The following is a 55,832-nucleotide window of genomic DNA, read 5'->3' on the forward strand; positions in this document are numbered from 1 at the left end:
TAATTTTAAATAACTTTTACGTCAAAACAAAATAATTTATAATAATACTAAATTTTACTATCAACATACTTTTATAATAAAAATATTTTAAACATAAATGAAAATCATTTTAAAACAATCAAAATTAATTTCGTTAAAAAACAATTTTGTCATTGTTGGTCTAAACACTCACTTCATCTACATAGGTACGTTTTTCGATTAACACTCACAAAGTATGTTCTCAAACCCTAACTAAAAAGCGTCGTATCTAAATCATCCTTCACTCTTTTAATCAACGTTGCAGAGACATTCTTTGTCTTTTACACTAAAACCAAAACTACGGAGGATGGACACTATACAGACACATCTCGCCTTCGGATTTCAAGTGTCGTGTCTTATGCATGAGCATGACTATTCAATACTTGTCTGACAAAGATAGTTCAAAAAATATAAACCCCTTTTTTTAAAGTGTTAGTGATTTCATCCTAGATTAAACATTGACCTTTAGCCATGAAATTATTTACATCCCACTTCTATTTCTTATTTCAGTGGAGGATATATCCATGCGGAACTGTTCAGCTGGAATGGAGACGAACATGTCTTTTAGTTCTTTTGGAACATCAATATCGTCAAGAACCTGCCATCGAACCACAAAATGGCCTCACTAACACTGAACTTGGAAACGAATATCACAATTAGAAACGCTCTTTGCTTATGCAGTAATACCTTGAAAGCACCATCAACATTCCGACCACCCACAAGGAAAGTGCATCCTGTTTCTTTACAACCAACAAGTATCTTCAGCATCTTGTTGTAGTCACCATCGTAGTATTTAGGCTGCAAGAGTAACGAAGATACTAATTAATAAAATCTATTGAAGCAACAAAAAGAAAAAGTACACTTATTCTTAACTACAAAGAAAATACAACGTGGGAATTTTAGGTACTGAACTGGTCTGACTTTTGGCTTGACTTCCACAATAGAGCAGCAGAAACGGGAAAAAGAGAATGAGACATTTCTTGTTTCTTCTTATTGGCCAGATTTGAGAGAATATCTTGTTTTCACTTTTAATAAAAAAAAATAGTTTATTATTTTATTTTTGTTTTTCATTTTTAAAACTTTGCATTGGAAAACAATAACAACAAGCTGCTTTAACTATTTTCTGTACATATATTTGGAAACAGAAAATAAAATGAAAGCAATTTAATATTATCATAATTATGTTTACTGCTTAAGTTATACTGTTTCAAAAAGGATATTCACAACATTTCTAAGTTTCTGTTCTTTAGTAGAGAGTACTTTCCCCCCAAGTTACAACCTAATAAGCTAGTTAAAGCGGCCAATCTGGTACATAGGTCCGAAATATTCCCTATCATGATAGGCTCAATCTAACTCAACATATCTTTAAGGAGAAATAACAATTTCAGTGTGCAAAAGCTACACATAGTGGGAAACAATCTTAAAATAAATACATAATTTTGTTTCACAAAAACCAGTCCACTTAATGAATGTCATGACATAAACCACAGGGCTGCAGATTGATAAGCAATGGAATAGGGAAACATATAAATATAACAGTCAGATTGCTCTACTCCATTCAGCTATAAAAAAAATGGCATAAGTAATATGTTTTGTGAAAAGACTGAAATAACATTCTAATGAATAAAACGTGCTTTTCCACAACAGCAAAAGCACTGTCCACAGATAACATACAAAAATATCATGAGGGACAGTGACATGATCCAGAAGTAACCAGTGATTGAGCTTTATTTATAATGAAACTGAAGTTGCATCCTCAGTGTAACAGTGTTTTACTGTAATAATGTTGTGTTTCTTGGACAACCCACTAATCCTTTATTTATAATGAGCAAATAGGATCTACATTAATTACATAGAACCAATCTAATCTAAGTAATATTGAACAAATCCCTAGTTGCTCTCTAATGATAATTAAGAGACTAATATATAATTCTAACACTCAGAAACATGCCATACACAACTAATGAAGCAACAAGTATTAAAAAAAGTGCAGGACATGACATGGTGAAAACCATGTAAAATTAATCCAAGAAGTAATTCCATACGTTAATAAGCCTCACTGCCGTGTCGGCCCCAATTACAAAAGCACTGCCTGGGAAAAGTTCAGCCTTCTTATAAAAATAAGGCTGATTGGATATAATTACCGTCTTTCCTGCCATTGAAGAAATCATTTACTACTTTAGGTGGTACATTAAACAACGACATACTAAGTACTCAGAAAAAGTATTAGTACATTTTAGGATTAAAATTGGAAGAGCTCAAAAGTACTTTTACTCTAGAAGCAACATTTTTTTTCTTTCTTCATTTAATACATTGGAACTCCTTATTGTGCATTAATCCAAACATAGCCTTTAACTCCAAGTATGATATTGTCATATGAGCTTATCCTAAAATTTTTAACTTAAAACAAAACATGTTAATCCCGTTCAGTATTCACTGTGCAAATAGGAAGGTAAGAATCTATTCTTGGATATAAAAATTGAAGCAGATCCCGCTTCATAAATTGGTAGATGAAATGATACTTACGAAACTCAAGCATTTAGAACTTAAGACCAATGCATGTTTATATAGAATCTGGGATGGTGAAAAAGAACCTCACCAACTTTTTCAAATTGCTTGATGCGATCTTTGATCTGAGACACTGATAATGGAGGTTTGTCTGCATTGACTGCCGATATTTCAAAGCAAGGATACCCATCACCACAAATGCTGCATAAATGTATTCTTAATTAGAGAAATATTGAAATAAAATTATGAACAAAAGAAACAAAGTTTAAATAAATCATCATGCGTATAGATATCTGATCCTAATTAGATTCTCAAAATAGATCTGGTACAAAAGAAAATTATAAATTTCTATGATATAATGTAAATTTTACACTCACTACCCAATCAGATATGATATTTGATTATTATGGTGTTGACACGATGTCAACTTCTAAAGAGAATACTTCATTGTCAATTTCAAAGTTAAAATATTTCTTTACTCCAGTCCAGTAGTAGCTACTTTGATAAATAACATTAATGCTATCAACAAATATAAATATCATTGAATATTTAAGACTAAATTCTAAAAGCAAATTAATAGAGTAGCCCCTTGGAAGGCATATTATCTATAACAAGCATATTAAAATAAAACCTAGAAGAAGAAAAAATACATTTTATGACTAGTCCATTAGATTATCATTGACCTATAAAAAATATTTGAGCATTTTTACAAAATAACACAAGTTTATGTACCGAGTAGCAACATCCATAAGCTTCAGATGCCCATCATGTAATGGATTGAAAGAACCAGGCATTATTATTTTCCTTTCGGCTGATATCTCTGCAACCAAAAGATAAACATTTGTCAATATGAAAGTAGAATGTAAACGTCACTGAATTACTAATTGATATTGCTTCTGCTCAAAAGTTTAACCATACCATTTTCAAATGGGTAAATTTTAAAGCATATTTGTCCATTTATAAGTTGCTCTAACTGTTGATCTTCATTGAATTGTGTTTCACATTCATCAGATACATCTGACTCACTCAACAACAAAACAGATGCTCCGGGAACTTTGCATGCATTTCCAATTGCCTAGAACCAGAACAGAAAATGGAGCAAAAAGAAAGCCAAAGCAAAGTAAGATTTTAAAACAAATGTCATAAGGAATACGTTAGTTTCTTTTATGTGGTAAGGAATACACAAAATTTTTGCTTCCAAATATTCCTGTTCTCACTTTACAAGATCTCCAATGTTCGTATAAATAATCTTACAAAAGGAAAAAAAAAAAACAGATGAAAAAACTCGAGTGCAAATAAATAGCAGAACAAAAGTATTCACAATTTTTTCAAACCTGCCACACACCTTGATCAAAAGATGACTAGAAACTCTATCCTCTTCTTCTCGAGTACGAAGCCCCTAAAATTTAACAGTTTGCAAAATAAATAAATATAATTTTTTACATAAACAAAATGACAAATATATATATATATATATATATATATATATATATATATACTATTATCACATGATTAGCATCAAGTTCATAGTAACACATGGAAAAAAATACTAGGATAACAGTACCTTAGTCAAGGTCACACTTGATATCCAAAGTTGGTCGGCTGTCCTTGTTGACATATAAAATCTACAAATAAACATAAAAGTAAAAGAAGTTCACATGGGATTAGTCTTCCCCAAAAATCACACTTAGGAGAAGAGGCAGAGTACAATTGTGCAATATGGAAAGATCCTCTTTAAAGAAAATGTGACAAATTAATGAGATCCAGAGAGTGATGCACTCAGATTGACAAATAAATGCAGAGGTAACTTGAAAAGCAGAAGTAATGCACATATATGTAGTTGAGCTTAGTTTGTTTCTTGTATCCTTATATAAACCAACGCCTGATACAAATTGCTGCTGAATGCACAAGGCTCCCACCTGGTGCTTATTATTGGAGCTCATATAAGTGTACAAAGTCTTACAACCACAAGCAGAAAGGCTGCTTTCTGAGTACATGATATCCAAGTCGCTAGGCAGCAACCCTGCCTGTTGTGCCAATGCTTGCCCTCAGGCCTCTACTACTAATACAACTTTAGGAAAAATATATCTTCATGGGAAGTCATGGACAAGTAATAGCAAGAGAACATAAAAAAGAACATTATATGAGCTCCAATAATAAGCTAGTTATCAATTTTAATTGCTGTCCAAAAAGGTTTCAGCAGCTTGTTTTCTAATTGCTTAAATTCCCATCCAACTTCTCTGTTTTTCAACAAAATTGAATTACAAACTTGAGCACCCATGTTCTCATCGAAGTAGTATTCAGCTATAGCAATCTTCGGGGTAGTTTCATAAGGTGGTGCCAGGTTAATCACACAAGACTGCCTTGCAAATGTGAATTTCTTGGCACAAATAGGAAATAAGTAAATAACTCTGGACCAGAGGTATAACAGGTTCAAACAAAATTGGAAATCCCAAAACCCATTGGCAGTAAGCCTGAGAGATTGAAACCAGTATATACCAATGCAATTACGCAATGTACATGCCAACGGTAACCTTTTCAGAAGTTAAGCATATAAGAAACCCATTGAAAAGCTTAATTGGCAGGCTGCAACTGAATATAGTGAGGTTTCACGAACCATTTTCATAGATAAGGCAAATTTAGACAATACCTGTGTTCCCCGAGTTTTGGACGACTGCTGGCCAAAGAACCAGTGAAACCCACTCCAACAGCCGGGGATCCTAATCAACAGGCAAATGCAAACCCCATTAGTTAATGTTGTTTGCCTTTGGCACAACACACACACTCGCACACACAAAAGTTGCAATCCATCCAAATTGTAAAAACATTTGTACCATGTTTCACACAACACATAAACTTTCACATATTATTATTATTATTATTACTAGGCAATAACAAAAACAAAATTGAGTGGCAAAGGTGCATTCGATTAGTGAACCTGGCTTGGAGAGCTTAAGAGCGCGATTATACGCCAATAAAGCCATATCTTCAGCAGTCTGTTGGCCACAAAATTGGGATGGAATCTGCATGAACAAAACCAGTGAGAAGAAGAAACAGAAAAGCTGATTGGTATATAAGATGAAAAGGAAGGGACCTTTCCAAGTAACTGAATGAGAGACATCTTAGAGTAAGGAACCACAACTTCGAGCACAGTATTCGAAGCACCGGGAACTGATAGCAACGAACCCACCACCTGATAACGTCCAATTACTATTGTTTCGTTCAATTCAACACTCTGCGTACAACCAAATAGGAGAGAGAAATGAACCTGAGAAGCTCCACCGGCGAGATGGAGAACGGCTTGGAAAGGAGAGGAGTGAATGGCTTCTACGACGGATCGGATGCAACTTTCCGTCATTCTCCTTCTCTTCTTCCTTCACCTCTTGTTCCCCCACTCTTTCCGGTTTTAACGCCCCTCTCACGTCGTTTCTCTCACCACGTTTTGAGTCTTTTGGGTGGTGCAGGAAGCAAAGGCCTCTCTACCAACAGGGCCCAATTAAAATCTGAAAATTTCATCTTTCACTATCTTATAATTAATCACATCTTGTTGAGCTCCATCATCCGATGGACATAGTGACATACTATAACACACTTTTATTGTGTTGTATCTTGTGAGTGTCTACCATCATTGCTATTTGCATACAAGAGCATCTATGGTTATTGGAAGAAGCAAGCCAGCACAATAAATGACATCAATGTTCTTCTCAAACTCGTGTGAAAGTAATAATGGGATTACTACATACTCCTAACACTAGATACATGTTTGGTTTTCGGATGAAAAAAATACTTTTGAGGTAAAATTACTTTTATCAAAGAATCAAGACTTTTGTTTTTGTTTTCATTTTCTTATTATTTGTTGAATTTACATTGAAATACACTCACAATATTTTTAACTTCTATTCAAACATGTACTAATTCTATTACACTCACCTTATTATTAGGTAAAACCTATTAGAAAATAAAACATAAAAGATGTTCATTAAATAAAATATATGATATATTACATTATGATTTTTAATCAATTTTAATAAATAGAAAATATTTTAAAAAAATGTGTTAGAAAATATGTTATTAACATTTCTTATATTAATAGATGTTACATGTGAAAACTAATGTATTTCAGTTAATAATAAAAAATAAAATAAATTGAGTTTTTGAAGATTTTCATTTAATTTAATATAATAATTGTTATTATTGTTGTTAGTTATCTGGATTAGGAGGAAAAGTACAAATAAAGGTTTTATAGCCATCATTGGCCAGAAACGAGCTAGGTGGGCGGGCTGGGCTCAATGGAGTAAAACGGTCACGCTCCCCGTTACTACTTTTCTCTATCCTATATCCACGTGCACCACATTCATCTTGCCTCAAGTTTAGAAACTATTATATTATTATTATAAGAACACAAAATAAACAGTAGACATCTATATAAGCACGATAAAATTAATTCACATCATTAAGAAAGGGATATTGCTAATCAATGTTGATAACACAATTCTATTAACTATTATTCTGGGGATATTGATTTAAAAAATAGAGTATCTATTATAAAGTTCATAGAAAAGTGTGAAAAAAAAATTATGATAATATAATTTTACACACTCTAATAAAAATCTTTATTCTTTTGGTTTTTTAGGTAATTTCCAAACGTCACTGTTTAACATTTGTATTAACAAAATTAGTTATTTCTTCTGTTCCAAAACAAGTATTATTTTTTTAAAATAAATGTTGAATTTGATTTTTCAATATAACATTAATTGTTTTTTTATTTCAAAATCCTAATAAATGTCACTTTAGTTTTTTAATCTAGTATTAATATTCATCCTTTTCATTTATGTAATAAGATTAGTTTTGTAAAATTAATACTTTATTTTTATCTATTTATTACTTTTATGTATTTGTGTAAAATAACTTAAAACGAGACTTATTTTAAGATGCAGAAAGTAATATTATTTATGGTCCTATATATAAGAAATAAAAGATAACATTTTGTTGGTTATAATTATAAAAAACATAAGATTATTTTATTATTAAATTTCCTTTTAACGTCTAATTAATTGTGATGTCCATCATTACTTTCATTCCTATTTATAAAATCCAATTATTTAAACTTATTTGTTCATTTATATAAGATCCAATTTATATTGCATTAATTATTTTTAGACTTAAAATGTCCTTAATTAAATAAGAGAGAGATTACATTAACATAAATTTAGAAGAGAGAAAAACATTAATGATAATGATATTTTTGAAAAGTATATAAATTTAAAACAAATTTCAGTATTTTTCTCAATATTTATGAATTAGTTAATTGAGTCTTGTAAATAATAACAAAATTAATAATGATCACACTCACTTCATGCTAAAAGTAGGTATATTTATTGAGTCATCAACAAAACTTGATATACAAGTTAGTTGAATTTGAAAAACAATCACTCTTCTTAAAGCATTTAATTTTGATAGTCTCACTACAAGGTTGTTAGTGTTTTCTAATATATTAATTGTATAAGACAAAAAAAACTATTGAAAATATTGTAAAACTTTTATTAAAATAATGATATTTTGAAAATACTGTCATTAAATATTAAATAGGAGACAATTACTTAAAATTTACTTATATTTCAGTCCAACACATATTGAATTTTTTTTCACTTATTTTTCAAACCGAAAATAATATTATAAAAGTTTTTATATTATCAATTAATTTAAAAATATGCCTCTTAGCATAATTATTATCCAACGAGTCCTAAATCTTACTTTTTTCAAAATGAGATTAAAATTTTATTAGTATAAATAAACAAAAATTTATTTTTTTTTAAATATAAAAAATTTAATTAATTTTATCTTATTTAATGAGACTATTTTTAACTATCTTTTAACAACTTTTTTATGTTTGATGTCTAATTTAATCGAATGATAATTTAGGAAAATAATATTTTTTAATGGATATTAACACAATCTAACGAAGTTAATAAGTGTGATTTTATTTTCTCTCGTTATAACTGAGTATTAACTTGCATGAGTGTAGCGTAGCGCGAGGCCTACTGCAATCTACCAATTCTGTTGGATAATTTAATAAAATTATTTTGGAATCATTAAATAAATATAAACATTAGTCAATGTATAACAGTGTAGTCTCAGAAAAAGAAAATGCAGAATAGTGTAAACTCCAACGTTAACACGGGGCCACTCACCCCGCAGCGTATTGCGACAGGAACGTTACTTGCGCGCTTCACGATCACATGCCAATTTATCGTTATTTTATCGCCCCTTCTCCTATTCGTATCGTGCTATTTTCACAAATTTATAATGGCTCCGTCTTGAGCGGTGCGCTGACACGTGCTCTGCAATCACAACGCGTCGTAGCAGCGGACCCCCCCTAACAGGAACATCACAATGGCTCTTTTACCACTCATCTTATTTCTGAGTCTTTTTAAGATACACCATGTTTTAATTAATTTTAGGTAAAATTACTTGTTTTTTCTTAATTTGTCTTTAATTTCGATTTTAGTCATTTTTTAAAATTATTGACAAATTTTATCTTCTTATTTTATTTAATCACACAATCTTGATCTCTCAATCCAAAATTGGACATCCACTATAAATGTTGATGGTCATGTGTCACATTTTTATTGGATGATGACTGCAACGTGTTATCATATTCTAATTGACCTGTGTTGGGTTACAAGTGTGAGGTGAAGTCTCACATCGGGTAGAAGTAAAAAGGTTGAACACCATATAAGTGAGGAGAAGACCCTGAACTTTAAGATTTTGGGTTAGAGTGTGGTGTTAAGTCTCCTTAGTTGCATGACTGATAAGTGATAACACAAGAATAATTATTTATAAAAAAGGTTTAATTATTATTTTGATCCTTAAATTTGAAAATGTGGCTTTTTAGAGCCTTTTTTTTTAAGTCTCTAATTTTTGAAAATTTATTTTTTTAGTTCCTCACATAATAAATTAACATTTTATAATAAAATTTAATACTTTATGATGATTTTAAAATACAAATTTTAGCGATTAAAATATAAAAAATAAAATAATGGTGACTAATATATAACATATTATCAAATTAAAATTATTCAAAATACAACTCATTTATCTTTTCATTAACAATTCTCTTTTTGATATAGACAGGGATTCATATCGTCATGGCACTAGGTTGGTTCATTTTTTAGATAAAGTGATACTCCTAATTATTACTCTATACTTAAGTTGGGGATCAAACACTAGATCTTGGTTCATGTACCTAAGTGTCAAACCGCGTGTATCAACAATTTTTTTATTTTTTATCTTCCTTTTCAAAATTTACTTATTACTCAAACTAGAAAAATTGACTAGATTGACCTATCGGTTCGTTGGGTCGAACTGGGAAATTGTTGACCAAAATAGAACCATGCCTATTTAGGCTAACCCAATGGATCCACCAATACATACTAGACTCAATAAACATAAGCTTGAATTCTGATATGATTAGGCCTAACTAAACTTCAAAAAATAAGGTTCATATAAAATATAGAATGGTCTTACCTAGTCCATTTTTCATGCTTGGTCCATCGAGCAGACTCATTTGTTTATTTTTTCAACTCAACTTATTGCATCAATCAATTTTTTTTACTCGTAGAATTAAATTTGGGTGTACAAAAATAGTTTTATTTGTGAAACATGTGAGATCTAATATGTAAAATTTGAACCAATTAAAATTAAGCTTAAATATGTTGAAGGTCGATCCCTAAAATATACTTGAATTTCATAACCGATCCCTGAAATTTGTTTGCTTCTCATTGGGTCCCTAGAACTTCAAAAGTTTTATGAGAGATTCTTGTTTTTAGTATTCATACAAAACATGATAATGTGTTCGTTAGTTGGACACATCAACGATATACGTGCAAAGTCACGTTAGAGGTATCAATGACATGGCATGTCACCTGATTTTTTTATTTAATTTAATAGACTATTTTATTTAAAAAAAAAAGAAAATAAAGTTAAATATGTGCAACTAACAGAGGCCCACTTCATTTTTCCCATAACCTCGTGGCCGATCGCTGCCATCTTCCTCCTCCTCTGACGAACCCTACGCCAAGAAGCTCTTCTGCAACCATGAGGATCCTACTCAATACGACTTCTCTGTCGTTCCCATTCCCCTCAACATCAACTCCCTTGTCAACAAGCGCGGCTTTTTCCCTGTCCTTCGTCGCTGCATCTCCAACCCCTACACCTCTTTGGTGCCGACACTGTAGTCAGAGCAATCGTTGTCATCGAAGAACGGCTCTAGGTTGCCTCCCTTGTTGTCGAGATTTCGATGGAACGTGTAAGATCTCTTTGATCCTTCGTCGAATAAGGCTTTGACCTGTTTGAGCTCTGAAGAAATTATTGTGCCTGGTTCCGTGGTATGGAGGGTTCAGAAATTGAAACATGAAATTAAAGCTTTGATCTTTTTGGGTTTGGAATAATGGGTTTTGTTTGTTTTTTTATGGGTGTGTAATTACAGAGGCTATGAAGGATGAAAGAGCGTTTGAAAGAGATAAGAAAGTGGTGGGATGAAGTTATAAAAGATGAGGAAGAATGTGACATCCTCTATCCCGACATACATATTTATATAATATCATACATGAAAATATGAAATTAATTAAAAATTATTTCATTCAATAAACATAAAGGAGCTCACATAGGTAAAAGATTCACATTCGCACTAATCACAAAATTAAAAACTTATCAAATAAGGATATGAAAACATCTTTGGCCCAAAACAAGGTCATTCAATTTTTACAAAAGGAAACAAGTTAAAAAATAGAATAACATAAAGTAACATGTTCAGAACATTATGCAAATGATATAGAAACTCATGTCCCAATGTCACATCCTATCAGAGTATTGTGTTCCAGTATCCTCTAGCGTGATATTCTTCATAGTCATCCACCTAACCATCTTCTCCCACAAACACAAAGTTCGAGATCATCACAAGATCCAAACACAAATAACACACAGAGAGTGAATTATCACATTCCTCATGTCATTTCACCACTTATCATGTAACTTACTTTAACATATCATATAAATGAAATGCAACTTACTTTAACATAACTCATGTCATTTCACCACTTATCATGTAACATCACATCTCAACACTACACATCTCACACATTTTCACATCATTTACGTACTCAAGGATCAAAACACAATATCAATATCGATCAATACACAAGCATTGTGCAACAAATATACCAAAACTCAATCCTATATGCAATGTGGTATCATGTTAGTGAAAAATCTCATCGAGCGCCTAAGATTACATGACAAGATAGATTACACACTGGTAAGTTAGGTCACTCTCACTAGGTAAAATCACAGGGGACCAGTCAGGGTCACTCTATTTTGTGAGAATGCTCCAACCATATAGGATCAACATAGGCTTCAATGAACATTCAAACTGAATGTATTTACCCCCAAGACCTACATTTCGAAGAGTCCGCTAGGGTCTCTCTCTCTTGATTCAGGATCTAACCCAAAAAATATTTTAGCACGTAGACTCTATCTAAGAACTGTACAAAACACACGACTCCTCATCTGTTCTCAAAATAATTTTAACTCATCGCGCCTCAAAATGATTAAATTCGTCGGGTTTCCATAGTGGATCTCATCACAATATTTGTCACACATTAGTTCGTCGCCCCTAAAGGATCTTATAGTTATGTGATTGTATGGTTCATAGCTCACAACTCAATGCACACAACATCTTAATACACATGTGTGATCTCACAATTTAACACATACTCAAATTATTATTTACACATAGTTCATCACACTTCCATAATCACAAGACAACACGTTATCAACCCTTATGCATTATATACATGTCACACAATAATAATATTAATATGTTATGTTCATGTGATTAAACCTCTCAAACAATTTCACATAATCATATCAAAATCAAAAGAATCAAAATCATAGGTCAAAAACATGAAAACATCAAAAGCACTCAATTTTATCAACCAATTCGCGTTAGGGCATCAATTGGCTTGTCAAACACAACAATCTCGTCATTATAATCATAAAGGAAGAATCACAATACGATAAACATTTCAAAATAAATCTCAATTTGATCCTCTAAGGATCCCTGCAAATGTTCATTCTAACCTCAATTACGATAAACTCATTCATTATCTCTAAGCGGGCATACATGTGTAATTCGATAATGATAGCAGTGTCTGTAGCATTTCCCTAAGATTCCTCTAGCATTTCTTCTAGTTTCTCTGCTAGGGTTTCCAAGTGTCAGAGAGAAGGAGAAGTGAGTGGAGCCTCCATTTCACTGTCTTCGTGCGAGGGACATTTTAACGAGTTCAAGATCATAGTTTTACTGAGATAGATTCAGGTGTATGTGAGAAAAAGAGAGCTACATGCGAAGGACATTTCTCTAACCGCAGATGTTATTTCACAAATCTCAATGGTAGGAATGTGTGAACACAAGTTCCAAACTTGGTGTTCAAATTTCATAATAATCAAATGGTTGAGGAGTCAGATATCATAATTTTACTAGGATAGGTTTGAGTGTATGCTAGAAAAAGAGAAGATTTTGAAAGAGAAGGAAGGAAAAACGAATTTGAGAGTAAGAGAGAGAGAGAGTAGATACTTATCATAAATGTAAAGCTGATATAATATGTCTCTACTTATTGTTAGAGTACTCTCAATCTATTATTTACTCTATTTTTTATTTTATAAAAAAAATTTATTTTATTCCTTATCAAGTAAATAAATAAAATCTCCTTTTTATTTCCTAAGAACATATATTTATTTTCTTTACCTTAAAATCATTATTTTAATTAATAAAACTATTTATTTTTATTTATTTAATTACAAAAACCTCGTTATTTTTCTAAAATTCTATTTATTTTTAAATAAAATTATTTTTAATTTATTTTATGAAAATGAGATGTTACAAAAGAAGATGGAGGCAGAAGAAAAGAAGGGTGTGCAATTGTTGTTAAAGATGACAAGATCCTAGCTCAGGTGTGTGTGTCGACTAATCTTGGACTAGTGGAGGAGCGGTGAGAGGAAAACTAGCCAAGGAGGAAGGAGGTGGGGAGGTCAGTGTTGGTAGAGTCATGGAAGGATGGAGAGGTGAGGAAGCCAGTGGTGGTGACAAGGAGGATAACAGAAAAGGAAGAGGTGTTGTCGTCATTAATGGTGTAATTTATGTATTTGAACATTTGACGTAACTTCATTTGTGTATCATTGACATATCTAATCAACATACAGTCACGTTTTGAATGGATAGTAACGATAACAATTCCTCACAAAATTTTTGAAATTTTAGGAATAAAAAAAAATAAAAATCAATTGTGAATTTCAACATAAACTTTAAAATTATCTCAAATCTCAAATGGAATTAAACTAAAGAGGCACTAACGGACGAAGAATATGCCCAACAGAGAACAATCATGGCTGACCATTGTTGTGTCCAAAGCATTCATTCCTCTGTTAAATTTCCCGTGTGTGTGTGTGTTTTTTTTTTTTATTACTGTGTGTATTAACAATCAATAATTCAATATCATGATCGTTGGCAACTAAATATCGGGATCCATCCTTGTCTGACCAACACCAGGTAAGCAGGCACAAGTACAAAATGTTCAGTTTAATATATTTTGTTCATTTTATTAACATAAATCTTGTAATACTTTTAAAAGGTATATAGATAAAATTGATAATTTCAATTCAGAATTTGATATTAATAATAATTATATATTAAAATTGAATAAATATAAATAATGATAAAGACTCTCATTTTTATATACTTTAAAAATACATATCAACACAATATTTTACAAATATGATTTATATGATAAGAACTTTAAAATAAAATATTGAATAATATAAGAATATATATAAGTAATAAAAATATAAGCTAAATTTATTTATATATAAATAATAAGAACAACTTTCAACAATATAATTAAAAATTAAAACTAATTAGAATGTATCATTAAAAAACATGTCATTGTTAAAAAAAACAAAAGGAGAATAAAAACATTGTCCTCTTTAGTGTATGTTTGACAAGACCAGCATGTTTCAACTCATTTTTATTTTTTTATTAATTAAAAAGTTTGTTTGATAATATTAATAATGTTCAGTGTATGTTTAGTAAATATTAACTATAATTTTTTTAGATGTTAGTTTAAGCAATATTTTAGTTTCTAAATTCCAATTTCTTATGTTTTATTTTTTTATTCTTAAAATATTTATTATTCTTTTTTGCCTTTTTTTACATAACAGAGATTTTTTTTTTCACAATCTTTTTAGCATACTTAAGTTAAGTATCTGTTATTTTTATCTTATTTAGTTGAAAATATTTTAAGATATAACAAATTTAATAATAGGATATATTTAAAATGATTTATTTTATATATAAAAGTGTAAGAGTTTAAAATTAACTAAAAATTTAAAATTATAATTACCAAAAATAATTTATCCATAAAATTAAATTTAATATTTGGAAAATATTATATAGCATATATATATATATATATATATTTATCATTTAATATTTATTCATTTCTTCAATGAAATATTTATCACTTCATAAATATTTTTATTAAACATTTTTAATTCAATAAATTAACTTGTTGACTTTTAGTTAATAATTTTGAATTAAATGATTGAGTATAAATAATTAATGTAATTAATATGCTGAAGATAAGATTAAATTATTTAAATATTATCTGAGTTTAATTTTTTATAAAAATAATTTTTAATTAAATTTTACTTACCTTCGATTCGATTGAACTTCAATTTAACGGGGATTTTTTTTTTCTGAAAAAAAAAACTAACAATTTCGAACTACCGATAGTTTTTGGGTCAGTTTTTAATTAACTTTTTTACCTTTTTTTTTTTCAAACATGCTCTAACTTTGATAAAAGAAATATTGCGAGAATTTGAGAATAGTACTCGTGTAGTGAGTTGTTGTTTCTCTCTCTTCATTGTCTCTCACCAACAACCTAGTAACTCTCCCCGAGGCTTTGGTCTTGCTTTCCCATTCTTCAACACTTCCTTTTCTCACTATTCTGTTTAAGCTTTTCTCGCACACAGCCTAGCCTGCATTCTCTTTCTCTCTGTCTTTCCACCTCTTTTTTCTTCTATTTTCTTTTCCGTAACTCAAACCTGCTTAAGCTTAAGCTAACCTCACTACCGACCCTTCTTCTTCTTCTTCTTCCCCTTGCATTTTTGGATTTGCTCCAACGGTCACTTTGTTGGAGGAAGGAGAAATGCTCCCTTTTGCTTTGTTGTTTTTTCTTCTTTCCTGCAACTCTCTTGCACCTGTGGTGCATTCTCTGAATGCCGAAGGTTCTGTGCTTTTGACACTAAAGCAGTCCCTTACAGACCCACAAGGATCCATGAGTAACTGGAATTCCTCCGATGAAAACCCTTGTTCATGGAATGGGATCACTTGCAAGGACCAAACTGTTGTGTCCATTAGCATCCCTAAGAGGAAACTCTATGGCTCTCTTACTTCTTCTCTGGGATCTCTCTCCCAGCTCCGCCATGTCAATTTCAGGAACAACAAGCTCTTTGGAAACTTGCCTCCACAGCTCTTTCAGGCTCAGGGACTTCAAAGCTTGGTGCTTTATGGCAATTCACTTTCTGGGTCTGTTCCAAGTGAGATTCAGAACCTCAGGTACCTTCAAGCTCTAGATTTGTCACAAAATTTCTTCAATGGATCGTTGCCTGCTGGAATTGTCCAATGCAAGAGACTCAAAACCCTTGTTCTCAGTAAGAACAATTTCACTGGCCCTTTGCCAGATGGGTTCGGTACTGGTTTGTCTTCTCTGGAAAGACTAGACCTTTCTTTCAATAAGTTCAATGGGTCAATTCCCTGTGACTTGGGAAATCTTTCAAGCCTGCAAGGAACTGTTGATTTGTCTCATAATCATTTTAGTGGTTCAATTCCAGCTAGCCTTGGTAATCTGCCTGAGAAGGTTTACATTGATCTTACTTACAACAGTTTAAATGGTCCAATACCCCAAAATGGTGCTTTGATGAATAGAGGACCAACTGCTTTTATTGGCAATCCTGATCTATGTGGTCCTCCTTTGAAGAATTCATGTGGCTCTGATATTCCATCTGCTAGTTCACCTTCTTCATTTCCATTTATTCCTGATAACTACTCACCTTGGGATGGTAATGGTTCAAGGGGAAGTGAGAAAAACAAAGGGCTAAGTAAGGGAGCTGTGGTTGGCATTGTTGTGGGTGATATAATTGGAATTTGCCTTTTAGGTTTGCTGTTCTCTTTTTGCTACTCAAGGGTTTGTGGTTTTAACCAGGATCTGGATGAGAGTGATGTTAGCAAGGGAAGGAAAGGGAGGAAAGAGTGCTTCTGCTTCAGAAAGGATGACTCTGAGGTTCTATCTGATAATAATGTTGAGCAGTATGATCTTGTCCCATTAGATTCCCATGTGAACTTTGATTTGGATGAGCTTCTCAAGGCTTCAGCTTTTGTTCTGGGTAAGAGTGGAATAGGGATTATGTACAAAGTGGTGCTTGAAGATGGACTTGCTTTGGCTGTGAGAAGATTGGGAGAGGGAGGTTCTCAAAGGTTTAAAGAGTTCCAAACAGAGGTTGAAGCAATAGGGAAGTTAAGGCATCCAAATATTGCAACTCTGAGAGCCTATTACTGGTCTGTTGATGAGAAGCTTCTCATATATGATTATATACCCAATGGAAGCCTTGCTACAGCAATTCATGGTAAGTTTTGTAAGCACAAGCCTTTTTTTTCTTATTGGCAATTACTGACCTTTCGGCCTAACCTAACACTTTGTTTTTGTTCATTTGATTGTTTGGTTCCATTTTATAACTTCAGGGAAGGCTGGACTTGACACATTCGCACCACTATCTTGGACCTATAGATTGAAAATCATGAAAGGAACTGCAAAGGGATTGCTCTATCTTCATGAATTTAGTCCCAAAAAATATGTCCATGGAGACCTCAAGCCAAGTAACATACTTCTTGGACACAACATGGAACCCCACATTTCTGACTTTGGAGTTGGGCGCCTTGCAAACATTGCCGGAGGGTCTCCGACCTTGCAATCGAACCGAGTGGCCGCGGAGCAACTACAGGGAAGGCAAAAGAGCATATCCACTGAAGTCACAACCAATGTGTTGGGAAATGGTTATATGGCACCAGAAGCACTGAAAGTGGTGAAGCCATCACAGAAGTGGGATGTGTACTCATATGGTGTGATATTGTTGGAAATGATCACAGGAAGATCATCCATTGTCTTAGTGGGGAACTCAGAAATAGACCTTGTTCAGTGGATTCAGTTGTGCATTGAGGAAAAGAAGCCAGTGTTGGAGGTGTTAGACCCTTACTTGGGTGAAGATGCAGATAAGGAGGAGGAGATTATTGGAGTTTTGAAGATTGCAATGGCTTGTGTTCATAGCAGCCCCGAAAAGAGACCTACTATGAGGCACGTGCTTGATGCTTTGGATAGACTGAGTATTTCCTCTGATTGAGAAATTTCAGGGAGCTGTGCACTGTGAATCCAGCTCATTTGTGTAGCTTTTGCCTTTTACTCTGTCTTGGTCACGTTTAACAATGTCTTCTTCAAGCTCATGAATCCTTGTTATTGGTTGGAGCACTAGAAGAGAAATTCATCTTGTTTGAGCAAAAATCATCAATTTTTCTGCTACAACCTACGAGACATGGCATGCTTTGGGGACTCATTATTTTTTTATCCTTTCTTTTAACCCGAATATATATAATTTAATTTACCATCCATACGATCCAAATTAGTTTTATTTAATCTAAGTCATCAGTTTACTGTTAAAATGTGTCATGTTCATTGTACATGAAATCAAGAATAATGCCTTTTTTTTTTTATTTTCACACGACAATGGAGTTAAATTATAACTTAAGGTTCCACGTACCTAGGTGAACTTAATGGGTTATACATGAATAATGCCTTGGTGTCAAAAGAACAGTGTTGCTGTTTTAGTATTGTCATGTCTGAGTCTTGATGAGGACAGTGGAAAGACTTGGTTGGGTTCCTAATGGTGATCTTATCGCATCACCATTCAATTGACTGGACGTTTTGTTCTTAACCCCTCTAATCAGTATCGGTAATGGGGTTGACGCATCATTCGCCTTTTTGCACCATTAAAGGGCGTGTTTGGAATCTTATTAGGTCAAATATTTTTTGTACGGTTTGGGAGTAGTGCGTGTTCATTATTTCAGTAATTTTCATAACATATGTAGTTTAGTTTTTTTTTTGTTTTTTGTTTTCACGAGTTAATAAAATTTAATTATTTGAAGATTGACCATAATAATAGGCAAGTGTATACAATAATTTCTTTGGTCACGTACTTGTAACCTATTTTAAGGTATGACTTGAATTTTAACACACTATAAGAGCATGCTTGTTTTGCCATTGGAAATATTGCAATGCTGGAGTTCCTTTACTCAGGCTTCAACTCTCCAAAGTCCAAAGTTTTATTCAAACATATACTAAATTTATTTTTGGACACACGTCCAATATGCAACATGCACGTAAGGAATAAATCGCATCAAAATTGATTTTACATATAAGCAAAAGTGTATAGCGTCTAGTGAATGTGCGTCAAGTGAACTACTTCAGTGCCAAAACAAACACGTAAATCATAAACTATATCTCTAAATTTTTCTGCATTATTATTATTAGATAAAGTAATAAATTTTTTATATTTTTTAAGACACTAAATATATCTATTTTATTTAATATTTTCCTTACGAAATACTAATTAGAAGAGATAATGTATAAGAAATTTTTGTAAGAGACATAGTATTAGTAATATAATGGTAGCTTACTTAGACAATAATAAATTAACTTACGAAAGCAATTTAATTAAATATGTTAAGAAAAAGCACTAACAAAGTAAATGATGTATAAAAAAATAGGGAGAAAGAGAGAGAAATGAATAAAAGATACATAATTATTAATACTATTCTTTTCAAAATCATATATTTATCAAATAAAATAATTATATTATATTGTTATTATTTTTATTTAATAAATGATAAATATTTACGAAATAATAATATTTTGATCAAATAAGATTTGTATTATATAACTTATAAAATATTAAAAAGCAATACGAAGTTAAAATAATAGTCAAGTTTTCAAGTATCACACAGATAATGAGGAGAACATGCATTTACATGTGATACATATACAAAAGTTATGAGGTAAGATAGCTCTTGTCTTATTTCTTAACCATTTTTTAATTATGCAGACAGTTACAACTTAACATTGGATAACCAATAAGTTTGGTACGAGTGATATCAAACTTGGTCTTTTTTAAGCAAAGTTTCAAATAGGAGTTTTGTAAATGATGAATACTTTATACCAATAACATGATAGAAAAAACTTAACATTGAATATTTATAGATTTAAACTTTACTAAATACTTTATATCAATAACATCATAAAACAAAAACTTAACATTGGATATTTATTACTTCAGTAAATGTTGATAGGTGAGTTAAAAGTTTAAAATAAAAATTCAACCTAAACCAATAAATCATTAGAAATTATTAGTTTTTTTTTGTCCTAGGTCATAGATCACAGGTGTCTCCCAATCTATTGGATCAGAGACTATCTCACTTGTGATGCCTAACAATCGCTGACTCAAGGAAATTTTGCACACGATGAAATCGAATACGGGTTCTTCGACTAAATAGATCATTCTCACTCATGTGAATGCATTGAGATCTTATACCACTGTGTCAACCTTTTTTTTTTTTTAATAAATCATTAGTTGAATTCAGAATTGGACAAATTAATAATTGGTGTAGATCACCCACTCTCTATTTTTTTAGGCTTAAATGTAATTTTCATTCATTTATTTTACTCAATATGTAATTTTGATCTCTTTATTTTAAAATTGAGAGATTTGGTCCTCTTATTTTAAAAAATTTATAATTTTGATCTTCCTATTTCAAAATACAAACATTTGATCCCCATATTTTAAAAAAACGTAATTTTGATTCTCGTATTTTAAAAAATCTATAGTTTTGATTTAATCTTTAATTTTGCCAACATTTTATTTTTTATTTCTTATTTTGTAATTAATTAAATTATTTTTTAATGATACCTTAAAAGAAATATATTAGATTCAGGATTCAATTGAACCAAAAAAAAAAAAAACATAGACAAAATTAAAATTTTGATAAAAATTACAAAAAATTTAAAATACAAGAATTAAACGTCTAAAATCACGTATTTTTAAAAAGTAAGAAGATGAAATTTCTTAATTTTAAAATAATATGAATCAAAACTACCTATCCAATAAAATAGGGGTACATAATTGCATTTAAATTTTTTTATTACTACTATAATGTTACATTTTTTTTTGTTGAAAAAATTACAGTATTTAATTTATCTCTAAGAAATTGGTGTAGATGTACCCAAATATAACGATAGATTTTTAATTAAGTCTAACTATCTGCGTCACTGATCGAATCACTATTGGGTAAGAATCAGTAAAATTGTCGGTGACCCTTAATGGTGGTCCCTTTAGGTTACTTAAACATTTACCGGTACTCCACTGTCATCCCTTACAACCATTATTAAAAGTTCATTAATACAGTATATTGAAGTTACTGTATATACTTTTTTATTAATAATATTAACTAAATTTATATTTATTTGTCAACTTCACTCTTATTATTGCTTTTTTTGTATCTCTTTATGACTATCTAACTTTTTTCCTTATGATTTTATATTATTATGTTATTAAATATATTATAAATTAAAATATACTTTAAATATTATCAATTCAATTATATGTGATTCATTTGTGAACCGGTATTTATATTAGTTCAATGGTTAGTACAGTTTAAAAACATTAGTTAATTTTGCTGATAATTTTTTCATTGATTTTTATTAACTCTCGACTTTATATATGCATAAATGACACGACTGACTGTAGTATGTATTTATCTAATTGTACCCTTCTTTCTCAAACTTTGTGATTAAGCGAAGAAAGAATAACAAAAGACAAAAGTAACGAGCTTCAAAGTCAAATTCCTTACATTTTGCTTCATGGGTTGTTTCATTGGCAACTACATAGCTTAACATAGCTGTCTGCAGGTCTAGGATAGGTGGGTAACTATGGATGAATGGTGGGAGGAAAAAGATAAATATTACATTTTTTATCAGGAGTTTAGTATTTTGAGTTTTATGCACATGATAAATATTGAAATTATCAACAAATATAATAAAAAGCTATTGTGATATGGGAGTGCTGAAAGTTGCTTCGTTATGCAAATTTTCTTAGTTTTTAGTTGATTTATTACATGCAAATTGTTTAAGGTTCCAAACTAAAAATGTTTACGACTCAAAATGGTAGTTCTTCATTGTGAGTATTGCAAGAATCTGTAACTAATCATAAACCATTAGCGCCGCTGTGCTATATATTTGGTACGAAGGAAAATAAAAGAGACTTATCTTTTGACCAATAACTTTTTTAAAAAGTCCAATTTTTAAAAATTTGATTATTCTAAGATTTAAAATGAGAAATCGAAAGAGTTGATTTTTACAAATTATGTTAAGTTGCTTGCACTTCACAAATTTTAGTAATTAAATGATTTTTTGCATTATCAGTTATAAGTATTCCTCATGTTGCGCTCTAAGTCTAAGATGCATGTATAATCCATAAGATTTTGCTGACTACACACATTTGTAAATTTTACAAACTTTAGGAGATATACCCTACATTTTTTTTACGTTGATAAAGACGACATTGGGCTTGGGATGGCTTAACATGCGGCGCGAATTGAGGTGAAATGTTAAGGGTGTAGCGGGTTTCTTTAGGTTAGGATGAAGAAATTTATGACTCAATTTAATTAAATTTAAATGAGTTGTTTTGTATTGATTTTTTAAGAATAAAAATAAACTCAGGTCAATTTAACTTGTTTGTAAATATTTTGAATTGAGTTGGGTTGAATCAATAAGTCAAAATATTTAATTTTATTTGTTTTTTTTTAAATGTAATATTTTTATAAGTTAATTTTTTTATTAAATGAATCAAACACAATAGTTTATTATTAGATTTTTATTAAAAATAAAATATTGTAATATTATCATACTTCAATAAGCACAATGAGAAGAGTTTCAAACATTTTTTTTACAAAAATCAATAAGATATTATGAAATTTACTCTTTATAAATAGATTTGAAATATTTATAGAAATTCATCTAAAATAACTTTAATAAGTAAAATCCTTATTGTTTTGATCCTCAAGTTAAATGTGTTGATATTTACTTAATTCATATTGATAAGTCTATATAATTAATAATTAATAATATTTGATTTTTTAAAAATTTAAAAATATATATTATATATTACATATAATAATAATAATAATAATAATTTAATATAAATTAACGAGTTAATAATTCAATAAATTTAGATATTAAAACTCATGATTTAATCAAAAATTTAAAAAATTTAATTGATTTGATAAGTTAAACTCAAATATAAAAATTACTCAATCAATTTAAACTGTTTGAGTTGATTTACGTGGATGAGATGCTCCCACTTAGGCCCCTAAGAAATGAACTCTAACCGTACCAAAAATAATGATGGCTGTCATTTGTATTTAACTGCTAATTAGTCTCATCATTCTTTTGACTTTGACACGCAGCATTTTTCCCAGTTTGAGTTTCACATGGTTTGTTGTGAATTTAGTGCCAAAGCTAGAATATTAAAAATAAAAACTTTTGTATCACGTTTGCTATATTTGTAATAAGTTGGAAGCTATATATATGGTATCTATTTTCTTCCTATTGACAAAGAAAGCCCACAATATGAGAAAATAAACAAAAGTCTAAGGCTTTTTCATCTTCTTGCTTACAAACAGTAAAATAACTGATAAATTAGTTAAACATTGAAAATTGTAAAGTTATTGAATTAGAAATATCTGATAAAATTTATCGTTCAACAAACCAATAAATTAAGATAACTAAAATAACAGAAGGATAAGTTGGTATGATTTTGTTTCATATAACTCTTTTATTTTGTAGAAAAAAATAGCAAAGAATAAAAAAAGAATTTAATAAGTTATAAACTATAAATTCAAGTGGTGTGAAAATTGTTAAACATACAATTTTATTTTAATTAAACAAATTTATAAAGCTAGTAAAACATATGTATTTTTTTTAGAGATAATCATGTTCAAGTCATTGTTAAACACTAAACATTGACACATGTCTCATGGTTCAAATTTTGATTTTCTGCACCATAAATGACTATAACTAGATCAAACTCTTTTTCATAACTTGTAAGATAATTTATTATCTTGTTTTTTTATTGGTGAAAATCAAATACAGAAAATTTACAATAACTAACCTACGCTGATCAATTAACCATTAACTAAAACAACTTAATTATAATTTACGGTAATAAATAGGATGAGTATGAATGAAGAACTCTGATATAAGCCAATGGCGGGAAACATGTCATTGTCACAGTGAAAGGAACTTGAGAGACAACTGTATTTTCTAAATTAGTAGCATGAAATTTGAGAGAAATAACGGAGAACAGTTGTCTCGGTAGTGATTGCTATTTACTAGGTATTAATTTAATGCAACAATGTTGTACTGAGCAACTGCATTATAGCGATGGACCCATAGTCACCCAAATGAAGCCTTAAAGTCCTTGATTGAATTTTGGAAGTGATTATTGGTATTCCATTTTAATCATTACATGTCACGTAAGGTACGTTTCCATCACGGACTTGCTTTCTAATATACCATGTGCACTAGTTTGAATGAATCCATCAACTATTACATGGCCAAAACAACTTAACAGAAGGACATCAAAACAACTTTGATTAATTTAATTTCTACTCAAGTAAGAGACACGGAATTTAGGTGCATCTTGATGAATAGGAAACAATGCCCGAATTCTTTCTTGCAATCCTCAACCGCTTCACACATTCTATAAACTCTCTGCGACAAAAATAAAAGAAGTGAAAGAGAGAAAAAAAAAACCCAGTTAGAATTATTGATAAAATGACCTATAATAGAATTTAGAAAATTTGGCAAGTAAAACGGGACCTACTTCCATGGTACATCACCGACAGGCCTCCAATTATCTTGTCTGTCCTTGTAGAACAATGAGTACTCTGATCCCGATTGGAACAGTCGTAATCCAGAAACAGATTGGCTTCCTGAATTGTACAATAAGTTAAAAACATGTTACTAGTTTAAATAAAATTATACTAAAAATTAAAAATATCTTGGAAGTGTGCATTATTGATCATTCTGCCTACCAAACATGTCTTCTAATTGGAGTGCTAGACTTGAGTATCCACCATGATCAAGTACACAAATTTTCCTACCAATGGTAACCCCATCCATGTTAACCTTCACATAAGCCCACCTCTCATTGCTCTGGACGCCCTCTATCTCTTCATCAAAATTTTGGTGGACGGATCTAGAATGCATTGTTCTTGAATTCTTGAGATTGAGATTGGAGTGAGGCCAATCCATAAGCTCTTCATCATACACTGATTGCAAATATAGTTTCATTAGACTATATGAGGACAGCTCGAGAAAGAGAGTGGGAAATTAATTAAGTTCAAATTGTTAATGTTACAACTTCAAAGTTAGGTATTAGTTGATTTCCTGCTAACAATGTTAGTAATATAACTCATCTCGGATGAATCATCAACATACAAATGACATTAATTACACATGACTAAACTGAATTGACTTATGAATTTTCTTCTTAGAATTTAATTTCTATGCAACTTTAGTGTTTTATACTATCAACTTATAAAAAATCATGTTGGTATAAATTTTAAGATAATTATTATAAAAGTCAGTAAAATTATTGTACATGATAATCTTTGATAGATTAATAGTGTAAAAATCTTTTATATTTTTTATTTATATACTATTTACTCTCTTTTTTTTATCAAAAATATCTGCCTAAAGGGTGTATGAGAAATTAGAAAAATGAAGAATTAAAAGAATGAAGGAGGGGTGAACCCATACAGTTGGCAGAAGAATGGTAAGCTTCATGTCGAACAGTTCCTAGACTAAGACCCAGATCAATTATGCCATCATCTTGTTTTTCTTGGTAGAAAACTGAGTGCAAAGTTGAAGAGTTCAAAAGAAACCTTGATGTGTTTGATTCCATTTGGGAACTGCTGGACTTAACTTCTCAATGTAGGTATTGTTAGTCAAGGTCTAGTGAGTTGCATTTGTAGACTTTATCTATTTATAGTGAAAACTTAGAGTATCTAAATGAGACATGAAAGAGCACATGGAAGACAATGAAGCGTCCTCCATTATCAATCATTAAATGCACAAAGCTTATCTTCTGTTACTGTCTACATGGAACACAAGGTAAAAACAAGACACCCCAAGAACAAAGGATGGCCAAATTGATCCTAACAGAAGTTATTCTGGATTCTGCTTCCTGACATTGCTACAAATGCTCAGACTCTTTTTATGACAATATTCCATGGTGATAGAAACCCGAGGACAGCAACTGGAAAATACTAATGAACATTAAAGTGGCTCATACCAACATATAAATTCATTTAGAGTAAAAAATGGTAAGCTAATTATACAGGAAAAGCTAATAGTTCAATACTTCATTTATTTTTTTAAATCAGCAAAGAGAAATATTATTAAGAAAAACGGTACCAGTAGTACCAATAAGTTGTAGTTACATCACTTTGGGGTTATATTATATTTGTGAGTTCAGTCGTGATAATCTACTAGCAACATCTATTGTAATAGTCTTTTTTTTTTTTTTTATTGTATAGTCGTACGGAAGATAAAATGATCTCATGTATATTATCTAAATTTCTCGGTACTTAGCCGACTCTAGTTGGTTTAGTGTAATAGTATCTGATACAGGCAGAGATGGCGCGTCTAATTTTAGAAGTATTATCATAACTTTGAAACCTATACGGTGAATCCTTTTTGTTATTTATAGGCTAAATGCACAATGGATACTAATGTTTGCACAACATTTCTGTGCATCATTTTATACATCGCTCCAATTCTTGCACAGGGGATCCAGTGATCCACGTGTTTAGGACATGTAAAGAAATCAATTATTATACAATACTTTGATGTCAACAAGTGATGTACTTATGCAAATGAAGAAGTGTGTGCAGAAATAATTTCAATATGTTATACATGTCCCAAATAAGCAATACTTCTAAATATTAGCATTTTCTGTCAGAAGAAAATCCATGTCCATTTGCAGAGATTAATGAAATACTTGAATCCAATATGACATGCTTATAGGAATTCATTAACTTGCATATAAGTTTAAGTTTATATTAAAAAGTAGTATATAAGTGGACTGATTATTAGGGTTTAGGGCTTGAATTTTTAAAATTCTACAAGTCCTTGAGCTTATCTAAGCAACGTGGCGATATAGGCATAAAGCTCACATTTGAATATTTGTTGAGTTATCCACATATGACAGGAGTACCACTTTTCACGGGAACAGAGACCTGGTCAGATCACAGCATCCCATGCCACTATGCTTTAGCAGGAAATGTCGTTTCTTGTTTTTTTTTTATTTTTAAATGTGTTACAAGTAGAGAGAACAAATACTAGCGGTACTAAATTAAAATAGATCAACTTTAATCTTGATCTCAACAAGCTGCATAGATTGGAACTATATAGAAAACGAGTTTCTGTACCTATGTGTCTGGGTAAAATATTAGCAGTCCTGGATAATAATGGAGGCATATGGTATCTGATATTTTAATACTGATAAGAAAGATATCGGTATTTTAAATGCACACTAGATTCAAAATTTGCACTTTGCAGACTTAATTATTAGCAAAAGAAAACTGATCAAACTATAAAATTTTCGATTTTTATCCTCTTACTTTTTAATGGTAAAATTGGGTCCTTTCATTTGCAAAATTCGTGAATTTGGTGCATCCGTCCAAAAGGTCTCATTGACTATTAGAAACTTACGTTGACCTGTGGTGTGACATGTAACTTAAATTATTGGTTAGTTTGTAGTTCTCTTAATTAATAATTAACATCAAAACCACCCTGACTCTGCAATGGCTGAATCCTAATCTTCTCCCAAAACACCAAACTCTCATTCCTCTTCAATTAAACCCACGACACTACTCCCCTTCTCATCGTCACCGTTGGAACTGAATAGAAGAGAAAACGAAGTTGAACGCGCCGTTTGGGAACAGAATCCAGCTTCGAGATCCACGATTACGAACCCTTCAACAAGGAGCAGTAGCCGTCAAATCCTAGTTCAACCATGGCCGCAAGAGGAGGAAGAAGAAACTCATAAATTTGTTTCTTTTTTTAATTTATTTTGGATTTGGATTGGAATGGAGACTTTGTGAGGAGAATTGAGTATAGGATCTAGATTTGTGTTGTAGATTTGGGTTAGATCTGGATCTGGGTTGTAGAGAGGGAAATCAAAGGTCATTGTGTTGCAGACGTTGTTGGTGGTGACGAACTTGGCAGTGTCGGTGGTGTTGTCGACATTGTGCGCAAGGTTAGTGGTGATTGGTGAGGGTTTGGTTTAAATCTGGATTTGGGTTGTAGAGAGGGAAATCAAAGGTCACTACTATCTCGCGAAGGTTGGTGGTGGTGCTGAACTCGTCGACGCCGGTGGTATCGTCAACGGCGTTGTGTGCCGGTGCCCAGATGTAGTGAGGCAGAATAGGGTAAATGGGAAAAATGAAAATAAAATTTAACTAACGGTCTCTAACGGTAAAATGAACACTAGAGGGATCCAATTTTGTCATTAAAAAGTAGGGAGATAAAAAATGAAAATTTCGTAAATCAGAAATATCAAAATTGCAATTAAGCTAAGAAAATTTGACACATCAACTTCTCGAGTACTAATCTTCCCCTACAACGATTGTTTCAAGTAAAACCAAGGTTGATTTAGATACAATTCTTGGTGGTGTCAAGATCAAAATCGATGCATCAAATTATTGCAAGTGACGAGTGTAAAAAGGAAGTCTCGAATTAGATGAAAATCTATAAATTGAACTAGATATAAGTAGTAATAACTCAAATTTGATGCATTAAAATTTTAAGTTGAATGTGATGTTTAATTGGTTTGTACTTGACCCATTATTGAAGATACATCGATGGCCGTGCACTTTAATGCCTCATTGAAATGCAATAAACTTGTGTGTTGAAGAGTTCATCAACTTCTCACTGTTGACCTATTATTGATCTAGTCACTGATTGCCTCTCAAGATTTGAGTCCCCGTTAAAAAGTACCAAACTTCACAACTTAGACTTTTCAATTACAATCTGCCTTATGTGTTGAGATTCTCTTAAAAATCTTAATAAGAAGCTCTCCAAAGATTGTCCCAAACTCTTACAATTTAAGAACTTCTCACCATGTCTCTCATATTTAATTTAAGCTATGATAATAATTTCATCTCTATCCAACAAAACATATATAAAAGGTTGAAATATAAGACAGCAACGTTTCGAGAAGACAGCCATATAATGTGAATCAATATTCAAGGGGATGTTCAAAACTGAACGAAATCAATAACTGAAAAAAAATGTATTTTTATTTGAAATTTTGAATTCAGTTTAATATTTTATTTCTAGTATCAAAATCAAACCACAACTTTAATCTAATAAAATTACTTCTTTGCTATCCCTGCATAAAATCTATTTTTTCCCTAACAATTGAATCAAGCCACCGACTTTGGCTACGTACGTGAGAGAATAATTCAACTGTACATAATTTTATATATATCATTAACATCACATGTAATTTTTTGTTGTCCTATTACTTATGATTAATTAAATGTAATTTTTAAGGACTAACTAGAACTTAACTGGTTGTTAGATTTTTTTATTATATCAATTTGTTTTATAATTTATTGGTTATCAAATTAAAAATAAATTCAAGTCATAAGAAAAATAAAAATAATCAATCCAAAGTTCAATCTAATTTAATTACATTCAAGTCAAATTAAATTGAACCACATATTACTTTCATTAGAAATGGTAAGAATTTTTTTATTTTATTTTTTTGTGTAAGAATCGAATCAAAACTAACCCCTGACACCTCTAATACCTAAATGGATATGATACAAATATGTCTCTAATTTTGAAGTATCCGTGTATCATATTGTATAGGAACTCAGACCGGAGTAGTCTTGTCAAGCACACAAACCCCACTTGGTGAAACACATTTAAGAAACTCAGGCAGGTTATAGTCATGATGAAAAGTATCGTGTAAGAAATTCTGTACATATATTTTACAGAAATTGAGAGGCAATGCTGAAAAAAACAATTAGACTCCTTATAATTCCTATTTCTATATCCTCGATTGTATTCCAGAGTCCTACCTTTTGCTGCTATGGTTAGGAAACAAAAATGCTGAACCTCCTTACTCCAATGCACAAAAGGTCTCTGATCAATTCTTTTAACTTTTCTTCATAATTTAATTTAATTTACCTAGTAAAATAACCAAACAATTATTATTGTCTCAGTTGTCTGTACAATCAACAACAACATAGGCAAGTGTTGCATAAGCTCTAACGGAATGTACAAAAGGCAATATGAGAGAGACATCTCACACCTGTTTGGAATTTAGTTATCAAGCATGATCCAAGAAGGATGTATTAGATGAAAATTGACGGTGTACATCACTTGTCGTGACAGCTAAGAAATTCAATTATACATGGATACACCTGCTCCACCGCCTGTGCTCAAAATAATCATAGAAAAGAGATCACAAAGAAAGCAGCAGTAGCAGTAGGGTAAAAAAAATATAGACTAATTATTTATGTCAAAACAAATTCTTGACACGAAAGAAACAAGCAATGCTTAAATAAGACAATTAAAAATGGAAAAAAATTAAGAACGAAGCAAAAGGGAGAAAAAACATGGTAAGGGTATATTAATTGGAGAAGAAACTAGAAAGGTCAGAATAGAACAGAAAGCTCTGAGAAAATTCGTGTGGGACAACCAACATGGCCATAACCAATTAATTACAATATAAAATTGAGCATGTTATTCTTTCCTTCTTGACAATTTCCTAATCTAAAATAACATGAACATCAACAACCAAAGGAATAAGTTCATACCAGCCTTCCTCCAACCAAATCATAATGAGCATAATGTGAGCCTCCAGGTTCTCCAAAAACTTTATAGGTAACCAGGTGCTCAGGAATTAGCTTAACGGTTTCTGTTCACAAAATACCTTTAAGAATATTCACTTCTTGAAATAGCAAAACAGGGAAATAAAACATCTATGCCTACGATCAAAAAATACCTTCCACAGCTTCAGGTGGGCAGATCAGATCCTGGTCTCCAGCAATAGCTAAGATAGGGGTATTGCTTTTGTGTAGATGATCCTTGTAAAAAAAGGTCCCATTCCTGTTACATAAACCACGCTCTCGAAATGCTGTTGTGAGCTGCAAGACAAGTTTTGCGGGTATGGTGCCTACCAGTTGTAATTGTATCATATGAAGGTCGGGTGTTAATAATATTGATTAGTCAATATATAATTTGCTTAACTAAAGAATAAAAATATGTGCACTGCACTTCCTGTAACAGTGTTATTCCAGACTATATAAGTTTTAACTACAAATATCCTACTTGTTAAGATTCTGTAAAATAACAATGTATAACACACAATTCTTAATATCTCTAAAATGGAGCCACCAGGATAGTTTATAAATACTGAAACAACTAAATAAGCATTAGAAAGAAGGCATGTCGAACAGCGGTTCTGTAAGAATCCAAAACATGAGAAACCAAACTGTTAAGTCCACAAAGAATGTATTCCACAAATTTGACACTTAAAATACACATTAGAAGAATGGATTGCTCTTTCACACTTTCTTAAGAGAATATGAAAGGCCAGGAATTATTCAATTTTTGCCTGATAGTATTAATCCAACAATGAAGCTGTTGACTCCACCATTATTTAAAATATCAACTGCACTTTGGAAATGAATTGAATTTCGCAATTACGGACGATAAGAATCAATAGTTTGCAATTTAACAACAGAGTTGTGACATGACAACCCAGATATTGACTTATCACTACTGGTTCCAAAATGAAGTTTACTATCTGAAGGGCACTACCCAGCAGTTCAAAGAAACTATATCCCATGCTATGTCACAAATAATCCTATGCACTAGCTCATTTCTCTTTGTACCAAAATTCAAAAGAATGGGGAAAAGAATCAAACTCCTTACCACTTGCTCAAAGCAGCTCTGATACCATGTTCACAACCAATCCTCCTAAAACCTTAAACTATTAGGTGTAGGCTCATGAATAATTTTAGATTTGTAATGGATAAAAATACTTACAAAAGTTATTCAAAACAAGTCTTTTTAATAAATCTGGATCCATCATGTCCTCAGCAGAAATCAAAGTATTTAACCATGAGAATACATATGGTGGACGAGAAGAAAGAGGATAAGCTGCTGCTAACATTGCCCCTAAAGGAACAACAGGAACATTCAGAGCCTGTGCAGGATCTGCCTGTTCAACAAGTGACTAAATTTAGTACCTTAACAGATATTAGGGCAAGTTAATCATTAAATCTACTTAGGAAGTAACCAGAAGCAACTAAACAATTCACTTACTAGCGGTAAGAGTAACTTCAGAGTTGATTTGGATGATGTGTAGTCCAGAGATGAAGCCAGTGTAACTACTGCAGCCAAGTTGGATTCTTTTCCTTCAAAACCTTACATGAAATTAAAACAAATATTAAGTAAATAACTTACATATTTATTTTATACATGTCTAAGCAGATGAAAATACAGATGTCTCAGTATATGTAAAGAGGTGATGCCCTGCTTGTCCTAGATTTACACTTCTATGCTTACTAGTAACATGTGTTACTGTGTATTAGTTTTTTTAAGTAGCTACCAAAGTTGCAACACAAAAAATGTGTTATGGCAAAATAGAAGGGTAGAAGTGATTTTGGGAGTAAGATCATTCTATGTAAGAATCCATCAGTCAGCAGATATAATACAGATTGAATCCTACTTTCATTTATAAAAAAAAAACATAAATTCATTTTTTGTCACCTCTTATTCAGAAGACTAATCATGTATAAAGACTTTAATATGTAATCTATCTTTAATAGGATTATACTTGATCATATATTCAATCAATATAACGATGAAATTTCATAAAGTTCTAAGTTTGGTCTTATTGTGATTTGTCAAGATTTATAGTTGATTCTGTTTCAAGTAAGTTAATAGTGAATGAGGAATATTCAAGTTGGGCTAAGAAATTGATATGGATTATTGTCAGTGACTCAATCAAAATTGAAAAAATAGATAGTAGGCTAATGATTTTCATAGACAAGTTGTTGCATAGAATTTTCCTCCCAAAGTAAAAACATTGACTGAAGATTGATTCAAAGTCTTGATATCTAATGATTAACCTAATATTTGGCCAATTCAACAGCAGAATAGAAGAAAGCTACCTTCCATAGATGAACATCATGATAATATAATATCAGGCTACAACAGGAATTTCCAAATCCAAATATTATACCTCCCCCCACCCCATTAAACAATGATTGGACATTGTAGTTTAGGCAATGACAAATGTCAAACAGACAAGAATAAGAATATAATAACAAATAAAGGCAAAATGGCTAATGATCAATCGATACTACCAAAAGCATAAAACTTACCAAACCGTGACAGCATGGAGTAAAGCAGGATACCACCCATGGAGTGTCCAATTGCAAGCAATTTTCCATCTTTAGGCATGCTTTGTTTCATTATGTATTCTATCTGTACAGGTAAAACAAAAAAAGTCTTATAAGGGATATGCAGCTAGAGAGTTTCCTGTAAATAACAAGTAAAAAAAAAGGTATTGCAGATGATATGATTGTTAATTACTGTCAATAATATTAATAAGTGATTGATTTATAGCTTTCCAAAACAATAAGATGTCACCTCACCGCTGCAGGAACATCTTCTTCCAAGTAATGATCGAAGTCCCAATCATACTTCACCATCAAGTCAAGTTGCTTCTGAAAATCTTCGATTGTAGAAGTAAAACGAGCTTGTAGATCAAATAATGGAGGAGAAACAGATAGCTGACCTTCCTCGATAATATTTACTAGTTTTTGACTCAGATCAGTTATTTGACTAGTAATACCAGTGTTTTGCTTTGTTTCGAACAAAGTTGAAAGCTTTCCCCTTACCTCATTGAATTGTTCATATAATGGAGAATCCACCAAAAGTTTTGAAATCTGATCTAGAAATTTGGTAAACATCACCCTTGATTGACTTTCGCTCAGAAACCCAGAGACTCTTTCTGACAAAAGCATTAAAGTCTCGGTCAATCTTGCCACCAACTTTGATTCATCCCAAACAGTACCTAACCTAGTTAGATCACCTTTGATTGCCACATTTTCAGTTTCTACTCCATTAGGGGCAGAAATCTCAGGTTCAGATACCGCACAAAAAGAGACGTTATTCAATTCTTTGTTTGAAGCCACTGCTCCATTGGTAGCAATAGCACTTTCTGAAGCAGCTTCCATCTTCTCAGACATTGCATTGGCAGACTGTTCAATATCTTTGGAATTTGAACCCTGAATACTCAACCCAGCTCCTCGTACTTCAAGAATCCAAGTTTCAAATCCCTGACCAGACATGTAACGTGCAAATGATGACTGCAGTACATACCATGTGTTAGTGGGAAGCCTGATACATAAAATCAGAAAAGAAAATACTACCGACCAACTATAATTAGGCAAACAGAATCATTAATTACTCAAACACAGGTTGATCACAAAGAATAGTACAGAGGAAAAATGAAACTTAAACCAGAACAATATGGAGGAAATAATAATAATAATATAGAATCAAAAGAAGTAGCTTTGGTGCATTCTTTAAGGGAAGAGGCATTCAGAATTTTGCAATCAAACTGCAATTTACAAGAGTACATTAGTGTCAAAACTCAAAAGATTTCGTTTCACATATCCATATTCAATACATATCTAATATTGATACTTTTGGATACTTCACTATTGTTATTTGTGAAGCATCAAAGCATTTTTAGGCAAAATAAGTTATGGAAATCTTATACAGCCAGATACAAGACATACATGCATGTATAAGAAATAAGCATAGAAGCATTTTTGCTTGGTGAACTAGACATGAAGGCTATCGTCTTTATTGATGATTCTCAGGGAGGGAATGAGAATGGGATAGGTACTATTCTTGTTTGTAGACAATGGACCATGATTTATGATGTCAATGATTTATAATTTCTGTTTTGATTTTAGCATCGTCCAAGAAGTATCGCCTTAATTTAGATTAGTCTTATCACAGTGATATACTATGGATTTTAGTACCTTGAGGAATTAATCACTACTACATCCAAATATGAATGCATAACCATGAAACTTCCTTGTGTAGAATCATCCAATTGCCCCACTAAATTTCATAACAAGTTTACTAGCACAAGTAAACCATATTCCGTCGATGATAAATATACAAGCATCGACAAAAAATTCCAAGAAGCGAAAATGAAAACCAAAGAAAACAAACAGAGCACACAACAAGTAGACTTAAAAGGCAAACTAAACAGAGAACAGAAACACACACAATTTGACAATTACGATGGAGGGATCTAAAATAAACTTGGGATACAAATAAAATCACAAGAAAAATTATAAATTAAAAAAGGTAGAATACCTCAGGAGAAAGGTCATATCCAACGGCGTTAGTTCCCACTCCCGACAATAGCAACAGAGGATGATTCCTCGGAGGTGCCTACGAAACAAACATAGTATCCTAAGAAAATGTAACAAAATTATAAAGAGAGAACAGAAATAGGTGCGATTCGAATGAAGAAACAAAAACTAACGAGAGGCGAAGGGTGGTAGCGCCAGAGAGCGAGTTTCCAATCGGAATTGGAGAGGGAGACATAGTGGAGTTCGTCGGCGGTGCAGACGGAGGGCTTGTCGGAGAAGGCGGTGGAGAAAGCCCTGAGGCGGAAGGGTGCGGTGGCGCGTGGGAGGGAGCAGAAGGTGGAAGAGCCTTTGCACAGAGTAGAGAGCATGTCAGATTGGAAGGACAAGGACATGGACATAGACATGGTTGACATTTTGGGTAACATAACGCTTCGCTTCGCTTCTGTGATCTATCTATCTCATTACTTATTCTTTATGCGCTAATCCGTATCTAGTTTCTCGTTTCTGTCACTGGCGTTTTCAATCGGTGGGTTGTCTCAGTCAAATTGTTATGGGGGTTGACGCTTTATGCAAAATTATGATTTTTTTCTTTCTGCAAATTGGACAGCATGCTCGTCAGAGTCGCAGGACAGACCTATTCATCAACAAAATTCTCGTGTCGATACCGAAAATTGAACTCAAATTCTTGGAGATTTTATCAATCTTTATTGGCTCCAAACTTATGGCTTCTACGTTGAAAATTTGGAATTGTATCCACCACAAATATAAATTCATTTCAAGAACTAAACTAGTTCTTAGCTTTTACAATTTTGAAATTTCACATCAAAGAGGTGACTTTTTTCCTGGAAAATTGTGTATCCAATGTGCCAATTGAATTTAATAGTTTTCATGATTACTTAGTAAGAAAATTATTAATTTTTCTTTCTACGTGATTATTTTTTTATTTGGAATTGAAAAAATGTTAGAATGATTTAAGGATACTACTCTTTAAAAGAATATAAACTAACATATATACTTCTGTTATGTACTGTGCATTTTTTTAAACCAACCCCTTTATTTGTTTTAGTGTAAATAGCAACAAAGAAAATGAGAGAAATATGAACTTTTCACTATTATAGATATTAAGTTTTTCTTGTCCTACATATGAAAAAAATCTTTAAAGTGAGTGTGTTATATTATTATTTTTACATTTTATAATTAAAAATAATGAATAATTTTATATTAAAAATAATATATTAACATATTTAATTTTTTTAGTTGAATTTAATATTTTTAATTAGGATAAAAACTTCTGTATGTTTTATTTAACTGGCCTTCATTTTTTCTCTAAAAAAATTTTATAAGAGATCGCAAAAACGGTGTTATTATTGATCTCTATCATTCCTAAAAATTCTAAGATTATTCCTTCCAGAAAAACATTATAGCATCGTATTTCCGCTGCATACAAGGGAGCGGGAATGGAAAAAATACACAACAAAATCATAATCTCATTTTACAAGGGATTAAAACATGACAATGTTATGGAAGTGTGATTCCGTTGTACAACGTGCACAATGAAATCACACTTCCGTTTCGTTTTTTTTTTTTGGAGAAAAAAACTAAACAGAAGTGTGATTCTGTTGTGCACAATGTATAATCGAATTGTGATCCTGAAAGGTCCAACTCTGTAGTCTAGATAAGTGGACCAATACAATATTATACTGACTAGCAATGACATAACCTATGTCGGGAATGGTCATCCACTTCTCATAAGGCACTGAACCATGTTCGATATACAAAAATGTTATTAATTCCAACAGTCTCTCTTTTAAGCCAAATAATTGAACATAGACAAAGTGTCATGTTTTAAGTTTCTGAATCAAATCTTGGCGAACAAGAGATGAAGACTTTTGACCCTAGCCTAGCACAACTACAATTGTCAGGTAACCACAATTTCCATTCGCTTGGACATCAACAATGTTTTCAAAATGCATTCTTGCAATTCATCGGGAAATTCATCCATATAATTGTCCATTTTTTCTTCTTGTTGTCACGTTAACCCTTACGAGCGACAGTTGGAGTTCTTGAACTACCAATCATTGTGTTCATTTCATTGACATGCTCCCACATTGAAGGTTTACGCTTGATAGATTTCACAAACTTTGGGGTACCATTTGTTTTTATTTTTGTTGTAGGGGGACAGATCGAAGTGGTATTCCAAAAATTAGAACTACAGTGTTAACCCATTGCAACTCATGGAAAATCAAGTCTTGTGCTTCTCTTGATACAAAGTCGTGCAACTTATACACTGGGGTATTAAACTTGTGCTCGACCACATTTATGTTTTTCCGAAACGAAGCCTTAATTGTTGTATGCTGCAAGACAACCATGTTGTTCATTGCATCCCAACAATTATTCAAATCTCTCGTGCTATCACGAAGCAACCTCTTCAATCTACCATGTGCGCCTTCAACCCTGTGAATAATTATCTTAATTTAATAAAATAAAACTTAAGCCAAAAAAATTAATGTCAAAAAATTTATATACCTATTTATTGTTGTGTTTTCAAGATGCATGATCCGATCAACCCATGCTTATACAAATTTCTCCTTAAAAGGCATCAATTATGTTTGCTGGACATAGTCAACAAATGTTTTATAATGTGTGCACTGGGTTGTAAAGTTCTTAAAGTGTGCAATATATGATACTTCATTCAGAGACTGCAACAATAGTTTCCAAGCATCCATATATGTTGTCACTCTTCACCCTTATTCCTTTTGTATTGACATTCTTATTAATGTGAAACATACATAATAAGTTGGTTGAAGAAAGAAACATTGTCTCCAATGTATTCATGAAAGCAAGATTCCTATCACTGGCAATAACATGAGACAACACATTATTTTTCATAAACAATACTTTCACCTTGCGTAAAGCCCATTTGAAATTATTTGTTTTCTCAAAACTTAAATAAGTAAAGGCAACATCGAAAGTCATGCTTGTTTAAGTGATACCAATAATTTCCAACAGCAAAAGACAATACTTGTTTGTCTTGTAAGTTGTATCACAAATCAACAAGATTGGAGATGAATTCAGGAGTTTGATGAAATTTGGGTGTGCTCACATTATATCTTTGACGACATCTTCATTTTCTAGCCGCCTAAACCAATAAACATACTGGTCGCATTCCATCAACTTTATCAGATGTTGTATTTATGTCCTTGAACCCCTTTCTTGGAGACGATGTCTCTAATGTTCATTGTATATAGTTTTGATGGCACTGAAATTTGTTTGATCTTGAACCTTGAATGTCAACAAATTTTGATTAGACTTCACCATGTTTTTTATCAATTGGTTAATCTTGGTTTTTTCTTTACTTATTAAACGACCAACATGTAAATGATCAAACAATATTCCCATCACTTTATGGTTATGAAAACCACATTCAACATTAAATATCCATCTAGAGTTCTCACAAATCTCCTTTTTCTCTTTTTTTATTCATTCTTTCAGTGTGGGACAAGAGCAATTTCATTGGGCTTAATAGTAACAACCTTGCAAATACACACTCGAAGTCCACTAGGTGGCCCAATGCTCTTTCTTCATTCCAACGATCGCGGCGCGTCGCCATTCTCGCCTGAGAATCGAAAATCCAAAGCTTTCGGCGCCTTTAAAGTTTTTCTCCCTCCGTGCACAGTGCGTGAGAATGCGTGAAGTCGAAGTGAAAAGGGTGTTTATTGGAGCGGGATGCAACAGAATAGTGAACAACGTTTCATGGGGTGCTTCTGGTTTGCTCTCTTTTGGAGCTCACAACGCCGTTGCTATTTTCTGCCCCAAGGTTCCCTTTTCACTTTTTCTACTTTTACACTCTCCTTTTATCTTTGATTTTCTCATCTTTTTATTCTTTTTTTTGGGGTGTTCGCAGAGTGCTCAAATTTTGACTACTCTCCCGGGTCACAAGGCAGTTGTGAATTGCACTCACTGGCTCCCATCTAGCAGGTTTCTATTTAAAGGTACTATCTTTCTCCATCTCTTATCAACTTGAACTCTGCAAGTTCATTTTTTTTACTACCATAAAGTTTTACTGGGATATGGATCAAGGTTCAAAAAATATTATGAACTGTTAATATGCCTTTTCCCTTTGATGTGCAGCAAAACAATTGGAGCAGCACTATTTGCTATCTGGAGATGCAGATGGTGCTATTATTTTGTGGGAACTGTCCCTTGCTGATGGGAAGGTACAATTTCTTCCTTTTTTCTTCAATTTTTGTACAAATAAATTATGAGAGATACTTGTCAGTTGGGAACCTAGATGGAATTATAAATTATTGTTCCTTGCATTTTTTGTCTTCTGAATTGTTTGTAGTGGAGGCAAGTGTTACAGCTGCCACAATCACACAAGAAAGGTGTTACATGCATTAGTGGAATTATGGTTTCTCAAACTGAGGCAATGTTTGCATCTACTTCTTCAGATGGCACTGCTTGTGTATGGGAACTTGCATTTCCAATGACAGGAAGCGGTAAGCCATATTTCCCAATCCGTTTAGTACCATGTTAGTAATTTTATAATCTACATCGATTGAGACTTGCTTCATCATTTTAGGTGACTGTAAATTATCGTGCCTGGATTCTTTCTCTGTTGGTTCTAAATCTATGGTAACCCTATCGTTAGCTGAATTGCCTGGAGATAGTGGGCAAATTGTCCTTGCAATGGGAGGATTAGATAACAAGATTCACCTCTATTGTGGTGGAAGGTCAGGAAAGGTATCTTTATCCGCTAAGTTGTATATTATTAACTTGAACTTTTGGTTTCTTATAGTTTTATCTGGCGGCTTGTGTTTGAAGTTATTTTACTTTTCTTTTACATATGAACCCAGTTTGTACATGCATGTGAGCTAAAAGGGCATACAGATTGGATCCGGAGTTTGGACTTCTCATTACCTATAAGCATCAATGGGGAAGTAAACAATATTTTTCTGGTTAGTTCATCTCAGGATAAAGGCATACGAATTTGGAAGATGGCATTACATAGCTCTATGTCCAATGGACACGGCATAGACAGGAAAGGAGAAATAAGCTTATCATCCTATATAGAAGGTCCCGTGCTTGTGGCTGGTTCATCTTCTTTTCAGGTATCCTTAGAATCTCTTTTAATTGGACATGAGGATTGGGTATATTCAGTAATGTGGCAACCCCCTTTGGTTGCACCCATGGAAGAGGATGCCTATTATCAACCCCAAAGTATCTTATCTGCATCTATGGACAAGACTATGATGATCTGGCAACCTGAAAAGACTTCTGGTGTCTGGATGAATGTGGTCACTGTTGGGGAACTAAGCCACTGTGCTCTGGGGTTCTATGGTGGCCATTGGAGCCCAAATGGAGATTCAATTTTAGCACATGGATATGGTGGATCTTTCCATCTTTGGAAAAATGTTGGTAATGATAATTGGCTGCCACAAAAGGTCCCCTCTGGTCATTTTGCATCAGTGACTGATATTGCATGGGCTAGATCTGGTGATTATATCATGTCCGTCAGTCATGACCAGGTATTTATTTAAAACACATTCTGTTCACAAAGGCTATATACTATTGATCAATCATGTCTATTATTTTATCTATTATGATTTCATATGGACTTGAATTTCAAAAATAGCTTGCACTCCGTTGTCTACTTTATTAATTAGTATATGAGCACTGGCTATGTGAATTTTGTGTTTTTGAAGAGTAGAATAATGAAATTCTAGCTGCTTGTGTAATTGTTTCAGTTTCTGCTATTGGTATTTCAAATAATAACTCCGAATATTTTTCTTGAATTTGTATTGGCTCTGAAAATTGTTGTTGCTATGCGAAACTTTGCAGACAACTAGAATTTATGCTCCGTGGAAAGTTGAGGCTTCTCTCCAAGATGGAGAATTTTGGCATGAAATAGCTCGCCCTCAAGTTCATGGACATGATATAAATTGTATGGCAGTTATTCATAGTAAGGGGAATCATCGTTTTCTCTGTGGAGCTGAAGAAAAAGTTGCCAGAGTGTTTGAAGCCCCGTTATCATTTTTGAAGACATTAAATAATGCCACTTTGCAGAAGTCCTGTTCTTCCGATGATATCATGGGAGATGTTCAGATTTTGGGTGCAAATATGTCAGCTCTTGGACTATCACAGAAACCTATTTATGCTCAAGGTTAGTCATTTCATTGAAAGTTGAAATTGATAATGTGATGCGTAACAAACAGATTCAGAGATGATAATCATATTGTCAAATTTTGGTGCTCTTTCAGCCTTTCTCATCACTATCTACTGTTGTTAACTTTTATAGCGACGACATCTGGTTCTAATTGCTTAAACAGATAGAGTCAATGGTGGAAGCTAAACAAAAGGATGCAATTAGTTAAGGAAAAAAATTATAAACAGGTGGTTTATTAGTCTTGATACATGATAGTCAGGTAAAATTGCACCCAAACTAAGCTAATTCATACTTCAATGTAATTTACATGTTAACTTTTTTAATCTTTAAAGATTAACTTAGATGTAGCTACTAAAATCCAAATATTTTGTGTTTTATGTCTCTTAAACCCATACCATATTAGCTACACATTTGCTCGTCCATCTCTCATTGAGGATATGGGTCCAACCCAAGAGTTGACTGATATCATAGAATGGGAAACTAGTATACTAAAAGTCTAAAACCCCTTGTTTCATTTTCCTATGTGAAACTTAATTTTTGAAACAGTTATAAATGTTATTTGGCATGCTTGTCTTTCAAAAATTAATAATTTTGATGGCAATTCTACATTGCAGCTGTGCATGAGGCCCCTAAAAGAAGTGGGATCGATGGTCTTGACACCATTGAAACTATTCCTGATGCAGTTCCAACTGTGTTCACTGAACCACCTATTGAAGATCAACTGGCTTGGCATACACTTTGGCCTGAATCACACAAACTCTATGGTCATGGAAACGAACTATTTTCTTTATGTTGTGATCATAAGGGTGAGCTTGTTGCTTCTTCATGTAAGGTGAGTGGTGTTAGTCTTAGCTGTGCACACCTGTATTATTGTTGTTAGACAGAAGATTTAGTTCCTACTTGTATGGAAATCCTTGTTGCTTGCATATCTCATAACTTGATGGATAGACACTGTTTATTGTGTTGATCTTCATTCAACCAAGCTGCTTTAGATTGTTGTTAGTTAGTCTCTAGTTCTCTACCTTGTTCACTTTTCTGCTTTATCACTGATATTGCTATTGCACATACGTTTTATGCATTGCAGGCTCAATCTGCAGCAGTTGCAGAGGTATGGCTTTGGCAGGTGGGTTCATGGAAAGCAGTCGGCCACCTGCAATCCCACAGCTTAACAGTGACACAGATGGAGTTCTCACATGATGACAACTTTCTTTTGACTGTCTCGAGGGATCGCCAGTTCTCTGTTTTTTCAATCACAAGAACAGGTAGATGTGTCATCATTGTTTAGGCATATAAGTTTGCACCTTTCCATTATTATTATTATTTGGTAATTTTCCTTGGTTGACACCTGACAGTGTTTGAGATGGAATGTCCAAGTCTCAAACCTGCAGAAAACTAATGAAACTGATCTAACCGTTATCTAACTGGTTGGCATCCCTTTTTAGCAATATAATTGCTGAATGAGTAAAAGTAATTTTGACACAGTTATTAACTGGAATTAACTGGACTGTTTTAGTACTGTAATAGTTGCAAGAGTTTCTTATTGGCTACTGCAACTCAGCATATATCCTAATCACGCAGTTGTGGTTTACAGGCACCGGTGAAATCAGTTATAGTCTTCTTGTGAGACAGGAGGGGCACAAACGGATTATCTGGTCATGTTCTTGGAATCCACATGGTCACGAATTTGCGACAGGTTCAAGGGATAAGACAGTGAAAATCTGGGCCATAGAGAGGGAGTCTGTCAAGCAGCTTATGTCTTTACCTCAATTTACGAGTAGTGTAACAGCATTATCTTGGGTTGGTCTCCATCATCGGAAGAATAATGGACTTCTAGCTGTTGGAATGGAAAATGGCCAAATAGAGTTGTGGAATCTGTCTTATAACAGAGCAGATGATGGGAGCATAGCAGCACCAGGTTTGGCTGCTTCTCTTGCTGTACGTATAGATCCTTTTATATGCCATGCGTCTACCGTAAACCGTCTAGCATGGAAGAAAAATGAGGATGATCAAACGAGTATGCAACTTGCTTCATGTGGAGCTGATAATTGTGTAAGAGTGTTTGATGTATCTGTTGAGTAATTATTGTACCCCTTTTTTTAGTTATATCTGTAGAATGATTTTTTTTATCCTCATAGCTATGGCTAAGAAAATTTGTCCCTGCTTGCATTGTTCTTCTCCAGAAATGCGAATTATTATTATTATTATTGTTAGCAATGTCTTTTTTTGGCTAAATAAGCAGAGTTTCTTTTGAGTTTCTTGTGGTGTTTTAAAAAGGAGGGTATTTTAATATAAAAAGTTAAAAGTTGTAAGGTCCATTTTTGTAACAATAATTCGGTGTCACATAATTATTGAAACAACTTTTATCATTTTTTTTTATGTAGAGTGCGATATTATCTTCATTATTAAATTTATAGTGCAGCAAAGGCATCCGAATGGTCCCCTTAAAAACCGGTTCATAAGGGGGTGGTCTACCCAGCTATATGAGCACTTATCATGTTCATGAATTACCCGATGTGGGACTATTCTTAACACGTCCCCTCGAGTCAGGGCTGGTGGCACCCACCGGACAGAAGCAAAATATGACTCTGATACCATATTAAATTTATAGTGCAGCAAAGACATCCGAATGATCCCCTTAAAAACCGGTTCATAAGGGGGTGGTCTACCTAGCTATATAAGCACTTATCATGTTCATGAATTACCCGATGTGCGACTATTCTTAACATTCATTATCCAAAATTGTTTATCCGTAGTCACGAGACATGTAACATCATTAACATGTGAATTGTGATTGTAATCATACCCTCCAAAAATTTCTCCAATAACGGTCATCAGTTTATCACTTGTCACTGTCTCGTGAAATTAGGGTGAGGGTGAAAATCAAAAGCTTGTAAGTGATTTAAGTGAACAGTACTCCAAAAATATTGTTTTTTGTGTATAAATAGGCAAAGCCGAGCATATGCTTGCCAACCTGCATCAACTAGAAGTTGTTCATTGAGTCGGATGTGGATTCAAGCCGATATGTTATTCGATTGATTGGAATAAAGTTTGGGGAAATATAGGATGATTATATCACATGTTGTTCTTTATGAATGTAAGAAAAAGATACACATACAGATATACTAAAAAGAGGAAAAGATTTGTAGAGTTGCAATCTTTATTCTCTCTTCTAGTATTACACGGTTGTTATGAATTAATAAATATTCTGTTCATCCTTTCCCACTACTAAACAAAGGCAAAGGCTTTCAAATATTCCAGTAAGAACACGTAAACGTGGTGTGTTCATTATGACAGAAATATTGTTCACGCGGATGACTCTTATCTATTATAGGCCTAGCTTCTCTTTTCGTTTAAAAATTGTGGAGCCCTGAGAAGCTCAATGTTTTTGGTGATTAGAATTTAAGAGAAATAAACACCGTTGTTAGGGACTTTATGATCATCTTAAGTGGGGCCCTTGATAGACAGCTTTTTACTTGGTACCTTTGACACTCCACCTCCAATCCATTAAAATCTTCGGAGGCAGAGAATCAAATTTTGAGCAAATGGCTCATTGATTCCCTTTCCATCATTAAGGAATTCAGTTCTTGGAAGCAAAGGGTAAGGTAATATGCATTGAAATATTGCATTAATTTCGGTGGGGTGCACATACACACTGTTCTTCCATGCTTTTCTCATAGTTATATGGGTTTCCATGACCTGCCCAACTTCCCACTTTGGGCTATGGCTGCCTCAGACCTCGGTCGGCAATAGTGCACCAATTTTGTGCATTGAATCGGTAGCATTTTTCTATGTAAAAACCAGTTTATGGGATGGTGAGGGACCCTGACCTACGTTGACATTGAACAGATAGGGACCATAAGTCATTTGACAATTGTTAGCAACATCATTAATGTGGATGATAATGTTAATAATACATCACAAGTATGCAATATAGTTGTTTGAAGCAGAGTCAGCATCAACCACTAGTCCCCAGGCTTTAATTTAAAGACACGGATGACAACATTTGAGTGTAGGCAGCGGCTTAATCGTGCAAGCGTATAGTTGGATATTGAGACATAAGCATAGTTTTGTTTGTTCTGAATCGTACATTATTTCTATTTGGTTCGAGACTAGCAAAATTGTACTCCTAAGCATGTAACCAGCTCAATCTTACGCCTAATCCTAACTTTTAAACCTCGTACAGTTAAATTATTCTTATATCGACCACTAACTAGTACTTAGTGCTTACTTTAATACATTAAAACATCGAATTTTATATGTACCTTGCCACTAAAGTCACATGAAATTCAGCAAAATCAACATATGTAACGTGCACTCTGTTGTGAGGGTTTTTTTTTATTAATCTTCAAATCCACTATACGTTAAAATTTCACATCAATCGAACACTTTGGCTTAAAATTGTTGTCATCATACATTTGTGTCTTGCTCAAGAAATTGTTCTGTTCCAGAGTGCCAGCCTTTTACATAGTAGCTCTCGTAAGCATACTGAGCATTTGAATTCAGATCCTGAAGTTATCTTGAAAGAGAGATTTGCTTGAGACAGTATTCTTGCATAACATGATAAGTAAGCCATTAGGCCAAAGCAGGATACAAGTACAGAGTGTGGTCAAGCGTCGTCAATTTTTATAGGACTACCTAATCTCTGTATAAAGTCATACTATGCAGCTAGAAACGATCATAAAGAATCCCACTTGATAATCCAGTAGAAAAAGGGGCAGTATTTTTCTTTTTGTTATTGCATTTAAAAGCTGACATGTAAATGATAATTCAAGGCGTAGTTTTCATGAAGGAGAATCAAATTCAAACTAAAACTCGCAAGGGCATTATTGTTGGGTCATGCACAGCAAAACCTGAAGTCAATCAGCAGAAACGTGATTTTCCTATATACATAAAAATGAACAAGAGGATTGAAAATGCGGCCAGACTGACGTATGATTTATGACTACACGCACAAGTGCAAACTTGTGGTCCTTCATGCATGGCTTTGGTCATATAAGGGACCGAGGACAAACTGCTAGTAGTCCAAAATGGCCACATCCATTGCACTTATCAACAGAAATGAATAGTGTATCATGAACCATGGATCACAAGACCAGAGCAAGAAAGAATACCCACTATTTTTAGTAGTTTATGACAATAATTTCAGGAATTGATATTTGAACTTCACAATACAATGTTTCAGACTTGACCTTTTACAGTATAACCTTGGACCAATTTCATTTCCTATATAAATTATAAATTATGACATAGAAGAAAAAGTACAAGATGATCACAGTTTCTTTTTTTTTTTTTCTATCCAAATACACATACCACAAACAGTTTATCAAACATGACGATAGGAACTGCATATAAAAACTTAAAGGGAAACCAAACCCATTTTTTTCAAAATTGTTTTTTTTTAAGGAATGGTTTATAATGGTTGTGAGGTTCTTATCTGCTGCTGCTGCTTCACGCTGTCTGAGGGATGCTGAGCTGAACCTTCCTGCATCATCACAGCAGCAGCAGTCATAGTCTGGTACTGTGAAGGAATTGTGGGTGCCATAGGTTGAGAGTAGTATATTTGAGCATGAGCAGGATCCGCATAATCAAAAGCATAATTCGCAGGGGCAGCAGAATTGGGAGCCATGGACTGAGAAGGATGGTGAATCTGTGAGTAGGTGACATATTGCTGCTGATGTTGGCTTGTAGGAACTTGAACTAGTTGAGGGTTGCCTGCAGTTGCAGCTCTGTAAGCATTCATTTCAGTTTTAGGCATGGGAGCATTTCTAATAGGGTTGTAAGTAGCAGGCTGTTGAACCAATGTAGAAGGATTTGGTGGAGTTTGTGGCCGGCTAGAAGCGATGTTCCCTGCAGACTCGCCCATATTAGCCTGCTGCAGAGGCAGGTTGTAAGCCTGCGCCTGTCTCGTGGTCACATAGTAAACCTGGGGATGCTGGGGATGTTGCTGGGAAGGATATACAGGATAATATGCAGGAATAGCAGGGTTATGGTGAATAAAGTGTGCGCCATGAATAAACTGTTGCTGCTGTTGCGGCAGTGTCTGTTGGTGTTGGTGTTGGTGCTGTTCAAATTGATGTTGCGGTTGTGATTGCAGCTGCTGGTGCTGTTCAAATTGCTGTTGCGGTTGTGATTGCAGCTGCTGGTGCTGTTCAAATTGCTGTTGCAACAAATATCCGGGGTCATGTACATGTTGCTGCATCTGGATCCGACCATGCAGATCAGACACATTAAGCTTCGGATCCACAGGGTTACTAGGAACCCTTGTAGTGCCAGGTTGAATCTGAACTTGTTCTTGATATACAGCAGCTTTTGAACGCGAGATTGCATTCGCAAGGCTACTATCACTGCAGGATCAAAGCAAAACACCAAAAACCTAATTCAAGCAGTGCCAATTGAAACCATCGCCAAGAACCAAATCCCTTACTAACCCTATACACTCATAACCAGACCCGATAAGTAATAACATGATTCAACATACTAATGAAATAAACAATCCAATCTTAACATTAAAATTTACAATCAGAACAATTCAAAGACAAAACCAGATAGAGAAATTGAAATCGAGAATACCTAGAAACTGAATCAGGAGAAGGCAAATCAACAACGGCGCCACCAGCAGTTGACTTCTGATGAAATTGAGGAGCAAGTGTTTGCGTTTGTGCCTGTGACTGTGCTTGTGTCTGTGACTGAACCTGTGGTTGAGGAGTGGGTGGTTTTCTATACCCAACAGGAACCCCATGGTCCGATCTCTCATCATCGGAGACAACGCGGTTATGATGCTCCCCAGCAACCACCGTGGCGGGCCCAATCGGCACACCCACCGCGGCGAGAGTCGCGGGAACCGGCGGCGGAGGCGGCGAAGAGAGCAAAACAAAACCCTCATCCGGCTGCTGCTTCGGCCCCACACCAACCCCTATCTGCGCGAACTGATCCTCAATCCCCAACACCCTCTGATCCTCCACGACATGAACCCTAATCGGCGGCAAGTTCGCGAGCGAAGGCGACGAGGAAGTGGACCCAAACGACGACGTCGTTTCGAGCATGGGCGAATCAGGAACGGAGTGAACATCCTGCTTCAAATTCTTCCCGTTCCCGAAAGATCCACCCTGCGAAGCACCACCACCGCCAACACCACCATCCACACCGTCCTTCGAACCGGGTTCGAGGTTGTTCCCGGCAACCTCGTCGTCAAGTCCAAGAAGGCAATTAACAGAGGCAGAGTCCGAAAACCCGCGGTTAAGCAATCCGGCGCCGTTTAAAGCATTCAAAAACCAATCGTCCGATTTGGCTGACGTGTCGAGAATTTGGGCAGGGATAGAGTGAGTGGATTCGGGTTTGGTGGGGAAGAGGAAGAGGCGGATGCGAGAGGGTTTGACGGCGGAGGTGGCGGCGGCGGAGGTGCGGTCATACTCGTCGATCATGTTCTCGAGGTCCTCGTCGGTGGTGACGGAGATGAGGGAATCGAGGTCCTCGTTGGGGAGCTGGTACTTGAGCGTGAAGGGTCTTCCATTCAGGAATGTTTTCGAGAGGCGCGTGGAGAGGTCCGCGAGTGAGGTGGCGCGTTCGGAGACGATGATGCGCGTGTCGCCGCCGACGTAGCAGAGGGACTTGTCGTGGGGGCGGGGGACGATATGGCCGCCGTAGCTGCACATGAGGCGGAGCTTCGTCGACGCCGGCGCGAAGGGCTCGTCCCAGGAGTCGGTGTTGCGGGAGCGTGGCGAGGATTCCACGGAGTCGGGGTAGCTGAGGTGCTGCGGCGGAGGCGGCGGGGCGGTCGAGGGGGTTGGCGGTTGCGCCTCCATGGTGAGAGTGAGAGAGAAAGGAGGGAGCAACGCGCTTGAGGAGATGGTCTTATACTAACTTAACTTGCTCTCCCTTTTTTTTTAATTGATATTTTAATTTGAGTGACTTTTTTAATCAAATATAAATATTTTTGTTTGTTGATATTTCTCTCTCCCTCTCTCTGAGCGGGTGGGTTCTTGGAAAAAGCGAAGTTGGGGATGGAATACTGTGGGAAAGGAGTGGAAGCGGAAAAAGGGAAAAAAAAAACTGTGCTGATGTTGAGGGAGACTATGAGTTTGACACCTAGTTTATACTCATTGGACCCTGTTGCTTTTCATTTATTGTGTCCCCGTCAACATTCACTAATCACTGGACCACGCAAATCAATTTAAATTTAAATCAATTTTAAAATAAAATCAATTTTTACTAATATAAATTTTAATTAAAAAATAAATAAAATCGAATAAAAAATCATTTCTCTCAATAGTTAAACTTGTGCTTGTGGGTTAAAATTTTTACACTAATAAAAATTTAATAATTAATAATCAAATTTGTCGACAGAAAATTATGTCATTTCAAAATTTAAAATAGTATTTTTTGAATTTTTTATAAGACTCAATTAATTAATTTATAAGAATTAATAGTATTAAATTTGTTTTAATTTGTATTTTTTAGATTACTTTTAACATTAATAAAATATACTATTTTATTCTTTTTTCCAGGTGTACTATTTTATCATTTATTAGTTTTATTAATTAATTTTTGTCATTAATTATTCTTAAAAATGATCATTAAAAGAAATATTTTTTTCCCAAAAATTAACATTTAACGACAATTTGATTGGGGTCAAAAATGTGAGGAGGGGAAGAAAGGCACATAAGGGAGGAGAAGTTCACACATTGTGGGATCCACGTATTTTTTTTTTTTATCCTCTACCAATGAGCGGATCGGAGAAGAAATTCAGATTGTTCATGAAACTTACCGGTGATGCCCTTTTCACACTCCTTATGAGTTATGATGGATAGAAAGCTTTAAGAAAGGATCAAAATATATTTTTATTTAATATTGATTATTTATTCTAGTTTTTCTTATACCTATTAAATTACCTTAATTTAAATATTTGTCTTTATTTTTTTCAACCAAATAACTTATTTTTTAAGATGTTATAAACGGTTTAAGATGTTATAACTGAATATAAAAACAAATTTATATATATATATGGCTAAATAGAATGAATACGGTTAAATGTTAATAGCATAAATTAGACATAAATAGTTAGCATATTTGGGTCGTTTTTATCGTACGCCCTTACCTTTCTGCACTGGAACCTTAAACCATAATTAAACAAATTTGGTACGTAGCCGCAAGTGGGGGTGGTAACTAGAACAAAAAGTATCGAGCTGACGTAACGTAACCACCTAACACCGTTTTTATGTTAAAACGGATATGATATGATACGATACGAAATAACGGAAAGATAACAAATATACGAGGATGAGATGAGAGTAACGCGGTTACGGCGTTACGGCCATAAGTATCTTCCACGCGCATCAACGCGTGGCTGTTTGTTCCTTAGCATAGAAGGCGCGTGGGGGTAAGGGATGAATGAAGCGGGGTAAACGCGCCAATATGCTGCAACGCTGTAAATTGACACTGACAACTGCCACATTAACGTTTTCACCTGACGCCTGACTAGGATTGGGTGTGCTTGCATTCCCTGCCAAAAACACAAAAATCTTTTTACTATTTTTTCATAAAACAAGAAAAACATTTAACAAAATGAAAGATAAACCGTCAAATTGGTTCTGATGATGTGGTGACACGATTAGTCTTTATTGTTAAATTTGTTACACTAATTTAATAATAAATTATATTTTTATGATCAATTTATTGTTTATTGTTTAATAATCTGATTTGTTATATTTTTTTCCATATTTATAAATTCAATTTAAATTTTATGGGTTGGTTACACTTTCCAGAAATTAATTTAATTATATATTCTGATCGACTCGTTTATTATATTAAAGATAAGATGATATCCAACTTGTGCATGAGATTATCTTTACAAATATTCACTCACAAGAAAAACTTATTATCCAACCCTTAGACAAGAATAGATATAATTAGGGGTGTAAATAAATTAATCACAGTGATATTTTAGTCAATACGACTTATAATTTTTAAAATTTTATGCAACTAGATTTTATTATAAATAAATATTTTAATATATAAATTATACTATTATTCATGTTATTAATAAATAAATATTATTGATCGTAAAAAATTGTTTTTTTAATAAGCAAACACTCCATTGATTAAAACACAGATGAGTTTCGCGGTGATGCTATGGCTTTTTTGTGTTCATGGAGGAAGAAGGAGAGGATGGTACATGTGAGAGAGCGAGAAATAAGGAATAAATGAGAGAGAGAAATTATTTATTTATTTATTTTCAATGATGGGTAAACTTTTGATTGAATGTGTCTAAATATAATGTGTTAGAAATGAGTCTATTGAAGACTTTCTCGTTTATACCTTAAACAATTCTTTTACTCCCTAAAAAAACAATTATGTGACTCTTATACCCTCTCTTATAACCTAATAATGGATGGATTTAAGCAACTTTGCTTAGAAACAAGGTATATTCAATAAATATGCTATTAAATTCCTTGGAAACTTACTAACTTATCCAGCACAAAAATTAAATCGTTATCTCGTACTAATTAAGTGGTTTTATCCCATTCGAGCATAATTATTTTCAGTAAAAAAAATAATAATCTATTAAAAAAAATACTTAAATGATCACTTGCTAGCTTAAAAACATAACTACTAAACATTTTTTTCACTGCAACGTAAATACTAAACGCAATTACCGGTTATTTAGCCATGAAAATTTTTTAATAAACATTTTTTGTCATTGAGATATAAAAGATTTTAATAAACATTTATAAAAGAAGGAAATAATTTATAAGATAAAATCAATTTATATATCTTAATTTTTGGAGAAATTAGATAATCGGATTTTTATAAGGTCAAAGTGCATAAAGTAATTAACTTATAAAAAGAAGTTTAATTATTTTAACTTTTTTTTTTGTTTTCTAATGAATACATATTGAGAAGATTATTCAAACAATACATTAAAACTAACGAAGTTATAAGGTTTAGTGGACGAGGCTAATCCTAAAAAATATAGGGAACCAAAGTTTAAATTTTCGTTGAAAGGGGATTTTGTATTCAATGCTTAACATGATCTTGGGTGTAAGTTTAAATTAATATGAATGAATAATTCTCTAGCAGGAGTTTATAGTAACAAAAACGTGGAACAAAAAATCTGAAAAAATTGAATTAACTTAGAGAAAGGAATTAATTTAAATTTGTATGAAAATAATTATTGATCAAATTTTATTTATCTTCTGATCTAATTTCAGATTAATCTCTTCTTCCAAGGGACTGGATGGTTAAAACAAAAAGAATTAGGATAATTATTGTATTAAATAAAAACAAAAAAATACTTAAATTTATCACATTTAACATTTGTAATTAGGATCAAACTATAATATACTAGTCGTATTTTCCTACGTGAATTAAAGGATTAAAAAAATACTTATTGTACAAATAAAAACAAAAAATAATTATATTTATTGCATTTAACACATATAATTAGGGTTAGACTACAAATTAGTAATGATTTATTTCTCTCGAAGAATTGGAAGATTAAAAAAATCAGGATACTTATTTATCAAATAAAAACAAAAAAAATAGTTAAATTTATTGTATTTGACACATGAAAGGAGAAAAAAATTGCACTTATATTATTACATTTGAAATGTAGCATATATAAATAATGATATGAAATTGTTTTATGTTTGTTCTATATCTATTTATAATTTTGTATTTGTAGTTTTTGAATTGAAATATATTGAAAGAGGTGTAATGTAGCTGCATTGCTTTTTTTTTTTTTTAAAAAAAAAGAAGAAGAAAAAATAGAGTACTGCATTGGTTGTTTCTACAAGTGATGTAAAAAATGGAATTTTATATTTATCATTTAGTACATTCATTGTATCGTCCATTGACGCAGAAAATGAACTTTTATATACAAGTTCTAACCTCAATTTATTGTGAAAAGTAAAGTTTTCATATTGGTTTTACATCTACTCATGAAAACAATCTAAAATATCAAAACTCATAGATGTTAAATATCTTTTATGTATTAGTGTTAGTGGCTATTTCGATTGATTCGAAACCAACACCAACATTAGCTAAAATACTCAAGATGTCAATTTAATTTCATAGTTATTAATTTTTTGTGAAATACTAATTATTCTAATTTTTATTGGTAGAAAAAAAATGAAATGAATGTTATGCATTTTAAAGAAGTAGAATCGCTAATTTCATGCTATGTGTTGTTGTACATGTCTTTTTGTTTATCTTACAATTTGATATTAGTTTTGACAAACTGGATTAAGCATTTGTTAACACAAGTTTATTACTATATCATGGATTTGTTAACATGAGTTGAAATTTAGAAGAAAAAAAACATATTAAAATAGATGTGATATACATACAACCATTCATAATAATTTATGTAACATTATTTTATGTCTCTACTCTTCACCTTGTTATTTTACATTTCAATTTTTAACTTCTTTTACAACATTCTTTATTCTTTTAATTATTAAATAAATGTATTATTTGTTATATATATATATAATTATTTTGAAAGTTATAGTTAAAATAATTTATAATGAATTAATAATTTAATTTTTTTACACCAATAATACAGGAAAATCTAACTCTTTAAAAATTATAACAATAATTTTACTTTTCAAATAACTACGCATTGTTAACGTCGAAATACTGCTTCACACAGCTTTTTAAATGTACAGTATGTCTACCAATAATTTTAAACTCTTTTACAACATTTTTTTCACTATTTTTTTATTTTATTTATATAATAAATTTATAATATATTTAATTTTTTTAATATAATAAATATGTTTACCTTTTTTAACTTATTACTTTTTTATATATATAGAAATAGAAATATTTATAAAAAAGAGAGAGAATATAACATTTTTCATATTCTAAATTAAATATTTCAAATATGTTTTGAGGAATTATTAGTCATTACTAATTAATATATAAAGTAAATTAAGACCAATAGGGTTGTTGGGTTAGTTTAGTGATAAGGGATTTGAATAGTATTTATGCACGAAGTCTTGAATTTGACTTTTATTGTTATTTGTACATAAAAATTAATTAATATATTCAATTTTCTATCTTTAAAATATAATAATTCTAGCTCCAAATTATTTTTATTGATGTCTAAATTTATTACACATAAATTAAGGAGATTTTAATGAATATAAATATGATTATATGTGAACTATTTTTTTTATTAAATATCTGATTACCTGTGATAAAATGATTTTATAACATTTGTTAAATAAATTTATTGCCTTATAAATGAAGCAAGTTTAAATTTATGTTAATTTATTGTATAGAAATGTTTTTTTTATATATAAAAAAACGAGTTTATTTAATAATTATTTTCTCGAAAGATGACAGTGGTGTATGACCCACCTCCAGCCAATTTCCTAAGATGGCGTTGCCAACTCATGTATGACCCCACCTCCTTTGACCCCAAAAAACAAACTATGGCTCACCTCACTTTGAACTTTGAAGCATCACAGGAAGAACGAGGAAGAATTGCCAACGCCTTGCCTTGCACATTGGGGAATCGCAAAATGATGCAGAAACTAAAACTAAAAGTACTTATTTAAATGGAGGGTAACCTTATGATCTAGCCTAATTTTAGTACTTCAACAAGCTCAAGAGGGTGATAATGCTAGCTATACTAGAACATAGGTGATACATGTGAAGACAAACTAACATTTTAGTTAGTATATGAATTAACAGAGTAATATTACGTGAAAAGAGATTCTATTTAGTAGTACTGTATGAGTCTATGATACGCATTTTTATTTCTGTTGATTTCTGTTGATAAGACTTAGGCTTAGATTTGAGTGGTTTATAACTTATAATTCTATCATCCGAATATAGTCGTGAAATGGCGTGAGTGGGTACACCAATCGTTAGAGTACAACAATTCTTGAATATAAAAACATTTGCATGGAAGGTATGAGTCAACCATGTTTGGTTTGTATTTTTATTTTTTATTTTTATTTTTTTAAAATTATTTTCATTTTTAAAAGATTAAATTTCTGAAAATATGTTTGATTTGATTTCTTGTTTTCTATTTCCAGAAAATAAAAACACTAAAAAATTATGATATATTGATTTCTTGATTTGATTAAAATTATATTTATTTTCATTGAAAATGTTTTAAAAAATTTAATCAAACACATTTTTATCATCAATTTCTATTTTCAATAAAAATGAAAATAGAAAATAGTCAAACCAAACACCCTCTTAAATTCTTTAATGTAAAAATATCAACTAGTGCAAACTTCAAATAAGACTATATCAAAATTGTCACATTAAAACTCTTTAAAATAGACCTATATTAATTGTTTTGAAATCACCAGTCTTATATTATATCTCTTCTCATTAACTAGATATTCAATTTTAATGAAACAGCCATTCAATAAAAAAAAGAAAAACTTTTTGTATTTAATTCAATAGCCTGTGATAGAAAAT

General features: G+C 32.7%; 6 protein-coding genes and 1 long non-coding RNA gene across 11 annotated transcripts; 2 read left to right on the top strand and 5 right to left on the bottom strand.

Moving 5' to 3' along the window:
• Positions 1-241: 241 nt before the first annotated feature.
• On the bottom strand, positions 242-5,958 carry LOC114401421. Its single transcript, XM_028363936.1, has 12 exons — positions 5,795-5,958; positions 5,621-5,719; positions 5,465-5,549; positions 5,177-5,246; positions 4,091-4,151; positions 3,872-3,925; positions 3,445-3,601; positions 3,259-3,346; positions 2,618-2,727; positions 2,064-2,170; positions 706-816; positions 242-616 (listed from the first exon to the last, which is right to left on the bottom strand). Exons 1-12 carry the CDS (start codon positions 5,882-5,884, stop codon positions 500-502), a joined length of 1,149 nt encoding a protein of 382 aa, XP_028219737.1. The 5' UTR covers positions 5,885-5,958; the 3' UTR covers positions 242-499.
• Positions 5,959-15,486: 9,528 nt separating this feature from the next.
• On the top strand, positions 15,487-18,398 carry LOC114403688 (receptor protein kinase-like protein ZAR1). The gene is made up of 2 exons (XM_028366798.1): positions 15,487-17,262; positions 17,378-18,398. The coding sequence occupies exons 1-2, from the start codon at positions 15,786-15,788 to the stop codon at positions 18,031-18,033; spliced, it is 2,133 nt and encodes a 710-aa protein (XP_028222599.1). The 5' UTR covers positions 15,487-15,785; the 3' UTR covers positions 18,034-18,398.
• Positions 18,399-24,216: 5,818 nt separating this feature from the next.
• On the bottom strand, positions 24,217-24,724 carry LOC114402251. The gene is made up of 2 exons (XR_003664397.1): positions 24,622-24,724; positions 24,217-24,509 (listed from the first exon to the last, which is right to left on the bottom strand). It is a non-coding gene; the product is annotated as an uncharacterized LOC114402251 (long non-coding RNA).
• Positions 24,725-24,812: 88 nt separating this feature from the next.
• On the bottom strand, positions 24,813-25,738 carry LOC114402103 (auxin-responsive protein IAA32-like). Its single transcript, XM_028364631.1, has 2 exons — positions 25,560-25,738; positions 24,813-25,069 (listed from the first exon to the last, which is right to left on the bottom strand). The coding sequence occupies exons 1-2, from the start codon at positions 25,702-25,704 to the stop codon at positions 24,813-24,815; spliced, it is 402 nt and encodes a 133-aa protein (XP_028220432.1). The 5' UTR covers positions 25,705-25,738.
• Positions 25,739-29,647: 3,909 nt separating this feature from the next.
• LOC114403384 lies at positions 29,648-36,043 on the bottom strand. 5 transcript variants are annotated; one of them, XM_028366317.1, is made up of 10 exons: positions 35,401-36,037; positions 35,229-35,306; positions 33,485-34,201; positions 33,212-33,314; positions 32,148-32,248; positions 31,869-32,043; positions 30,823-30,993; positions 30,635-30,735; positions 30,127-30,250; positions 29,648-30,002 (listed from the first exon to the last, which is right to left on the bottom strand). In XM_028366317.1, exons 1-9 carry the CDS (start codon positions 35,650-35,652, stop codon positions 30,194-30,196), a joined length of 1,755 nt encoding a protein of 584 aa, XP_028222118.1. In that variant the 5' UTR covers positions 35,653-36,037; the 3' UTR covers positions 29,648-30,002; positions 30,127-30,193. The 5 variants fall into 5 exon arrangements, with proteins under 5 accessions (XP_028222118.1, XP_028222119.1, XP_028222121.1 ...); XM_028366318.1 differs by lacking the exons at positions 29,648-30,002; positions 30,127-30,250 and having other exon boundaries at positions 30,634-30,750; positions 35,401-36,041; XM_028366321.1 differs by lacking the exons at positions 29,648-30,002; positions 30,127-30,250; positions 30,635-30,735 and adding an exon at positions 31,755-31,799 and having other exon boundaries at positions 30,879-30,993; positions 35,401-36,042.
• Positions 36,044-38,749: 2,706 nt separating this feature from the next.
• LOC114403619 (elongator complex protein 2-like) lies at positions 38,750-43,619 on the top strand. Its single transcript, XM_028366698.1, has 10 exons — positions 38,750-39,044; positions 39,132-39,219; positions 39,359-39,444; positions 39,573-39,726; positions 39,810-39,970; positions 40,084-40,755; positions 41,069-41,390; positions 42,008-42,225; positions 42,478-42,655; positions 42,985-43,619. The coding sequence occupies exons 1-10, from the start codon at positions 38,913-38,915 to the stop codon at positions 43,470-43,472; spliced, it is 2,499 nt and encodes an 832-aa protein (XP_028222499.1). The 5' UTR covers positions 38,750-38,912; the 3' UTR covers positions 43,473-43,619.
• Positions 43,620-46,492: 2,873 nt separating this feature from the next.
• On the bottom strand, positions 46,493-49,332 carry LOC114403867 (neurogenic protein mastermind-like). The gene is made up of 2 exons (XM_028367070.1): positions 47,964-49,332; positions 46,493-47,737 (listed from the first exon to the last, which is right to left on the bottom strand). The coding sequence occupies exons 1-2, from the start codon at positions 49,193-49,195 to the stop codon at positions 46,804-46,806; spliced, it is 2,166 nt and encodes a 721-aa protein (XP_028222871.1). The 5' UTR covers positions 49,196-49,332; the 3' UTR covers positions 46,493-46,803.
• Positions 49,333-55,832: the final 6,500 nt, after the last annotated feature.

This window comes from Glycine soja, chromosome 20, assembly GCF_004193775.1.
Source record: "Glycine soja cultivar W05 chromosome 20, ASM419377v2, whole genome shotgun sequence".
Taxonomy (NCBI): domain Eukaryota; kingdom Viridiplantae; phylum Streptophyta; class Magnoliopsida; order Fabales; family Fabaceae; genus Glycine; species Glycine soja.

Excerpts from the sequence above, each read along its gene's own strand:
- LOC114401421 (XM_028363936.1), bottom strand. The coding sequence starts at position 5,884 with ATGACGGAAAGTTGCATCCGATCCGTCGTAGAAGCCATTCACTCCTCT. Across the intron at positions 5,550-5,620 it reads TCATTCAGTTACTTGGAAAG|ATTCCATCCCAATTTTGTGG; the intron begins GTCCCTTCCTTT and ends TTGTTCATGCAG. Across the intron at positions 617-705 it reads ATGTTGATGGTGCTTTCAAG|GTTCTTGACGATATTGATGT; the intron begins GTATTACTGCAT and ends GTTCGATGGCAG.
- LOC114403688 (XM_028366798.1), top strand. The coding sequence starts at position 15,786 with ATGCTCCCTTTTGCTTTGTTGTTTTTTCTTCTTTCCTGCAACTCTCTT. Across the intron at positions 17,263-17,377 it reads CCTTGCTACAGCAATTCATG|GGAAGGCTGGACTTGACACA; the intron begins GTAAGTTTTGTA and ends TTATAACTTCAG.
- LOC114402103 (XM_028364631.1), bottom strand. The coding sequence starts at position 25,704 with ATGGAATCAAACACATCAAGGTTTCTTTTGAACTCTTCAACTTTGCAC. Across the intron at positions 25,070-25,559 it reads TTACCATTCTTCTGCCAACT|TGTATGATGAAGAGCTTATG; the intron begins GTATGGGTTCAC and ends ATTTGCAATCAG.
- LOC114403384 (XM_028366317.1), bottom strand. The coding sequence starts at position 35,652 with ATGTTACCCAAAATGTCAACCATGTCTATGTCCATGTCCTTGTCCTTC. Across the intron at positions 30,994-31,868 it reads ACTTGTTTTGAATAACTTTT|GCACCATACCCGCAAAACTT; the intron begins GTAAGTATTTTT and ends TACAACTGGTAG. Across the intron at positions 30,251-30,634 it reads ATTTGGTTGGAGGAAGGCTG|GCGGTGGAGCAGGTGTATCC; the intron begins GTATGAACTTAT and ends TTTTGAGCACAG.
- LOC114403619 (XM_028366698.1), top strand. The coding sequence starts at position 38,913 with ATGCGTGAAGTCGAAGTGAAAAGGGTGTTTATTGGAGCGGGATGCAAC. Across the intron at positions 39,220-39,358 it reads TAGCAGGTTTCTATTTAAAG|CAAAACAATTGGAGCAGCAC; the intron begins GTACTATCTTTC and ends TTTGATGTGCAG. Across the intron at positions 41,391-42,007 it reads GAAACCTATTTATGCTCAAG|CTGTGCATGAGGCCCCTAAA; the intron begins GTTAGTCATTTC and ends TCTACATTGCAG.
- LOC114403867 (XM_028367070.1), bottom strand. The coding sequence starts at position 49,195 with ATGGAGGCGCAACCGCCAACCCCCTCGACCGCCCCGCCGCCTCCGCCG. Across the intron at positions 47,738-47,963 it reads TCTCCTGATTCAGTTTCTAG|TGATAGTAGCCTTGCGAATG; the intron begins GTATTCTCGATT and ends TTGATCCTGCAG.